The 72,089-nt window shown below is 40.1% G+C and overlaps 1 protein-coding gene across 1 annotated transcript; it reads right to left on the bottom strand.

Moving 5' to 3' along the window:
* Window positions 1-24,423: 24,423 nt before the first annotated feature.
* DCT (dopachrome tautomerase) lies at window positions 24,424-52,949 on the bottom strand (the record flags this gene model as incomplete). Its single annotated transcript, XM_081046165.1, has 8 exons — window positions 24,424-24,596; window positions 28,394-28,595; window positions 37,774-37,909; window positions 39,494-39,673; window positions 41,721-41,887; window positions 42,026-42,126; window positions 44,329-44,628; window positions 52,655-52,949. 8 exons carry the CDS (start codon window positions 52,947-52,949, stop codon window positions 24,424-24,426), a joined length of 1,554 nt encoding a protein of 517 aa, XP_080902291.1.
* Between the last annotated feature and the right edge of the window lie 19,140 nt (window positions 52,950-72,089).

Below are 72,089 nucleotides of genomic sequence, written 5' to 3'. Positions count from 1 at the left end.
TGAATGATCATCTCATTTCCATATATGCTTTTTCTCTGCCAAGATTTTAAAAACTGTGTTTCCCATACATAAGCTGGTGTATGGGGAGAATGCATAGCTCTGGGAGGATATTACATAAAGCCATGTGTATATGCATATAAATATATACAGGTTAGAATAATTGATCAAATGGAGACCCAGGGTTCCCCACACACACACTCCCTATACTCCAAAGAAAGAAACAAAGCAAAATATTGACTAGCAAAATTCTGGTTCAATTTTCAGGTCTTGACGGCATCAAGACAAACCACAGTGGCCTGTGCTGTTTATGAGATCATCTAACCTCTTGACTGAATTACAGTTCTATAATCATACTCTCCTATTTATTACCCTGTGTACAGCACTCCATTATCTAGAGTGCTGTCAGGAAATATTTTCCCAGCTGCTGAATTACCCTAATCACAATTCTTTTCTAACCCAGCCCTGCTCCGGGCTGTGGGGATGGAGAAGAAGCAGAGTGGAGCGGAGAGTTTTCACTGACAACCAGAAGAAGGGGCCTGACATTTCCTCCATGGTCTCAGGCCGCCTGTTCACTGGCTACTTTGCCCTAAGCCTTTATTAACCCAGCGTGAAATATGGCAATTTCCTAAGCCATGGTCATTAAAGTAAATACCATTTCTCCCCATAAGGCTCCTTTTAGCTGCCGTGTTCCTTGTGGTTGTTTACCTCATGATATTTCATGCCAAATACTTTAGAGACAGTGCTCAGAAATTGCAGAGCAGCTAGACTGTGAAATGCGGTGTTCCTATCCATCAGGGGATAGAGTAGGCTGCAGGGGTGTTGGGTTTTGTATTTGCTTGACATTCATTACGTGCGTCTTGCTGAACCTGCCTTTTCCACAAATATTGAAGACTGAGCTGACTAATGGCTCTCTATTAACACCAACTCATGTCAGTGATTATGCATCTTTGGAAAGTACTTAATAGACACTATTAAAAGATTTTGCTTTACTGCGATGGCAATCATGCCAGATGTGATATTGTGTTATTAGACAAAGGCAATCTTGAAAAGGTTTCAAGGTAACATTTAAAAAGTAATCCTATAGTAGGTTTCCTAGCAAGATGCCCCATAAGCACTTAAACCACAGAAGAGGTTTGAGTTCAGATAAAGAATGTGTTACCAGATGGTGACAGTAATTACCCTGTCCTGAAACTCAAATTGCATTTACCCTGCCTTTTGCCTATAAAGTTGCCAAGACAATATCCAGCTTTTCTGCTGGAGCACGCCATTTCATATTTCCTGCTGGCACACGTATATTAATGAATGTGTGCTTTTATTAACAATGGAAGACAAAATAGTTCAGTCATGTTGTTACACCTACTGCCTCAAATAGATCCTAACGGACAAGAATAAAATTTAATTTGCAATAACTCTTTGGAGCCATAGTAATAGTTGCCCAGAAGTTCTTTGTCAGAACATCTAGGCTTTTCATTAAGTACTCAGCCACTGAATTCTTTTCAACTCTGGCAGAAACAGCCAGGGAACACGTTGGGAGCACTATAAAAGGCATTCTCCTCATCTTCAAACCATTGCAAAGACGCTTTAGCATCTGTTAAAATATTTTTTCCTTCTAATCTGCCTGAAACTAATAAAGAGAAAATTCTGAGATGTTTCTTAATTAAGCAATAAGAAATGGTGAGGGTGGTCTGTGCTGAGTTAATCACAATTGGAAAGCATAAAAAAAGCGAGAGTTAAGTACCAGAAATCCTTAGACATCTAATTTTCCTCTGAATGTGCCTTATTGCTCTTATTAAGACGTCTTTTCTTATATATCAAAATAGAAGATACAAATCTGGAAAAGCCGAAATGCAAGGGCGGGTCAAGACTGTGAGCAATGGAGAAAAAAAATCAGCAAATGCCTCTTTGGCCAGGAGACAGGAAGGAGGAAGGAGGCAGGGGGCTGTGGGGCCAGAGGGCTCTCGCTTTGGCCCCTTTGTTATTTAGCCCCCTGGTTTCTGGGAGTGGCCTGCAAAACTGTCTCACTAACCAAGCAGGAAATGCAATTGTAAGACCTGTGAGATGTCAGATGACCCGGAAGGGGGTGGCTATAAGTAACTAAAGAGCTACAGGAATTCCTGGGGTGATTCTGAGGTGTTCATTGAGCATGCAGCTGGTAAAGAAAACAGATCTGAGCATACCAATCTCGGTCCCCAAAACCAGTTTGCGGACTCCTCTTTAAAATCCCCGGAAAGGTGAGCACCTAAGTAAACCCTTAAGCCTACTTCCTGGTGACTGTTTTGAAACTAGAACCCGTTATCCCTCCACAGTCCTTACTGGTGTTAAGAATGATTAAAGACAATTTAAGTGATACAGACAAACTGTATTTAATACTTCAGGAAGTGGATAGTCTGCTTTTAGAGAAGTATAAAATACGGCAGACAGCAGGAAGCTTTTAGAGGGTAAAGAAGAAAGAACAAGGAAGAGAAAAATAGGAAATATCTGATTGGCTGCGGCCATCCATTCAATTGTGTTTGGGGTGAGAAGACCCAGAGCTGGCTTAGCTTTGAGGCCTTGGGGGACTAAATAACCTGCATTCCCAATCAAGGGGAGCATTTACAAGGACACAAAAGTTATCTGTTTTGGTTTGCTGACATAGCACCCCGGGCAGGAGCAGCTCTATCTTGGGCCTAGAAAGTTATTTCTTTTTTTTTTCTTTTTTTTTTTAATTAATTAAATTTATTGGGGTGACAATTGGAAACTTATTTCAATGCCAGCAAATCTGGAGTTTGCAGAGAAGCACCGCAACTCAGACGTCTCTCTCTTCGGGCCATTGGCCTAGGAGGTCTTCCTATGATGCTTATTCAGCTCTAAGATCAACAATAGGAATTCACTCTGGAACAGTCTTTTACACTGTTCTACACTGTTGTCACCTCTGTGAAAAATTTACTCATGCCTTAATTGATTTTATGAAATGATTTGTTAAAATAACTGCAATCTCAACAAAAACAAAATCTGTGTTCTGCCCTGCCATTATACTTGTGATTTTCATCTTCCTAAGAAGTGGAGGATACAAGTACACCATGCCACCCACACACTTCATGTTGCTTATTTTTCACTTTCATTGACATTTTATCCCAGGAAGAGAGGAGAGTCTGTTGGTTTGAAACTATACATTAAATACTTAACTGGCATTTAAGAATGAAATGCAACATGTGTTTTCATACTTTCCCCCCAGTATAGTCAATCCTCATGATTTCCAGTTTCCATATTTGCAAATTTGCCTATTAGTTAAAAAGTATTTGCAGACCCAAATCAATACTCAGGCCCTTCCAGGTGTTCACAGACATGCACACGCACGGAGCAGTGAAAAATATGAGTTGCTTTATGCACACATCCCAGCTGATTTCCAACAAGGTGATGTTCTCTCTGCTCTCTCATTTCAGCTCTCCTACTGTAAATGTGTGTCCATTTTACAGCCTATTTAGCTGTGTGTTTTTTATGTTTGTGTTTTTTGGTGGTGATTTTGCTGTTTAAAATGGCCCCCAAGCATAGTGCTGAAACACTGGGTAGCATTCCTAAACGCAAGGAGTTTGTAAGGTGCCTCAAAGAGAAAATACATGTGTTAGGTAAGCTTCGTTCAGGCATGTTGTAGTGCTCTGGGCCATGAATTCAATGTTAATGAATCACTGATATATACTAAATAAGATGTCTTTAAACAGAAACACACATAAAACAAAGTTACATATGGATCGGTTGACGAAAACGCTATGGCCAGAGGCTTGCAGGAACCTAACACTATATTTCCCCCAGGGGAAATGACTCAGTATTTGCTAATTCGGTGTTTGCTGCAACTTTATAGAACATAACTACTGTGAATAACAAGAATCAACAGCATCATCAAAATTGCTGACTTCATGTTCTCCCTTACTCAGCTGGCTCAAACCAAAACTGGTAACATTCGAGATGGTCTCAAGATTAAATCAAATCCATTTCAAATGAGGTGATTTTATTTTATTTTATTTTTTAGCTTTTTGGTCTATTAGAATTTATTTGGCATGTTTGAGCAGCAGGAGGTCAGGCTAGAAAAGACCATAACTTCCAGAGCAAAAAGGGGTATGCAGTTTTATAAGAGGCTGTTCCCCCTTCAAAGCTTCAGGCGGTTTTCGGTACATTGTCTCTTGCAACAAAGGGTTTTGGGGCATGACTGAGCCCTCTGGTTCTACATTACAGCCCCCAGGTCACCGTCTGGACCACCCTGGCCCACTGAGCATAAGCCCCTAGGAGATAAACACAAGCCAGCAGATACAAAGCACAAAGCAAGACAAGATGGCTTTTAGGATAAGAAGGTTTCTACATTCCAGGCGGCTTCTCCAGGTCTAAGGCAAATACAAGCTGGCAGGTACAAGGTACAAAGCAAGACAAGATGGATTTAAGATAAGAAGGTTTCTGCTCCTGGCCTAACAATGGCCTAACAAATCCCCCCTTTGGGTTTGATAACTATTCTTAGGAAAAGGGTTGGTGATCAGTCTTCTGTAACTGCTTCCTGCTGAGCGGGGGTGATGATCAAGGTCCCTAATTAGAAGGGGGCTCTAGTTGTGCTCTTGTAAGAGTTTGGTGAGAGCTATTTGTTGCTGGCAACTTCGGCTATAGTTTTCTGTATAAAGTTAATGAGCAGGCCAAGCAAGAAGGGGCCAAAAAGTGAGAGGAGCAACAAGGTGATTAAGGGGCCTGTGAGTGGGAGTAACCAAGAAGGCTCGGGAGCCAGGACATCAAGGAACTAGTCGCCCCTTGACTGCTGTATTTGTGTAGCCGTTCAGCCTGTTCATAAACCTTTTTGACATTGGTTTCAACTTGTCCTGAATTATTAATATAGGTACAGCAGGTCTTGTTAATGAATGCATAAACACCCCCTTGGTCTGCTAGGAGGTAGTCTTAGAGCAAGGCGGTTGTCAAAAACAACACTGGCTAGTGAATCTAACGACCTGGAGAGTCCTGCCAGGGTATCAGCCGTTTCCCAGGAAGTGTCTTCTATGGACTGACTGAGCTCCCTTAGAGTGTGTTCATGATGGGCAAAACCTCCCCAAGGGACAGCAGCTGCTATTGCTGCAGCCGCCCCCGCTACCACAAGTCTGAAGCCCCTCTTCTGTCTATGTGGAGGTGGGCTCCGCGTGGGGTTTAGAATGGTAAGGCCCTGTGAGGCCAAGGGTGCAGTCTCCCCCGCGCAGGGAATTATCAAGGTGGGAGTGGGCTATGGCCTCAAGGGGCTCCTGCTGGGTAGTGAGCCAGTTGTTAGGGGTCCCACATAGCCACATCAGGCCTGGTGGGGTGGGGATGAGAGTGTTATTGGTAGAGTTATATTGGCAAAGGGGGATATAGGATAGAGGGGAGATACAAAATTTGAAAGAACCTAGGCTGGCAAGCTTAGATGTGTAGGGGGAAGCCAGAGGTGGGTTAAAGCTGGGTAAAGTCCCTTGAAGGGATTTGCCCAGTTTCCATATCTGGGGACAGTGTCCCAGAGAGCAGTTTCCAGGCTGTCGGCCTCATGTGGAAAGGTCCTGGCTTGGGTAGTAGATGGCCATCAACTGTGACTAGTTGGCAATCAGCTATTCCCGGTTAGCCATTAGCCACCAATATAACTGCCGTGGCTATGCTGGTAAAGGAGTTGGTTGATTGGCAGAGAAGTAGACTGTGGATTGCCGATCATGTGGCTCCTGCTTCCTGTATTTCCAACCCAGCTGCCATCAAAAATATAGTGGTATGACTCCTCTACCTATGGCTCCGTGGGTGTTCCTTTTTGGCCTCACCACATCCTGCTTTCTTATGTGGGGAGAGGGAGCAGAGACCCCGCAGGCTGCCCTGCATGACAAGCATCTAGTTAAATTTTCACCTGCAGCTAAAATGCGAGAGGCATTAATTAAAAAATTTTCGGACCAGCCCAGTGGCTCAGGTGGTTGGAGCTCCATGCTCCTAACTTCAAAGGTTGCCGGTTCGATTCCCACATGGGCCAGTGAACTCTCAACCACAAGGTTGCCAGTTCAATTCCTCGAGTCCCACAAGGGATGGAGGGCTGTGCCCCCTGCAACTAAGATTGAACACAGCACCTTGAGCTGAGCTGCCACTGAGCTCCCGGATGGCTCAGTTGGTTGGAGCGCATCCTCTCAACCACAAGGTTGCCAGTTTGACTCCCACAAAGGATGGTGGGCTGTGCCCCCTACAACTAGCAACAGCAACTGGACCTGGAGCTGAGTTGTACCCTCCACAGCTAAGACTGAAAGGACAAGAACTTGAAGCTGAACGGCACCCTCCATAACTAAGATTGAAAGGACAACAATTTGACTTGGAAAAATGTCCTGGAAGTACACACTGTTCCCCAATAAAGTCCTATTCCCTTTCCCCAATAAAATCTTTAAAAAAAAAATTGTCTTCCCAGTCCCCATGTCCAGGGGAAGGGAGATAGCAGAGAAGGTGAGGTAAAGGAGTAAACCTAGGGACGATAAGGGAGGGTGATGGTGCATTTTGACAGGACAGAATAAAGGGTTTGGGGATTATGGTGAGAGTTCCAAGTAGTCCTGAAGCTCAGTTGGTGTAGTGTATAGTTCATAAAATCCCCATGTAACAGTTTGTCAAAGACCAGTTCCCAGATCAGTTTTTCTTCTTGCGTGTCGGTTACATCCCTTAAACTATCCTGGGGCATTTGAGTCAGATCCTCTAAGATGATACCACAAACTTGTCCAGCATGTACCTGTGAGGTCTTAGTACTCATGTGGTCTATTGCTTATGTATTGTCACCTTCGAGTCCCCAGTTCGAGTGCAGGTATAAATGTATGGTGGGGTATCTGGCTGGTCCAGCTTCTGTTGTTTTTGTTGGTCTATGCCTGGGCGACTCCAGCGCCGTTTTAAGCCTAGATAGGTGAATCCAAGAAGGTACTCCTAACAGTTTGGCTGCTGTGGGGTTTGTTAGGATGACTTGATAGGGTCCTTACCATTTGGGATGAAAGGGACAGACATGGTCTGGGAGCACCTTCAAGAGGACCCAATCTCCCGGTTCCAGAGGAGGTGATGGAATTTCAATTCCAGCCTGAGTTTTGGGGAGGAAGGTATCAGCATGGTCGGGGAGAAGGTACCGGGTGAGAGAAAGGGTAGGGAGATAATCACCCAGGACAGGTGTAGAGGAAGGGAAGGTTGCCAAGGAGGAAAGGGCAACCATACATGAGTTCAAATGGGCTTAGGAAAGCTGGAGTGCAGGGGGCAGCACAAAGACAGGAAAAAGCAATAGGGAGGAAGGAACTCCAGTCCTAATGGAGCTCTAAGGACAGGTTGGTTAACTGAGTTTTGAGGGTAAAGTGAGCCCTTTCTACTTTTCCAGAAGATTGGGGATGATACGGGATGTGCAGTCGCCATTGAATACCAAGAGAGGTGGCAACTTGTTGGGTGATTTGGAAAATAAAACTAGTACCATTGTCACTCTGGATGGTTGAACGGAGGCCAAAATGGAGAATAATGTGGTGAAGAGCATGTGCGACTGTAGAGGCTCTTTCAGACGTGGCGGGGAAGGCTTCTAGCCATCCGGAGAAAGTATTCAGGAAGGTGAGGGGATAGTGGTTTCTGCGGGTGCATTGCATATGAGTGAAATCAATTTGCCAATCTTTGGCCAAAGATGTGGCCGCGGTCCTGATGTACCGGGAAAGATGTGGGAGGCCAAATGGCCCGCTGGGGGTTAGAGAGGCAGCAAGCAGAGCAAGCCTGGGTAACGTTGGCTAAAAGGGAAGAAACATGTGGGTGAGTGATCAAGGGACATAGGAAAGTGAGGAGGGCCCATGTCCCATGTGAAGAGAGCTGTGGAAAGCCGTAAGGATATCTAAAGCCTGGCTAATGGGCAGGATTAGTTTGCTGGCAGAGGTAAGCCGGGGGCGCTCCCAAATGGCTTCCTGACTGGTAACGGAAGTAATTTCATTGGGAATGCAGGTAGGCCGAAGGTTAGGGATGGCAAGGAGTTGCATAACAGGCTCTCGAGAGCTGAGGAGGGCGTCCAGGAGCGCCTCCCTATCAGCCTTCTTGTTACCAATGGCAAAAAGGCCAGAGACCCTTTGGTGGCCCCAGCAGTGTATAACAGAAACACGGGCAGGGAGTTGGAGAGCCTCAATAAGCTTGAGGATTAAGGGGCCATTGGCTACAGGGGAACCTCGGGAGGTTAGGAGGCCGCATTCTGCCCAGATGCAGCATGGGAATGGATAATATGAAAGGCATGTTTGGAATCTGTATAAATGTTGACAGAGTATCCTTTGGCTAGGGTTAGGGCATGGGTAAGGGCAGTAAGCTCAGCCTTCTGAGCAGAAGTGTTGGAAGGGAGAGGGGAAGATACTATGATTTCGTAGGCAGAGGTAACAGCATAGCCTGAATAGTGCTCTCCGTTGAGTACGTAACTGGACCCGTCAACAAACCAGGTGTAGTTGGGATCAGGGAAGGGGTTGTCAGAAAGGTCAGAGTGAAGAAGTCGAGAAGATTTGAGTTCCTCAAATGCAGGAATGAGACACAGAGTTGGAAGTAAGAAAAAGTGTGAAGGGATTGAGGGCAGGGAGCTGGAGAAGAGTAATGTGATGAGAGGTCAGAAGAAGTTGATAATGAGTAAGGCAAGAAGAGCTAAGAAAGGAAGGGGCCTTATTATTTAGAAGATTAAGGACCAAATGGAGAGAGAAAACATTGATAGGTTGAGAGCAAATAAGTTTGGAAGCTTCTAAAGTGAGGAGGGCAGAGGTGGCGAGGGCATGGAGGCAGGGCGGGCCAGCCCTGGGCAGTGGGGTCTAGTTGTTTGCATAGGTAAGTGACAGCTTTGAGATCGGGCCCCGGTTTCTGACCCAAGAGGCCTGGCTCGAGTCCCTGAGATTCATGGGTATATAGGAAGAAAGGCTTAGTCAGGTCAGGTAAAGCAAGGGCAGAGGTGGAAATAAGAGCCATCTGGAGTTCAGAAAAAGAAAAGGAGATATTTGAAGTAGGCAGAAGAGGTTCCTGGAGGGGACCAGCAGTGGCCTGGTAAAGGGGTTTGGCAATGAGGCCAAAATTGGGGATTCAGATGTGAAAATATCTAACCAAGCCAAGGAAAGAGAGAAGATCCTGTTCAGTGGACGGGAAGGGAATAAAACGAATGAGCGTTTTGCGTTTTGTAGTGATTTCCTGGCAACCTGGGCAAAGGCAGAATCCTAGGTAGGTGACAGTTAAGGTGGAGAGTTGGGCCTTATGGCAGGAGACACAATAACCTAGGGAAACCAGATAATTAAGGAGCAGGCGGGTATGGGAAGTGGAGATATTATGTGTAGGGCTGCAAAGGAGGAGATCATCAACGTAGTGGACAATCGTAGAGCCAGGAAGGCAAAGGAATGTTAGGTCTCGAGCTAAGGCCTGGTCAAAAAGATGGGGCTATCCCTAAAGCCCTGAGGGAGGACTGTCCAGGTTAATTGTTGAGAAAAGTTGGTATCAGGATCAGTCCAGGTAAAGGCGAGCAGGCCCTGGGAATCGGGGTATAAAGGAATAGAAAAGAAAGTATCCTTAAGGTAAAGGACAGTAAAATATTGAGTGTCAGGAGGTATGAGGGATAAAAGGGCATATGGATTGGGAACTACAGGGTGTGGAGGAAAATAACTGTCTCATCTATAATTCGAAGGTCTTGAATGAATCAGTATGTCCTATCCAGCTTCTTGACTGGGAGAATGGGAGTATTGTAAGCGGAAGAAGCAGGGTGAAGTATCTTCGCCTGGAGGAACTTAGAAATTAGAGGTTTGAGTCCAAGGAGGCCTTATTGAGGAATAGGATATTGAACTTTAGTGGGAAAGTGAGTGAAATCTCTGAGTAATATAATAAGAGATGGGTGGTGAGTGGCGACGATGGGTTGGGAGGTATCCCATAATGAGGGGTCAATGTCAGGTGGATTAGAAGGGGAAGAAGGGGTGGGTTCTGGGGATGATTCTGCTAGTAAACCGAGAAAAGTGGTAGCGGAAGAAGGGGTATATAGAGTAATAGTGGAATGAAATTTGGAGAGGATGTCCCTCTCTGAAATGGGAGTGGGACAATAAGACAGGACTAGGAAGGAATGAGTAAAAGGGTGTCCCTCTAGGGAACATAAAAGGGGTTATCCGTGGTTCCGTCATGCATATGTTGCAGGTGGAGGCCTGTGATGAGACCGAACCCCTTCAATCTTCATCGATGCTGAGGATCCCCAGGAGGGAAAGATTATTCCCATCTGCTGGTGCTTTGGCAGGCATGGTGTTTTACTGGGGCCAGGAAGTGGGTGTTCCTGAGCCTTGAGGGGCTCGAGGACAATCCAGTGTCCAGTGGCCACCACGGCTGCATAGGGGGCAAGGCTTAGTAGGAGACAAGAGCAGCTCCTGTGTCCCGGGAGGCCACATTTAAAGCAGGCACCCAGTTGATTAGGCTGCATAGAGGATTGGGGTCCCAGTTCTTCCCTTTGGGGCCAGTCTGGCCTAACAGCCTGGGAAACTGCTGTGGCAACCATCTGTAAGGCCTGAGTATGGGCTTGTCTCCATTATTGAAGACCTTAAAGGCCAGTGCTAAAAGATCTGTTTGGGGGTGTTTGAGGACCCTTCTCTAGTTTCTGAAGCTTCCTGCAAATATCGGGGGAGATTGGGAGATGAAATGCATGGCTAAGACAGCTCTGCCATCCGGAGAGTCAGGATTAATGTTAGTGTAGATTTGTAGGGCCTCTGAAAGGCGGGAGAGAAAAACAGCTGGGTTCTCAGGGTGGTCCTGGTAGATTCCCCTCATTTTTTCATAATCGACAGCTTTCTGAATGGCTGCCTTCATGCCCTGAAGGAGATAATTACCCTTATGGTCTCTCTTTAGGTGGTCAGGATTGGGCTGGGGGCGAGTCTGGTAATTCCAGTTAGGATCCTGGGTAGGAACGGCCATCTCCCCAGGGGAATGGCTGTTATTATTTTGGCGATGCATGGAGTCTGCTATTTCCCTAGCTTCTTGAATGATACGATCCTCTTCATCAGAGTTGGTACACGTGGAGAGAATAATATAGATGTCCCGCCAAGTAAGGTCATAGCTAAGGGTGAGGTATTCAAATTATTTAGTAAAGCGGGAGGACTAGAAGAAAAGGAGCCTAGCTTAGATTCAATCTGTCTCAGGTCCGTCTTCGAGAAAGGGACATGGACCCTAACAGGGCCTTCAGCACCTGCCACTTCCCTGAGAGGCATCTGGGTGGCTGGGGGCGCATAAGGCTGCCCGGATCAGGTATGTGGAGGGGAAGAAAGTTGGGAGCAGGTGGGGCAGCAGAGGAGGAAGAGGAAGTGTCCGGTGGTGACATGGAAGCAGCAGGTTGATACTGTGGGGGGTTTTGAACCAACGGAGGTCACGGAGAAGAAAAATCAGGGGGGTCAAAAAGATCTGGATCGAGATGAGGGGGTGAGGATTCTGGAGGAGGGGGAGCAAAAGAGGCTGAAACTAAACCCAAAAGGTGTGGTCCACCCTTAGGTGGGAAATGCGACAAGTCCCGTGACAGCTCAAAGAAAGTCAGGAGGTAGGGGACCTCACTCCATTTACCCCGCCAGGCAGAGGACGTTGTCTAAATCTCGGAGAATATTAAGGTCAAGCATTCCAGGATTCGCCATCATCAAACTTATATTGTGGCCAAGCCACAGTTGAAAAGGAAATAGGGCGTTTAGCCTTTGAAACGGGGCAAAGTCTTCTCTTAATGTGGCCCAAAAGGATCCCCAAAGGGGAATCCTTGGGGTAAGAGGAAGAGCCGGAGCCCAAAGTAATGAAAGAGAGGAGTAGCGGGCAGAAAGGAGGTATCGTCTAGACCCCCTCAATCACTCAGAGGACAAGGGAAAACAGCAGTCCGTCCCGCTGTCAGCTCCAGCGGAGGGGAAGGGTGCAGACCAAGGCAGGCATCCCTGCCGCCGGGTGACCTAGGGACCTAGTCCCAGGACATGGTCAGGCCTACGGCTAGGTCTTGCATTGGAAGGCAAATCTGACCGAGTCAGAGGGTGGAAGAGGGAAAACTTGCCTAAGTCGACCGCCAATTGGTAGACGAAGGCGGCTCCCCATATGGGCCACCAAATTGTTAGACAGGGCTGGAGGAATGAGTTGCAGGAGACCAAAATTGGTCTATTAGATTTTATTTGGCATGTTTGAGCTGCAAGAGGTCAGGCTAGAAAAGACCATAACCTCAGGAGGTGGTTTTTTATAGTCTCCCCTTTAGCATCTTATAGATATTTTTTTTAAGTCTTTTGATTTCAGCCATAACTGGACCTCTCCAAGGGCATGTTTCCCAACTTTCCCCTCCATTGATGTCAATGGATGGAGCTGCTTGGGTCCAGAGGAGCCCTGCCTTGGTGTTCTGACCAGCTTTGGCCCTGCCCACAGCCCTAAGGGCTGAGAAAATCATTATCTTGGCTACAAATTGCTTATAATCTCTCATCTATAACTCAGCTTTAAGGAATAAGACAGCTTGAAATGAACTATTACAAGGCATAGTTGGAAGGCTTCTTCTAGATTTTTGCTGGCCTGGGAACTCCACTGATGTCTTATATGCCTTTGTAGAATACAGTGCAATCTCCTACCTCAGTCAATACCCCCAGGGGGCACAGCTACATAATTTATCAGGCACACTATAAAATAAAAAGGTGGGGTACAGCTTTGTGGTTGTGTGACCTGTACGGTCGCACAGGTCCCAGGCTCACAAGGGCCACGTGTTCACTGTAATGTTCTATTCAGCTCTCTACAATGGAGCATGTGTGCTTTCTTGGAGGCTCTCCTGCTAATTATAAAAGCCAATGTATTCCTAGGTTTCAACCAGCTGCTAAGAAACTCAGAGCTAGATTTGGTGTCCTGCGCTGTAATTAAATTATGCCAGGAACAAATTATTATCAATTCTGCTTCTTCTTTTTCTTCCTTTTTGTCCTTTTGATATCTTAAATTATCCCATTTTACATTTTATTTACTTTTGTCAGGCAAAGTTTTTGAAGATAAGTAAGGCAAAAATCCTATGGAAATGAAACGGCCTTCTAGTCCTTTTTATAGTCACAAAACATGAACCTCAGATTCATTAGCTGAGATTCAGTGAATCATTACGGAACGCCTTCTGTGTGCCAGCACTATTTTCAGTGTCTGCATACATGTTACCTTGCTCTATCCTTGCAACTTACCTATGAAGTTACTATCATTGCTTTATAAAAGAAACTTGAGGTTCAGAGAACATGTATAATTTGTCCAAGGTCTAGAACTAGCAAATGTTAGGAAAAGAATTTAGACCCAGCTTTCTGCTTCTTAGTTTAGTGTTCTTTCTGTTATGTTACATAGTTTCTCCTCTTTACCTTAGTGGAATCTTAAAGATCATTTAATCCCCAACCCCTTAATTTTACAGATGGGCAAAATGGAGCTAGGAGAGGTCAAACTGATAACCCAAGATCACTGTGCCAGCAGATGGAAAACTTGGGATTAGATGTCCCCAATCTCTCATCTCCAGACCCACACACAATTGTGATTCTTCCCATGCTCTTTTTATTTAATCTTTCCCATTTTCCTGACCTCTAATGCCATGTTGCAGATCTCATCACCTTTAACAGTTTGATGACAACATCCTACAGATGAGTTCCCAAACCAGTAATTTCAGCTCTGAACTTCCTCCTGAATGCCAATTTGCATTTTTAATTTTCTGAAGGTCACTAATTCAAATAGTCAAAACTGTTATTTATTCATTCAATTATTTAACCAATATTTACTAACTGGCTTCTATGTACTAATGGGGGAAATGTAGTTCATTTTGCTTAGGTTTAACAGTTTAAATAAATAGACATTATTTTGATATGTTAGATGGCCTGATGAAAAAGAATAGTTGAGACTGAGACTACAGATTAAAATTAGCCTTGGCCAAATACCATTTACCAGACAGCAGCCAATTCTAATTCTAATGCTAGTAAATGTCCAAAGACTTTGAAGTTTGAAGCCCAGCAACCAATATATATTCCCAGAGAATGAAAAAATATTTTAAACATTTTAATTACATCTCATCATTCCCATATAATCTGATATTTTCTCAGGATTTTTATTATTCTTCCTATTCTTTTTCTTGGCAATTGAACCCACAGTTAACCAGTCAAGGTGCTTACATATTCTCAATGGCGGCCAGTCAAGACACAAAAGCAAACATCCGCCAGTTCCAATACATGGTGGTATGTTCTGAAACAAACAGTGAAGCTGTCCATTAAATCAGGGATGGAAGGCAATTCCCCATAGTCCATAGTCATTCGCCAGGGCTGTCCTGGGGGTGAAGGACAACCTTGACCTCACCCTCATTTCCCACGGAGGACTCAGCAAGCGTTTCCTCCTGGGACTACAAGTCCTGCATCCGGGCTGCCTCAGCAAGCACTTCCCAGCTCACAGGGCGGCAACACCCTTCGCTTTCTCCGGCCTCTGCTGGTTGGGGAACTGTCCACGTCTTTCCACCCCTCCACGGGGATCGAGCTCTCCGGCAGCTGCTCCTCCTGGTCTTCCTCAGACTGAGCTTTCATACACACAAACTGTTCCACTACCCTTCGGAAAGCTTTGGCCAGCACCGTATCCTGCCAATTGCGCCATGTGTCATCCAGGGGAGCCTGCTCGCTGCGCCATTTGTCATGCGGGGTCTCCTGCGGGGTCTCTGCTCCCTCTCTCCACATAAGAATGCAGGATATGGTGAGGCCAGAAAGGAACATCCACGGAGCCATAGGTAGGGAAGTCATACCACTATGGTCTCACTGGAAGCTGGGGTTTACACGACGTGCGACCTGCTGTCCGCTTTGCTAGCCCCCATTCTTTTGCTAGCGTAGCAACAGCAGTTATATTAGTGGCCAATGGCTCACTGGTTACAGCTGATGGCCAACTAGCCACAGCCGATGGCCATCCAATCACAGTTGATGGCCATTTACTACCTGAGCCAGCACCTTTCTATGTGAGGCCGAGAGCCTGGAAACTGCTTTTTGGGGCTTTGACCCCACACTCACCTGGTTTATTTATGTAAACTAAATATATTTTTGGAATTTGCTGTGGGCCAATTAACAATGGATTGCGGGCTGCAGTTGGCCCATGGGCTGCAGTTTGGACACCCCTGCCTTAAAGTATATCTAGGTATGTGCTAAGTAGGGGATATGTCGCTAAGCAGGGGGAAATTTTTCCATTTCTCTTGCCTGTTCTGTGAAGCAATAAATAGCTCACGTTCCAAATTGAGAGAGGTGGAGAGTCAGTCAACCCTTTCCCTCCGGATCATCCAATCCCATTCTGTTTCTCTCTCTCTTACTGCAAAACCAAACCAAGGGATGAAAATTAAGGGAAAGACAGGATCCACTATAAATCTGTGGTGTGGAGACAGAGTCCCAGAAAGCAGTTTCCAAGCTGTCGGCCTCACGTAGAAAGGTGCTGGCTCAGGTAGTAGATGGCCATCAGCTGTGACTAGTTTGCCATCGGCTGTTACCTGTTAGCCATTAGCCACTAATATAACTGCTGTAGGTACGCTAGGGGGTTGGTTGGCAGAGAAGCGGAAGGAGGATTGCAGATCGTGTGGAACCTGCTGCCTGTATCTCCAACCCAGCCACCAGCCAGCCTTTGGAGGTATGAACCCCCCATTCATGGCTCCGGTTGGTGTTCCTTTTTGGCCTCACCATATCCTGCGTTCTTATGCAGGGCGCAGGACCAGAGATCCCGCGTGACAAGTGGTAAAGCCAAGCTGAGACAGCCATTAAAGTTCTTAGTCTCTTAGAAAGAACTAGAAACTGGGAATATTTTCTCTGGCTTCCCTAGCAGAAAAAAAGTGAAATTGGTAATGAAGCAGAAGCACCATGTCAATTGCTTAAAGTTCACTCACATTTAACATTTCACACACCATTTACAATCCAGTTCTCTCTCCACCAAGTGAAAACGGCAGTGGTGCCCTTTGGGGCTTAACACGATGGTTGGCTTTCCTTAAAGTACCTCTCTCTGTCATTCCCTCCCTTCCCTTTTTTCCTCACTCAGTGGTGAGAAGTCTTCATGCCAAGTGAAACCATCTGTGGCTCCGTGACACTCCCACCCCACCTGAGCAATGTGAAACCTCACAGTTTCTTCCATCATGAGTAAAAGAGCAATGATCCTGCAACAGAGTCCTGCTTAGTTTTTCAGCTATCTGCCTACTCTGCAGAGCCTGTTTTGAGTTGTTGAGCTGCGATTGTTTATCTTAATCAATGGGATTTAACCTGCAGCATTGGTTTCACACACCAGGCATTCTAAAGAGATTTGACAGATACTATTAACATTTATTGAGCAACTTCTCTGTGCCAGGATGAATTATGTGCCCCAAACGTGAATTTTGTTGTCCTCTCAAAATTCATACATTGAAATCCCAATCCCAAGTACCTCAGAATATAACATTATTTGGAGAGAGTGCCTTTAAAGGGGTGATTAAGTTAAAATGAGGCTGTTAGTGTGGGCCCTAATTCAATCTGGCTGGTGCCCTTATACAAGAGGAAATTCAAATACATAAGAAGACACCAGGAATGGGACTGCATGGAGGAAAGACCATGAAAAGAGGCAGCAAGAGGGGGATCATCTGAAAGCCAAAGAAAGAGGCCTCAGGGGAAACCAACCCTGCCAGCATGTGGATGGTGGTCTTCCAGACTCCAGAGATAGGAGAAAATTAGTTTCTATTGTTGAAACCACCCAGTCTAATACACAGACAGTGTTCTGAAGATGTTACATGTATAAATTCAATTCATTCTTACATCAACCTGTGTGTTTACAGAGCAGGAAAAACATTATTATTAGTAGTAGTAATTATTATTGCTGCAGACAAAGAAACTAAAGTCCAGAGCAGTTAAAAAAATAAAGGAAAAGATTCAGTGGCAAATCAGTGATTGAGCTGGAATTGAAATGCCCATGTTCTGCCTCCAGAGACCGTATACTGAACCACTACACTCTACTGCCCCACACTCCGAGAAGCCCTTCGTGTGCTCCAATGTTTCTCTTTCCATCTTTAAGGAACAATAATTTCTTTTCTCAGTTGAAGGCATAGATTATGATGTCTGGAAATACATAAATAAACCAGCTCCTCTGCTCCTTTCTTTTTAAATTCCCTGAAGATGAGTTTATCTGTTAGGATTCCTCACATCGTCAGATAACCTCGAAGTCAAACTGGCCTAAATTTATTTTAAAGGTTGGGTAGCTCAGGTTGCTTCAACTCTTCCTCAAGGAGGCAAAATGGTTGCCATGATATCACGCCTCACATCTTCATACCATATCACTCTGGGATTAGACCACATCTTTTGTCTTTATTTCCTAGAGTCCTCAGTAAAGATCCCTTTCCATGTTTTGGCTTTCAGTTTTACATTTGTGGCTAAAACACTACTGCCAGGGTATGGAACTGAGTAATTGGTTTAAGACAATTAGGTTCCCACCCAAATCACAGAACTAAGGGCCTCAGGATAGATGTGGGAAAGACTTCCCAAAGCCTTGTTAGAGGTTACCACGGGCTGGGGAGAGCAGAGAATGGGAAATTATAGTTTAATGAGTACAGAGTTTCTGTTTAGGATGATGAAAAAGTTCTGATAAAAAACAGTGGTGATGGTGTACAACACTGATTGTAGTCAATGCCATTGAGTTGTACACTTAAAATGGGTATAACGACAAACTATATTATATGCCTTGCTACAAATCTAAAACAATTTATAAAAATTTAAAACAACTTTCTGAACACATTTCACCCCCATGCCAGCAAAAGCTAATATTTTATTCCCAAAGTGCCCCTTAGCTATTAAAAGTAGCCTTTGGGAGCCCTCCCTCACCACTGAACCAATGCCAGGACCAACTGGCATGAAAAGAAACCTGCCAATTATCAACAGATTTATGTTCAGGTTATTTTGAATGCTGACTTGTGACCAGGCTCAGGAAATACAGTGTGATTCATGGGAGCCGAGCACCCTTATCTAGACTGCCAGCAATTTCACACAGGGACATAATTAAGGTCAAATCACTTATTGGTGATTTGAATGGAAAAAGAAATAGGTGGTTTTTTAATGAATATTTTCTAGCGGCATTTTTAGTGTATGGAGGAAGGTGGAAAGTTCTAGCAGCGGAAAACTGACAGAAACAGGAACTGAGCTGGGGCATCTTTGTTTTCTCCTGTGACTATGTATAGTTAGGTACATACTGAGAAGTCTGGGTGAAATCTTCCTGAGTGCACAGAGTTCTTTCCTTCTGACAGCCACAACACAGATTGCTCTGTGTTGTAAAAGCCACTCAGCTGCATCATCTCTCCAGCAAGCGGCAAACTAGGTCCAAGGCAGCCATCTAGCTGCCAGGTGAGTTCACCGTGGCTTGATGTTCTGAGTAGCGGTTGTTTAAAAACAATGAATCTACATCCATGACACCCCAGTGTCAATTGAGGAATGATTTTATCATGCCTGCTTTTGTGCAGCTAAGCTGGAAAATGTGAGCTGTGACAGGCTGAACAAATTTGCATGTTTCTGGGTTGGAAAAGCGCTTTGATTGTTGGAGAGGCCTGATGATGCTGTCAAGTGCTGGCAGAGATGCTCCAGATCTCCTCTCTGGGCGGCTGACAGCACACGATTTAGAGTCAGCAGAGGATCAAAGAGCTGGGACTATCTCAAGCGAAAGTGTTAAAAACACAAAGAAGCTTGCATCTTGATAAGAGGACATCGCTGAGGAGAAAAATGAACAGAAAGAAAGAAAACGACCTTGAGTCTATAAAATGTTACAGGCCTCAGAATTGTAAAATGCCTGAAATGAGAAAAGAAAACGTGCAACTCAAATGAGAGTTTCAGAGCGGAAACGGTTGGAAGTTGTATGTTTGCCACAACTGAAGAAGAGAAAGAGGTACAAGAGATAACTACATGGATTATGCCTTAGATTACATTTCCATTTTCAAGGCTTGTGTAAGGAAGTCTGTGACTGAAAACATCAACACGTGCCTTTTAGCTGAGCATGCCTCTTTGGTGTGAAATGCAAGAATTTGAAATACAAATATTCTTTTAAGAAGAAAAAACTGATTAGTGTCAGTAGTCAAGACAAAATTTGCTTTTTAAAGAAGCAAAAATATCAGAGATGAGACATTAGGTAGAAACATAAATAATAAATTTGCTTAGGAAATTAAGTTTTTGACCAAGTGTGCCACATAGTAACAACACATTTATCAATAGGGAGTTAATTAATGATTCTCCCCCAGGGAAGACTGAAACTTCTGGCAGCATTCTACCTGTTTCAAATCTGGCTCCTCACTTTCTGATTTTTGGTTTTGGGTGTTTTTTTTTCCAGGGGAGGGGATGGGTTACCTTTTCCCTACTCTCTGTAAGAACAGCTATTGTCACCACGTCTGGAATCCCCATTCAGAGAGAAGGAGACTAGCAGTAGAGCCAGCTGGAAATTTTGAGCCCCAATTTTTTCACTTAGAATTTCTCAGGGCAAACAAATGCCCTGCCCCTGCTTTCCCCCTTTAACCTTTACCTGGGTACTAGAAGAAAAAGCTTTACAAAAACACTAGCTAGAAACCATGTTTTATTTATTATTTGAGTCTCTTTTTCTACCACCTAATATAAGATAAGCAAGCTACTGTGGGCACACAAATAAATACTTGTTTTCGGCACCATCATGCCAATAGTCCAGTCTTGAAAAGTGAACTTTCCATAGGGAAGGACAGTATCTAACACCACTCATACCCATACCCACTGCTCATACCCACGTATTCAGATAGTTAGATCTGGTTTCCATTTGCTGGTCCAGTGTTTTTTCTAAAAACTTTCCCAAAATGTATTAGCTTCTCGATAACCGTTTTTAATTGGAAAAAAAAAGGGGGGGACCCCCCCCAACCTCCAGCTGCAATATGATCATATAAATAATATTTAATTAAATTATACCCAGTGTGTATTTGACAAGCATAAAAGAGTTTTTTGCCAGTAACCTGCAATGTTTCCTGAAATTGTTATGGCTTGCTGGTGAACATTTAACATTTCAAAATACATAAAAAGGAAATTCTAAGAGCCTTAATTATATGATTCCCTGGCCTGCACAGGAAATCATTTCCTTCTAAATATTGTGCTTTATTTGTTCCGATTTCTGAATTCATAGCAAATCTTCCAGCATTTCATTTTTTCTCTGACCCGGGCAATGAACCACTACTGAGGAAAATAGCCCTAAGAACTTGACCACATTGTGCACTGTTCTAATAAAACACAAGAGGGCAGGTTTTGCTTTATTGTAAGCCCAGTTCAGCCATGCTGTTACCCAGGAAGGTCATTGTGCTAATTACATATTCAGAAACGCTCAGTAACATAACACAGTGAATGAGTAATCAGAGTGTGTACTCTGGCAGCAAATCTCTGGTATTTTAATAAAGAAGAACAAGTTTAAGCCTTTCTATGAGGCATTATTTACAACACAGAGAACAATTATACTTGAGAGACACTGTCATAGTTTTAGCTTATGTTTATAAACCTCGAAAGGAGCAGAAAATGGCTAGAAGAAAAAAGGACCAAATTCAGTCATATTATATCCAAGAAGTCTGATTGAGTCAATGTGGCAAATAACAAATATGGGTTAAGAGTTTCTACCAAACAGAGACAGTCTTGGCAAAAATATATAGAGCATACAGGCCTTGAATAGGAATCTCGTGTTTTGTGCTTGTTTTACTTTTAGAAAACTTTAACTTATCCAGTTGCTCACAATTTGGTGTGTTGTTTTCAAGATTTCATTAAACTACCTGCCAACACATAATTAAATTTGCAAAGATTATTTTCAGCTTGAACAGCCATTATAGCTAAAGTCAAAGTATCATGTCCTCTTTGGAAAATTACTTTAAAAAATGTTGGGCACACCAGGCACTGGTTTTGCCAACCAACTCCTTCCACCGAAACAGGTTTCTAAAACTTCAGATTGTAGAGAGCCCTAACATGACACTGTGAGGCCTCAACTTTCTATCCTGTCCCTACAAATGTTAGGGAGAGGATACGCACAAGAAGAAAATATGTCTGAAAAGTGTGCCCTTGTATTAAGTTGTATGGAGTAAAATTCCACCTACCGTAAGTCCAACTGAAAATCTGGAAGATACACTGTTATTTAATGGTTCAAGTTTTACTTTGAGATTTATTTATTCATAAAAAATATTTATAGAACATTCAGGATAAGCAAAGCACTGTATAAATTAATAGAGTGCAACCTTGAGTTTTATCATTGCATTGAGGAGAGCTATTATCTCCCATTGGGAGGTGAATTCGTTCTTTTGTGTGCCTGTGTCAATTAACCACATTTTCTGAGTACTTAAAGTACTTCAATACAACGGTATTGGAACTGCACAGAGAGCTGTACAACCTGGCCTTTAGAAGCTTCAAGTCTAGATGTAGACGCAAACACGACATAAACATTACCTCTTTGGCTCTAACTTCCTTCTTCTGGGATCTCCAAAAAGTTGACTGACCTGGAAGGCTTTCCAGGAGGATCAGAGTTAGCTGCTGCAGGGGTCCTCCTAGGTCAGTGACTTGAAGGAGCCACTTTACCACACTCCCACCCCAAGTTCAGTTGTTAGATTGTGGGGACCTCAATAGCTATTCTTCACCTGGGAAAAGGCTGGTGTCTCCTTTACCTACCTGTATAATAGAGAGCCAGGAAGTAGCAATTGCTTAGAAACTCAAAAGAAGGTAGAAACATCAGTTTAAGAATTTATTTTCAAAAGTGAAATGGCTATTATGTATTTCATATTTTCAAAAGGTGAAGTAGTAGTTATAACATATTATATATACTTATAGACTTACATATAAAAAGATGGGAATTGATGGTCACAAATTAAAACACAATAACTCCCAACAGATGAATAATAATCTCCAAAACATATTTATTTTTTTTCCTCTTTAATAAGTTTCTACCTCTTATTGTGAGATTAAAATTATTCATTAGGATTATCATAATTAATAGTGTTAAATCCTAAGCAAGACACAAATTAATGTCAAAGAATTTTAGAATTTGAAGAGAATTTAATTCTCAAAAGAAAGATGTTATTGGATGTTAATGAATGTTAGTTTTATAAAAACATTTCTTTTGAAATCGTAATTCGTATACATATAATTTTGTAATACTGAAGCTATAAGCATATAAAGTTATTTATTCATTTTCTTCAAGATTGAATTTTTTTCCCTACCATTGAGAAGCATAGCCCTACAATGCTTGGTGATATTTTCTGAGTTTATTTGCATAATATTCAATGTAAGTGAATACCAACATTTTTATTCTGTGAGTTTGTTCTACCTTTAAATTTGTTATAAAGCATTCATCATCGATTTATTGTAGTGCTAGAAAATGTTAGAAAATTTTATTCCTCTTATGTGAACTATAAAATTAGGAAATTATTTCTCTTAGGAAGACATTATTAAATACAATATTTATAAAAAGTTTCAAGCACTATAGATAAAAGTAGCTAAGTGTAAATGACTGTTCTTTACTTCTACCTCAGACAGATCTTACTTTAAACAAATTTTATGAGAATATGATGTGTGAAAAATCTGATATACCTGAAAGATAAGCTAGAGGTGGTTATTTGCTTTATAGAATTATTCATAATAATTCATCTATAGAAAGTAATTTTCCCTGGTGCTTTTAATGTGTAAGTGATTTACATACAACTTTTCAGGGACATACCTACCACACACAATTATACATTCATTTTAATATATTTCTCACTTGATTTAAAATTTGGATGTAAGAATGTATTCTCCAACAACCATAAGTGGAGAGCATCAACTTTCCAGGGCAGAACATGTTAATGAAACACTGTTGAATTTTCCATGAATACTGTTAAAGGCAGGAATTGAGACCTGCACCTGTGGCTGTGGCTAAAAAAGTCCAAGAGGGGCTTCACCCCCAGGAAGGACTCTGGGCTCTCTTGACTCTCATCTGCTTGAGCATACTCGCAAATATACCTATAGTTTTATGAGACTCACTCGGTTCAGATTGGGCTTTTCCATTTCTCTGGCTTTCGCAGCTTTGTTCCAGGGGGAAACACTGGGTATTTGTGAATCTTGCACACTCTAGGCCCCCCCATCTATAGGAGGCAGCTCCAGGGCATTCTTAACACCCATTCTTGACAGACATCCATTCCACAGAGAGGGACTTGAAATGAGAAGACCGATGGGCCGCCTTCTAGAACTTTGGCCTCACTCCCGATGCACAGGTACCAGAGATATAAGCAGATTAAATTCACCTTTAAATCTCAACAACTGTTAACTTCTCAGAAGCAGGGATCATCTTGGTAAGTCTAAACGTCTTAGTAAAGACTGCCTCATTCTTATCTCTCATAATCTGATAATTATTTAGTGGAAAATAACCACTTAATTCTGTATCATTATATTTTGTATGGATGGTTTGCTTTTAAATGGTAAGACTTAATTGATTAGCATTCGTAAGTAACTCTCAGTACATGAATGAATCTAAAGTCAACTCTTAAAAACATGCCAAATACATTCTATATGAAAAAATTTTCCTCTGAGGATACCTAGTAAAGGAATTGGCTCAGGATCAGCCAAATGAGACCTCAGAGCAATGGAACTCGAATCAAATTGTCTCACGTTCAGGATTGTAGCCCCCGTCAGCCTTTCCTGGAAAGAGGGATTCTATACTTGGTAATAGATTTAAAACAGTATATTAATCAACTAGAAAGCTCTATAATTTAATCTTTCATCTATTTAGTTATCACTATAAGATCCATGTGTATCCAACTATTGAATTTTATGATATGTCTACTGTTAAGAACTGCAAACTTTTGATAAATTCTTCAAAGTCTAATTTGCAAAAAGAGAACCAAATTATCATTCATTCTCCATCCTACTTGGAAAATAAGGCTGATTTTCATCCTCAAGAGAGTTTTAAAGACTTTTCATCCACAAGAGAGTTTTAAAGGCTGAAGAGGAAAATAAGCCCCATGAAGACAATCAGAAAGGCATTAAAAATATAGATGTTTGTAACTAAAAGGGATCTTGGAGACTCGTAGTTACTGCCATCCCCTAACCCCACCCCACTACTAATGAAGACACTTGGGCTGAGAGAGATTGAACTTAATCTTGTCCAACATTCAAATTACACTGACCTGCAAATTACAATAAATCCACTCTATCAAGTTTTGTTGGTGCTCTCAAAACATGAGGAGGCTTAATCAATATGGGGAATTATTATGGGAGACCACAAATCATCAACTCTACCTTTGTTTAATGGCAGAGATAGCCTCCAGCACTTTAGCTTGAGTTTGTTACACAAAAAAACAAACCAGAAACTACAGCTAAGTGTCTTCTGTGGTTGGGATCTTCACCACCAGAGTAGCTGTGCCAAAGATCTCCAACTAAAAAAAGAACAGTGAGGATTAGTTTGTTCATTGTCAGGGTCCCAACTTGGCCAGCCTCTTCTCCGGGTAAGGCGTGAGCGCTAGGCTTCTTCTGTGTACCTCTTGCTGCTTAAATGTGTCTCCATTAGCGGTGTGTATCCTTTTCGAACTCGTCTATACTGAAGGAAAGCCAGCAGCATACAAAGACCAACCAAAGCCACCAGCATTCCCACAACCACCGAGGGGGTTGTGGTCCAACTTGGAGTTTCTTCAACTGAAATTAAAGCAGAAAAAAAGGTTGCGATTGGGATTTTCATCAGCTGAATACTCTTCAAGAAGGAATGAAACAATCCATTTGCATTTCACATGCATTTTTGTTGATAAAGCTAAAACTACAGGGAATAAAATTTATCTTCTCCTTCCTCACCAACTATTTCCCATATCCACAATTGTTTGTCTTGAGAATGTGGGAAATGGCATTCCATTATCTAAATATAGCTTGTTGTATTTAAAACTTTTCTTACAATAAACATGCAGAATAAACTCTCTGAGGAAGTATATAACTACTTTTGTGAGTTAGAAATTCATTTGGAAAAGTATGTTCTAAAATGGTATCTGGAGGACTGCAAAATATACAACCCTCAGGTAGAGAAATCCTGCTGTTATCCCTACCTTTTTTATAGGATGATAAATGTGTAAGACAGATCAGACTGGCTGTTATAAAGAGACATTCAACAGCAGGATCAGATGAAATCTGTAGCCATTTAGATAGTTCTAAATAAAATTGGAATCTTCCACATGATAAACCAATCCTCTACTCAAATATATTTTGTAAGCATTCTTCTAAAAAATCAACGTATTTCATTTTTAGTATATGTATAACTATTTGTCATTTCTTTAAAAATTATCTTATCCTTGGCCAGCTGTTCTTAAATTCAGTTTCTCTCAACTGAGTTCTATATCCTACACTTATCAAAATGTAAGTTTCTCCTTCTAGTTCTTTTCCTCCAATCCCACAGAGGGCTCTGACCCATCCTGATTGGATTCCTCCAAGAGGATTTAAATTTGTCTCCTCCTCCTACAATCCACCAGCATCTGTTGCCAGTCTCAGCTTTTTAAAACACAGATTTTTATTCTGCTATTTCTTTGTTCAGGAACCAAAAATGATTACTTTTGTTATTATCCAAACTCATCTGCCTAGCTTCTTGTTTTTAATTATTATTTTTTAAACTGTGGTATAATACATATATTTTACCATCATAACCACTTTTTGGTGTACAGTTCTGTGACATGAAGTACATTCACATTGTTGTGTAACTATCACCACTATCCATCCACAGAACTTTTTCATCTTGCAAAACTGAAATGGTAACTCACCATTCTTCCATCTCCCTAAATCCTGGCTACCACCATTGTACTTCCTATCTCTGTGAATGTGACTACTCTAGGTAACTCACAGAAGTGGAATCATACAGTTTTTGTCCATTCATGACTGTTTATTTAACCTAGTATATAATGTCTTCAAGACTCATCTATGTTGTAGCATGGGACAAGATTTCTGACTAATACTCCATTGTATGGATACGCCACATTTTGTGTATCCTTTCATCCATTAATGGTCACTTGAGTAGCTTCCACCTTTTATCTATTGTGAATCATGCTGCTATGAACAGAGGTGTACACATATCTGTTTGAGTGCTTGCTTTCAACTCACTGGAGTATATACCCAGAAGTGGAATTGCTAGATCATATGATAAATCTACGTTTAATTTTTTGAGGAACTGCCGTACTGTTTTCCACAGAAGCTGTACCATTTTACATTCTGACCAGCAGTGAACAAGGGTTCCAATCCTCGTCAACACTTGCTATTTCCTGCGTTTTTTATAGTCGCCATCTAAAAGGACATAAAGTGGTATCTCTTGTGGTTTCTGCCTAGCTATTAAGGCCCTTGGTAATCAGGTCCTTCTCACAGATCCAACTTTAATTCACAATAATCTTCTACCTAAGCCTTCTACTACAACCAGGCTTCCTTCTCACAGTCCTGTCGATATAGACTACGTCTGCCTTTTGACGTTCTGTTCCCTGCCCTTCTGCAGTCTAAAATGTTCCCTTTTTCCTCCTCACCTACCTAAGATCTACCATCTCTTTGAACCTAGATCAAGACTTACCTCCTTCCCAAATCCCTCACTCCCATCTCCAACTTTTGGTTACAGTTATGTCTCCCCAGACAGGACTGTAAATTTCTTTTTCAAATCAGTAAATGAATATGAATTTGTATCTTCTAGTGGGTTACTGCATTCTGGGCATATTTAGACTCTCAGTCTATACCTATTAATTGGCTGACTTCAGAGGAGGTAGAAATATAGTCAAAATGCACATTGCAAACTTTTTTATTATTATGTTCAATCCCAGAGAAAAGAAAAAGAAGTTTCAAAGAGATATTCTCAGCTGCCAAAGACATGAAACTTCAGTAAGGAGAATAAGCAGCAGTAATTGCAGAACTAGAAGGAAAAGCAGAGGAGAGATTCCAGGGCCTGAACGACTCTAAAGTCACAGAGAGAGAGAGAGAGAGAGAGACAGAGAGATGTGAGCTCAAAAATTGTTTTGATTACTTTGTAGGCTGAAATTAAGATGAAATAGATACAAATGGGGAAAAGCCACCAACAGATGGGATGTGTGTTTTTCAGCTTCTTGACAAATGAAGATAGTTTTTATTGTTTTACCTTTCCTTTCTCAACTTGTTATAAGACTTTGTTAAATGAGGTATAATTGACATACAACATCGTATTAGTTTCAGGTGTACAACATGACTTACTGTTTGTATATATTTCAAACTAAGATTTTTTAAATAGCATATGGAGCTATATTGGGGCATGGGCAAATTAAAAAAAAATGTGTTTGCCCCTATATACACGTATCAAAATATCCTTCCATATTTTGAACCAAGTGGGAAGAGCTAATAAAAAATCTACAATTTAAAATGACTTTAAAAGCATTAAATTTATAAAACACACGCATGAAGTCCCATGCAGCCCAATCTGTTAACAGCTCATATCAATGTCACAAACTTGGCAGGGGTAGGATGGGCTAATTGGAAAACAATTCGTCTAGCTACAAAATAATGCAGAGGTATAAAACAAACAACAGCCTATCTTTCTTCAAAATTTTCATAGCAAATTTATCATAAATTTTTGCATTAATTTTTTTTTAAATATAGAATTATATTATTACTTATCTCCATTACTAAAGTTTTTGGCCTCCACTTGAATTTTGCACTGGAGACAAGTGCTGCACTTGCCTCACCCTAAATCCAGCCTTGCCTCCAAACAATGATCTCCAAGTGCTATAAGTCCTTGTCCTTGGGTGGCTAGTGCACTTTGACTTTAGTGGTTAGACCGTTCAAACCACTGGGCCAGTTTTCCTTAATTCAGATAGAATTGTGAAATCAAGTGTGGGAGTAGATACCGTGTTTCCCCGAAAATAAGACGTAGCTGGACCATCAGCTCTAATGCGTCTTTTGGAGCAAAAATTAAAATAAGACTCGGTCTTATTTTAATATAAGACTGGGTCTTTAGAATAGAATAAAATAGATAAGAATAGAATAGAACAGAATACCTGGCATAATATAATACAGTACTATAATATAATACCGGGTATAATATAATATAATATAACATAACATAACATAACATAACATAACATAACATAACATAACATAATATAATGCCAGGTCTTACATTAATTTTTGCTCCAAAAGACGCATTAGAGCTAATGGTCCAGCTAGGTCTTATTTTCGAGGAAACACAGTACTTCCTCTGTGGAAAGTCTCTTAACAACTTTTAGTTTTCTGAAACAATCAGCCAATAGCTCCCTTTCTGATGTTTAATTGGTAGTTTAAAGGCTCATTTTGCTAAATACATACGTTCTAGAAAATTGCCAATAAATGAGACATGAATGTTTCAATTTAAGGGCTTGGTTTACATTTAGAGAGAGAGAGAGAGAGAGAACGAGAGAGAAGAAAGCTCCTTGAAAAGATGAATGATTCACCCATTTAGAAGTTGTATTAGTTACCTGGCAGATCAATGGCATAGCTGTAGCCAAGTTGGTCTGCAGTTAAAAAGAATTCCTCATTAGTCACCGGAGGGAAGAAAGGAACCATGTTATACATCCGATTGTGACCAATAGGTGCCAGCTCCTGAGGCCAGGCATCCGCAGAAGGATTAAATCTTTTCATCCACTCATCAAAAATTGCATCGGTAAAGGAATGAAGGACCTGAAAGGCAATTGAACATGATGTTTAATGTTTATTGGATTGTTTCAATTAGATCAATCTAAGTGGAGCTTTCTCTAAAATGGAAGGGGGCTCTTCTTAACATAAGGAACTTCTGTGTACCCAGTCTAACCTTAATGACATACCTACTGGCATTTTAAATTAAGTTTCCAAGGATGTATGATGTGTCTCTCCAAACAGGATTATAAACCCCTTTGTTAAGTGAACAAATGAAAGTTCTGTTGTAGATTTAACATTGGCTTAGGAATATTTGAGGCCTCCAACAAGTGCAGGCTAATTATTAAGTTCAGGAAAAAAGGTAAGTATGACAAGATACATATTCCAGTCAATTTTCAGATGCTTTGGCTTTAACAGGAGAGGAAAAAGAGGTTGTGTTTACCAGTATTACAATACAAATTGACAGTTAAAAAAAGAAAATATCCAAAATGGGTTTTCAAGTTTTTCTCACCAGGAATATCCTTCTGTGTACTCATTTTATAACACTGTCATTTGAATTTTCAGTCTTATGCCAGCAAAATAAAGTCTAAAATTTTTGTAATGTGCATAGTACTTATTTTGATTTTCTCACAGAAGCTGCTAAAGTCTTTTTCAAATACAGCAATCATTACGTGTTTTAAAATATTAACAGCACAATTTCACATGCATAGCCCCAATTTCACTACAAGATGTAAATCTGAGAGTTCAGCTCAGGCTTTTTCCTTGATCATTCAAGTTCCTCTTTAATCCTAGACTCAAGTTCAAGGAGATCAGAGACACTGCCTGCTTTTCTTGCCCTCTCTATCCCTAGCACCTGTCACCCCAGGGCCTATCACATGGGAACAGGGAGATACTTATTTCAACACTTATTAATGAATTCATTCATTCATTCAGCACTATTCCTTATACCCCAAATACAGTTCTAATTTGTTGATGGTCAAATTGTGCTCTAATTAGTTATTTATTTGTCTATTTCCACTAATAAGACCCTAACTCCTAAACATCAGAGACAAGGTCTTTTTACCTTTGAAGCCTCAGGCTTAGCATGTAACCTGGACAGAGTCGGTGCTTCATAAGTATCTGTTGGCTGATGACGGTGCCATGCAAAGCAGTTTTATTTTTGTATACAATTTATCCAAACAGGCCCCTTTTCTAGCTGATAATGTTTCTTCAATCTGCAAAGTCGTGCCTTCTGTTTTCTGGCATCAGAGGCTTTTAAAGACAAACTCAGTAGCCCCTTGACCTAAGACATCTTCCCTGACTGCTCCGAGTCTGAATTCTTTGCTTTTTGCACTTCTTGACCCCTTTAATTGCATCGCTCTTCTGGTTTGTATTATGGTTGTTTACTGAATAGAGAACATTTTCATAGCTTACCTGAGGTTCCTTGTAGTCACTTGCCCCTGCTCAGGCAACAGTGAAAGTTTTCTCCCTCTATTTTCTCAAGTGGCTACTTTCAGGATAGTAACAGGAGTTTTTTGTCCTGAATGGATTTTTAAAGTTTACAGCAGAGACAATCATCTCAAAAACCAAGGGGAGATAGTAGGAGGGTGAGGGGGTCAAATATATGGTGAGGGAAGAAGAACTGACTCTGGGTGGTGAATACACAACATGATATATAGATGACGTATTACAGAACTGTACACTTGAAACCTATGTAACTTTACTAATCATTGTCACCCCAATAAATTTTAATTTTAAAAAAATCAAATGATAAGACCTGGGCTGTCAGAGGGATAAAAGAGTTTTGAATTCTAAAGTCTTGGCTTTGAGTAACAAAATTTAAGCTCCAAAGAGATTAAAGGCATAGTTTACTGCAAAAGCAGCAAATTTGAAAGAATACTTGATAGTGCAAGTAAGTCATCAATGTTTCCCACAAGGAGAGTTTTTTTTTTTTTTTTTTAAGATTTTATTGGGGAAGGGGAACAGGACTTTTATTGGGGAACAGTGTGTACTTCCAGGACTTTTTTCTTTTTTTCCCAAGTCAAGTTGTTGTCCTTTCAATCCTAGTTGTGAAGGGTGCCATTTCAGCTTCAAGTGGCCGTCCTTTCAGTCTTAGTTGTGGAGGGTGTAGCTCAGCTCCAGGTCCAGTTGCCATTGCTAATTGCAGGCGGTGCAGCCCACCATCTCTTGCAGGACTCGAGGTATCAAACTGGCAACCTTGTGGTTGAGAGCCTCTGGCCCATGTGGGAATCGAACCGGCAGCCTTCGGAGTTAGGAGCACGGTGCTCTAACCTCCTGAGCCACCTGGCCGGCCCACAAGGAGAGTTTTTTAAAAGCCATGTTTGAGAAGGGTCATCAGCCCTGGAGAAAGCATTTGCTGTTGGTGTATCACATGTCCTATATCCTGGCAACTCCCGGTAAGGTTAGAAGTTCCCAGAGAGAGAAGGTGTGCTTCTTCCTGCAGGTGTGTCCTGGGGAGCCTGCCAGCCTCACCTAGATGTTTGGCCTCACATGTGGAGTCCAAGCAATAAAGGTAGAATGTCTAAGAATGGCAAGCCCTGTTGATTGCTTACCCAATATCCAGTCTCCTCTTTTTCCTCAGTAACTTTCTTTGTATTTTGAGATTTAACTGGAAATCATTAGCTAGGACTTCTAGGGAAGTTCTTTAAAGGTGGCTGCTTCATCTTAAAAGTGTTGCCTTTTCCCTTTACATTTGTCCTTGCTGCTTCCTGGAACATGGATATCATGGCTAGAGCTGCAGCAACCACCTTAACAGCCAACAAGCAAAGTTAAGAAAAAAAGCCGCTCACCAAGGACAGTAGAGCAAAAAGACAGGAGTGTCCTTGATGATACTATGCCAGCATGGACTGTCTGCCACAGGAGTTCTTTCACATAAAGAGAAAAAATAAACCTCTTTTTTGTTTAAGCTCCTGTAATTTGGGTTTTCCGCTCTAAGCAACTGAACTAACCCTAAGTGAAACACGGGGAAAGTATCTAGGGCCATACAGAATGAATTTTCCAAAGAAGGCCACACAACATTTCTTGAACTTTTAGATACTGTCTGAATTCAAGTCAGAGATCAAATTGTGACTAGAAAAAGACAAGAGACTCTCAGGACATAGAAAGGTCCAGATTCAGTGCTGCCAGAGGCAAAAAAAATTGGAAAGTATCCGAATTCATCCAGTGCAAAGCGCAAATAACTAAGGAGGGGACAAGACTCTAAAACAATTCATAGTTTGGAGGGATAAAAGGACAGGGGGACGTAATAAGAAAAGATTATAGTTCTCAGAAGGGCTATAAAACATTACACAACAAATGCTCTGGTAGGAACTCTATTCAGAGTATCCAATTTACAGATGGTATTTTAAAAAAGAAAGGCTAGTGTGTGCCAAGAATATGCAAAGAATGCAATATACAAAATGCTGGCAGCAATACTGTATCCACAGGCTAGAAAGAAAAGTAGTGCAACCTATAGAATAGGTATTTTTGTTAAAGTTGTGAGCATTGTTCCTAAACAAGATACTTTGAATTGCTCTTGAGAAACTAATAATAACTTTGTTAGACACAAGATGAAAATGAGCTTAGTTCATATCTCTAAAGGCCAAATGTAATTTGAGGGTATTAAATAAATTCAAAAGTAAAGTAGAAGGATCCTATTGTTGCCTTATATCTGCTACAGAGATACATGATTATATTTTGGTATTTAAAATACATATATTTAATAAGTAAATGTGGCATTTTAAAAACATGAATACTTACTCATGATATAACCAATGCTCTATTTTTTCAAAAGCCAAGGAAAATTATTCAGCCCTGCCCTTCACCAATTAGTGTTAATTCCTATTAACATGATCTAACAAGACTATGTTTCCTCAGGACTACATTTCCTCAGCTATAATGAAAGCAATTGTGAAGGGATTAAATTAATAATTGTCTAAAGTGACAAAAGGCAAAACTGTAGCTGGAGACATGACAGGGGGAAATTTTTGAGTAGGAAACTTTTCTTATACTCTCTGCTCGGCCTCTTCCTAGCTCACATGACCTTGTACTCATTCCTTAGCCCCCAGAACTTTATTTTCCCCATATGTAAAATAAGGAGAGGAATTTGTCATAAAAAATTTTGTGAAGTTAAAAGATTGTGTTTGCAGGACATCTACCATAGGGATACATGAATAGATGCTTTAAAATATCCTAACAAAAATTTATTGAGCCTTGACTTAAGTGTCAGTCACTGTTCTACTGGTTGGGTATGAGGTCAATGATAAGCCAGTAAAAAATAGAAAACACATTGTTATATGAACACAGTGTCAGTTTTTCAAACAAGTGAAATATCAGGGGGAAAAAGGACGTTATCTCGTTACGTAAGGAACAGATACTTTCACTAATTCTGTTATGAAACTAGGTTTTTTTCTCTTCCCAGAAGTCGTTATCCTACATAAACAGATCACAGAAAGAGAAATGCAAATGGTTCTTTAAATATATTAAAAGATGCTGAACTCCATTTATAAAAAGAAGTAAAAATTAAACTCACTGAAATACCATTTTTACCTATCAAATTGGCAGACATGAAAAAGTGAAATAATACACTGTATTAATAAAAAAGAGAATTGTTACTCTGCTACATAGCTGGTAGGAGGGAAAATCATGCAAAATTCTAAAGGACAATTTGACAATATCTACCAAAATTTCAAATGCATTTCTTTAACCTTTGACCCGGTGATTCTATTCTCTCAACTTACCCTACACGTTCACTGAATGCAGCATTGCTTATAAAGCAAAAGGTTATAAACCACCTAAATGCCCATCAATAGGAGACTAGTTTAAAATTTCAGGATAAATGCATACTATAGAATACCATACAGCCCTTAGGAAAAGGAATAAGAAAGCCCTTTATAAACTGATATGGAGTGATTTCGAATAAGTAAAAAAATAAAAAAATAACGAGACCACAAATTCACAGAAGTGTCTACAGTATGCCACCATTTGGATAAAATAATGGTAGGATACATGTAAACATATGTGTTTGTACATTTATAAAATATATCTGGAAGAATAGAGAAAATAATAGTGGATAGGTGTGAGTTGGTAGTGAATGGAGACTTCATAATGTCTGGCTTGCAAAGCCTAAAATACTTGCTATCTGGCCATTCAGAGCAAAATGTTGCCAAGCCATGGACACTTAGTGGACTTCCTCAAATGGAGGAGATGGGACATAGTGGTCTTCAAGACTTAGGATGCTGAAAACCATATTATTAGCATCACCATTATTCCCTGTAGTAAGAGAGAAAGATTTGGGGTATAATTCTCAATTTGCCAAAGGATTCTGATGTTCTACTCATAATATTTTGGAGAACTGGATAAGGAGTACTGTGATACTTTTCCTTATGAATATGCACTGTGTGTATAAATTATGCAGTTGAAAATGTATGTTTTTAATAAAAACTTGCTTAGAGATATATAGAAAAGATAAATAGAGGTAGAGTTACACAGCAGAGAAATGCTTGGCACAAGCTGATGGCTCGGATGATAGGCAGGAAATTATGTGAAATAGCATGTTAGAACCATAGAACCAGGCAGGCATGCTACAGAAGAGAAAGGTGACTATGGAGACCTAACAGGGAAGCCTTCTACCTTATTAGAGATTGAGGCCAATAACCCACATTTCTGACAACCCCTTCATTTGTTGCTACCACACCAATGTGAAGGGAGAAACAGTTTTTAAAAAGAAGAACAGCTCCACCAACTGTTCCCATCTCAGGATTTCTTACAGCTTACTCTTACCACATATTTCTCTATCTGGGAGTCCAGAAAGTTCCCTCAGCCTTCACACCACCAGGCCAGCTGAGAGTCCATGGGACCTATACCTTTATCCTCCCTCTTCATAGCTTCTTGTTTTGTACCCTTGGTGGAGTAAAAATAATAATCATCTTTGAAGTATCTCTTACTTCGTGATTGTCAGCAATTCGCCTGAGGGCACAGAAACTCAAATGCCACACAGTTCTCTAATTCTTTCCCACCAATTACTATAAAACACATTGATATTTTTATAACATTTGTGTTATACTTGACTGTCTCTTGACTAGCTTCCTAATATCCTGATTTATTATGAGTTGCCCTGATGAGCACATCACTTCCCCAACACCAGATGGGACCTGTGACCCTCACTTTGTAGTGGGGAACAGAGGCTCCACGTAATTCGATGAGGCTCCCCAGACTGCACATCAGGACTAATTTGACTTGTAATCCTGCGCTCTTTTGACTATGCCCTGGCCTCCCAGAAGTCTAGGAAAACAAACTGTCGTAAACTGGTGGTCTCAGGATGCACTGTACTACAGACTGACTTGTGTCCCTTGCTCCCAAATTCATATGTTGACGCCTTAATACCTAAGGTGATTTTATTTGGAGACGGGGACCTATAAAGATGTAATTAAGGTTAAATGAGATCATAAGGGTGACAGCATTAGTGTTCTTAGAAGAAGACACAAAGGAGAGCTCAGGCCCTCTTTCTGTCTGCCATGTAAGGACACAACAAGAAGGCAGCATTCTGCAATAGGAAGAGTACTTTCACCAGGAACCAAATCAACAAGCACTTTGACCTTAGATTTCCCAGCCTCCAGAACTGTAAGATATAAATTTCTGTTGTTTAGGCCACCTTGTTTGTGCTATTTTGTTATGGCCGCCTGAACAAACTAAAGCACACTGTTAAAAATTAACACTAAGGTGAGGAAAATTCTGAGGAATAAATCTATATAGTGTTTGTTTACTGTGGTACACAATCTAAACCGGATAATAATATAAACTCAAAATACTGAAAAAATAAAAAAGGACCAGTGGTGAAATTTCTTCTTGTGACTGTTCTGAAACCATCTATCCAAGACATAGTACCCTGAAGACAGTGTTAAAATAGTGGATAGTGAGTTAAGTGTCTGTAAAACAGAGACATTTGGGGGTTTCAGTAGCTGAAATACAAATGTTTATACTGTCTAAAGCCAACTGTGATGAGCTGTACGTGGGGACTGGGGTGGGGGGGTAGAAGCACTTGACACCCAGGAGCTGCCTGGTACTATCACTGAGGTCTTGGTCTTCTCTCGTTGGACATAAACAATTTCATGGAATATCAACATCAGACAAGGTCACTCTGACGGATGGATCAGGACAAAAACAACACAGCTCCATAATCACGTGTGAGCACAGACAAAACATGAACATTGCCCAAGTCACAAAATGCCTAACATGGAACATTAGCTCTTTGGGACCAGTACAAGGGACTGCCATTGCTTTGAAAGTTAGGGTCTGCCTTCCCTAGAGAAAGGATTATTGTGACACTCAATCATAGAATTACCTCTGCTTCGTGACAGCATCCAATCTAGACCAAAACCGTGTTACTTTAAACCCTCCCAAATTCATCGAGCACAAGCCCAAATCCTTCCAGTCTTTTCTGATGCCTGAGACACTGCACAGCTCCCTACTCTGTCCCTGCACCAAGCAGTAAACCTTTCGTGTTCCACTACCGATGTATTCCTAGTGGTCTTGGGCTGGAGGGCACTGACTGAGGGCACCTGGGGTAATGTGGCCCTGACTTGCCCTTCTCCCATGTTGCTTGTCTCAAGAGACCCCCTTGGTGAACATATTTTTTAAACTAGTAAAGCTTGGAGTCTAGTATTTACAATCCTGTTGTCATGATCCCTTCTGTTTATCCTTTGGTTTTAAAATGAGACAGAAATGAGGCTCAAATATACCAAGGGAGTTAATCACATTTTGAATTTTCAAGAACTGTGAGGCCCCTACATAGTCATAGCAACGCTCCCCATTGGCTGTTAACCAAGTAAGCAACATCAAATGTGAGGTTTTGTATGAATTGAAAGCACGGTCATTTTTGTCTGTCTAGCACCCATCCTCCACTCATCTCTCTCTTCTGACTAACAGGACTTATTTTATCCTGCACAGAAGTCACTAAAGGTGGTGTGTAGGGGTGAGGCGGGGGATTCACATGCTCCTACAATGGGGATGAACATGTGACCTTTGTCTGGCCAATCAGAAGACCTCATTCCCCTTGCCACAGTGATTGGTTGAGGGAAGGAAGGTAACCAGGCCTGGCCAATCCTGGGGCTCTTCTCCTGCTGCAATGGAAACATGACTTCTTTATGCCATATGCTAAGCTGGTAGCATATGTGACTGCTTAGGGACATCCCAGCTACCACATAGAGAGAAGCCATCTAAGAAGACAGAGACAAAGAGCAGACATCATGTGAGCCTCGAGAGTCAGAGATGCCTGAATCCAGCAGCACTCCTAAATTTTCCAGTTATTTTAAGCCAAAAAATTAATTTTTTTTTACCCTAAATGAGTTTGAGTTGAATCTGTTCATTTGCAAACAAAAGTGACAGGACCAAATATATCTTCAAGTTTGCAAACTGACTCAGCCCAATTTGTCCATTCAGCACTACCAGTCTGTTTTACATTATCAGAAGCCTCCTGCAGTTGGGGGTGGGTAGTGACCATATGTCCTCTCATCTCAAGTAAAGTTGTTGCTAAGTGGTGTGTAACCAGGAAAGCAAGTATAAGACCAAATTCCGGTGAACCTACAAGCACTTATTAGCAAACAGACACAGAAGGAGTGAAAGAACCTGTTCTTGTACCCCCAGGGAAGGCCACACTCTCCTCTGACAAGTGTCTTCATGGCAGATTCACTCCAACGTGGACACAACGGTATTCTGACAACAGGAGGAGCTGATTTTGAATCCGAATCTTTTGTGAAGTGAGGGGGCCAGGACCAAACACCAAGCAGAAGTTTGGATTTCATGTGCTGCTTCAGAGAAGCCAGATTGCTGGGCTTCATGCCAGGCTCACCATGTCTGCAAAGTCCTTGTAGCCCACCACTTATCTTCAACACCACTCATTTCACCAATTAAAAATCATTTATCATTATGCTAATTTATGATATACATTATGCTAAATTATGATATAATATCATTATGCTAATGGATGAATTCAACTGTGGACTGTAAACCCTTATCTAGGGTCATTCCAAAGTTAACCATCTCCAAAGCACAAGTTTCTGATGAGGGGACTGCAAATGCTATCTACTCACTCCTATGGTGCAAATTCAATTAATTTACATACACATACATCCCATTGATCACACAGAGAATAACACACATACCAAACTTTAACCTTATGGAAAAGAAAATAAATCCAATATATTATCTAGAAAAATTTTCATCCATTCTGAGTCTTTGAACCTACCACAAAAATGGGATCATTGGCGGCAGAATGCGGCAAAGCATTTGTCCCGTTCAGGAAGGAATGAACCAAATTATGAAGGCTCACCACTTGAGAGTTCAGGGTCCCGTCTGCTTTATCAAACCCTTCCAGGGCATTCCTGAGAGAAATCAGTATGTCAACATCAATAGTCACAGATTGACAAAGGTCTTTTTATTTGTTCCAGCCTAAATAATAGTCTTCTCATTTGAAACTGGGTAAGGAAATGGGAAGCTCTGTCATGACTCATTAACTAAGAACTAGCCCTGACCTTTAATGATGATCTTCTATAAGGGGAGGGAATTCTTAATCAGTGCCACTTCTACACCTGCTCAGCTGGATTATATCTCTTTTGTGTACTGTATGACAATTTTTCACCTTCGTATCTGTCTCCCATGACAGACCATGAATTCCTAGAGGGCGGTTTTCTTCAGATTTTTATTTCCAAGTCTCAATACCATGCCCAGCACATGGGCTATGATCAATAAATATTTTTTGAATTAGCATGTAATCTTATATCCCTATTTCTCAACTAAATCGACCTATAGCTTGACTGTAATATAGTCAACATCCTAAACGTATCCCCAAATTTCCCTTTTCTTTTTCCCTCCCTCCCCATTTTCAGGAAATTCTAATTTTCCATACCCTAACCCAGTGATCCTCAGATTTAAGAACACAGCAGAATCACTAGGAAAAAAACCCACGTAATTCATGTCCCATTTCTAGCGTTTCTGATTCAGTAGATGTAGGCTGGGTCCTAAGAATTTGTAATTCTAACCAACCCCTAAGTGATGCCAATTATGGTTGTCTGGGCATCACACTTTGAGAACCACTCCTTTAAATCTATATGGAATGCAACCTGTGTCAACAGCATTTTTATCACAATGAAAAACTAATGCATGTTTCTTTTCAAGACAATCTTAAATGTTGCCCTTTACCTCACCTTTGACCCGACCCTAAGGGCTGTGTCCAACCCCAATACAGATCCCGAACCCTGCTATACTTAGTACAACCTCTGCATTTAGGGCTAGTCTATCCTACTCCTGGCCCCAAATAATCCATCAGTTCTGCAATTCACAGATAAGAGAGAAAGAATCCAGTTTTGGAGAAGACCAGGAGTCTATCACCATTTCTTTTTGGAATCACATCCACCTTTGTTTAAAATCTTATTTATATCCATACATATTTCTCTTAATTATTAAAGTTTTTTTAGAGGGAGAGACTTATCAGCTGGCCTTTTTAAATTTCAAGCATTGCAATGTAGTTGCTGTGTTGTAATTTGAGTTGCATTTAGTCTGTAATACTCCTCTGAGATCTCAGACCCTAATATTAAGATCTATGGCTGATAAAATTTTTAAAAAGACAGAAAAGTAAAAGAAAGAGCATGAGAAAATATTTTTTGAATCCTAAATTTAAAGAGGTACCTTGGTTTGAACACTGTACCTACATATGTGCAGAAATTAGAAATATAACATATGGTTATAAACAGCTGAGTTAGGAGAGATTAAAACGTCACTGTTAATTATAGTGCATGGATGATGACTTTCCTCACTCACACTGATCCCTTGTTATACTCTCTTATCAAAAGACTTAGCTTTGTAAATGTCTCCCAACACCTGGATTTCCTTCTAGTTCATTATGACCACAGGCATGAAAATCTAAAAGTGTTATAAAGTTCCAGCCTAGCAGAGCTCAGAGTACCAACCTGAAGCTGAAGGTAGAGTTCTGGAAGAATGGGGGATTGTCAAACTCCTCGAGAGACAGACAATCTTGTACATCTTTCAGGGTTGGCAATTTCTCACCGTTTCTTCCCACTTGATTTCTTCTCAACAAGCCTTCATAGGTTCCATTACACAGGGTGACCTGACGGTTGTAATCATCTAAGCTAAGATTTGAAGGGGATTAAAAATATGTGTCTTAATGTGCAGATAGTATCTTAACTTGGGGCCAAGAAAACCAATCAGAGTCATACTCGTGATAAAATTTATTACAGTTACCTTACAGTTCAAAAATATGTGGTCAAAGTACTACCTCCAAAAGTAATTATGGATTAAAGAGTTTCAAATTCATAGATGCAAAAATATGACATATAAATAAATATGCATGACAATTACCATTCCACTGTACAGACAGTAAGAGGATTTACAGGTAAGATGGTGACTCATTATGTGCATTGAATCTTCAGTAACAGAAGAGAAAATACTGTGACCCATATTCTACTGAGCTAAGCCAGTTTGGGCAGAAGGGCCTATGTAAAGTTAGGAAAGCATTTTAGGAAAATTGAAGGCAAACGGAGGCAATCAGAGTGAAAACAGGTAAAACAATACGGAGTGGAGGTATTAGGACAAATGCTGTATTAAAAAATGTTCTAAGGCTGTGGGGATAGTTATATAGTAAACATGGAGGCTGAGAAAATCCCATTCCCATAAAAGAGTATATTCTATATGCCTACTGTGGCCTGAAACTCCACCATCAGAGCATTATTTCATTGGTAGAGATAAAATTTTAAAGCTGTTTCTGTGTGTTTTAATGGGGAAGGGGTAGTACCGGGCATGTGAGAATAGAATCAGCACACACATGAGGATGAAAGAGGCCAGTCCCTAAAACTAGGCAAAGAAAAAAGATCTCCAAGGCAGCCTTTCCCAAGTGTGTTCAAGTGAGACGATCTGTGAAATAAAGGTGACAGGGTCAGATAAGTTTAGGCCCCTCTTGAAGAATAATAATATGTTTACATAAGAAATGACCTGAGCGCTTCTAAAAAAATAAATACATAGATAAACTTTTTAACTCAGCATTCCCTAAGTGTATTTGATCATAGAAATCTCTTTTCACATACCACATAGTAATACCTCAAGGCACTATAAGAAATGGGGCTTTAGGGAATTATGCTAAGTCACGTAAAAAGCACTCGTTAGGTCTCTATGTAGTGTGGAGCTGTCCGAGGACTGTAGGAAAAGCTTAGGATGTAGAAGGTGGGATCCTAGCTAGGTAGGCCTAGACCTCTGAAAACACACTTGGGCCCAGCCTCAGGTGAGTGACGATGAAGCTCTGTGCTGTGGAGTAGTCGAAAGTCACAGGACAGGGGAGCTAAAGCAGTCGGATTCAAAACAGGATTTTGGAGGAAACAGATGAATAAAGGAAGGCAAAGGAGCTTCTTGGGGAATCTTTTTCTGAGATATGTGCCACGAAAGAGAAACACATTCAAGGAATCACTGAGGACAGAATTCTTCACGGGCGGCGGGCTGCCCCCCTGCTTCTGTGTCCTTCCGTACTTAGCATTCTCCCACGGCCCCATCCCCTATTCCTCTCAACTGCCAGCATGCTGCGGTTCAGCCATACCACACTGCTTTTCTAGCTTCATATATACAATTTTCCTCCACCTAGGACATACTCAACACCCTCCCCTGCCTGGCTGAGGTCTGTGCCCTTTTAAAGGCTCAGAATAATTGTCTCCACCTCTTAGAGCCTTTCCCTGACTCTCTGCTTGGCTTTACACATACATCTATTATGATACGTCTCAGGTTGTATTATGATTTGTTTACAAGCAATCTACCTTGGTAAATATAAAATGATATTCAAAAGGGAAGCTATAATATATTCATCCTTGTATTCCCAACACTATTACACTGTTTAGAATATGACTGGGGCTTAACCAACGTTGGCTGAATGCAGGAACTACAAATTTCAAAATAGGTGACCTCAAAATGATGACCAAGCATATTCAATTCACAGATGTGATTTTCATACCTCTATTCTTTTAGTAAAGGGCTTAGAATTTTTAAAAATCCCATCTCCCCCAAGAAAATCATTTTCAGAAACATGGAAACAGAACCCAACATGCATTAGAAACAGAAATGTAAAGCAACTCTCCATCTCTCAGACATAAGAAAATAAGGTCTCTGGATTACCATTCCAGATACAGACGTGATTACCTATCACAGATAATTCCCCAGCTGGAGAATCTTGAGTTCTGACTAATCAGAGTTGGATCATCTTGTCTTGCAGCCCCAAGAAGTTGGTCTGTACACACATCACACTCGTTTCTCCCCGTGGCGAAGTTCCAGTAGGGCAAAGCAAAGGACTCATTGCCAATAAGTCGCTAAAAGCAAAAGTCATGCCTAGTCATTTCATTCATGCCATCAGATACAACATGAAAGCATACAAATCAAACACTGACATGGGTCTTCACCAAATGTGTAGCAAAATGTAAAGAGCCAATGGTATAGTTGTCACCAACCTGGAGATCTCTTTCCAGCCACAACAAATGGTACCGGTGCCAGGTGACAAAGGCGGGTCCTTGGTGTGAGAAATCAATGGCCTTATATGGGCGCCCTGGTCCTAAAACAATTGGGAAACTAATTAGATATCACAGAATAGAGTTTTTTCAATATTAAACCTTACCTGAGATGTATCTGCAAAGTCAGTATGCCAACAGTGTTTATTAAAAAGAAAAAAGGAAAAAAAGAAGAAGAAGTAGTTTTGGTCATTTATCTCTTTGAAAGCAACATCAACAATAAAACAATTTCAGAAGCAACTATCACTTTTAGGATAATTTTCCTTCATCTCTTGACATTTTGATTGTCAACAGAAACCTGGAGAAACTCAGATCATTTTTCAGAATTAAGAGCCCCTGTTATATATTTAATTTTAAGCAATATTTCATTAAGATGAAATCAAACTATCTAAACGAATAGATCATTAAGACCTAAATGAAATATATTTTTAAAAGACATTTTTCTAACCTGTTCCTTACAAACTCACACATTTATAAGGGAGGACTTAATTAAGAATAAAGCAACTTCTACTGCACTTAATTCTAATTCAGCATTTATATAACCAAAAAGAACTTTCATGGATTTTGCTTCAGCCATCAATCAGTTTCAACTACTAGCTGACAACCATGGTCACCGAGACTAGAAGAGAGAAAAATACATTCAAACCAATTTGGCTGGCCACTGGAACTGCCAATTTTAGTGGAAAGCTTTGGGCAATTTAATGACCTCCTTACTGCCTATTTCATCCTTCTTCCCCCTTTCATAACAGCTTTTGATGGTTATGTAGAAACTTTAGCTAACTTTAGTTCTTTTTCAAAGTACCTATAATAACTTCAGAGAGCTGAACAGACATGAATATAAATTTAATTCCTAGATACGACCAGAAACTGTAGTTTTCTTTTCCTCTTGAGAGAGTAGCCTTTCATAAAGCAAAAATTCCTTAGAGTCATGACAGGAAAGCTATAAAGGTTTATAGCTAGAAGTGCCTCCTTATCTATCAACAAAGAAAGACAGATGCTTGCTTACCTGAGAGGCAAGTTTTTAAAAGACTCACACTGAGGAAAGAACTGCTGTTGCTGCTGTTGGACAGCCCTTTTATAATGTTTCAATCCAGAACAAAGTTTAAAGTTCTCAAACAAAATGATGAGGGAGGATAATATTGTATGTCAACTGCAATTGATTTTTTTTTTAATTAAAAAAAAACCCAAGTTTAAAAACAAGGAAGAGGGAGAATCAAGTGATGGGGACCCAGAGATAAACACAAGGACAGATAATTCTAAATGCAAATGGACTGTTTGAAGTGAGCTTGATGTTCTCATTCACCCTGACTCCCCCAAGGAGCGCCCAACGTAGAGAGAATTGCAGGGATAGCCAAGGGTTCAGAACTGCACTGAGCAGAATCTGGACTGGAGTCAAGACCTCTGGGAATAAACATTTCCACCAGGGCTTCACCCTGACTGAAAAATAACTGAGGACAAAGCTGGACCTACTAGATTAATGAAGTTCCTAATAGACAAACCCCCCCACCATTCGAAGTCCTACCAGGCCCCAATTTGGGGGATTTAGAAGGGCAGGCCACCATTTTCTCAAGCATCAGATATCACTATAATTTCAAAGGGCAAAGCCAGGATGAATTCTACATTACTGTGGCTCAGCTTATGCTTTTTCTTGACAAAACAACTCCCTAACAACCCTGAGGATCCCAGCAGTGCATAGGCACCATAAACAATGACCTGAAAGACTAAAGAGTAGTATCTGTGAGTTTCATGAGGTACACACTTCTAACACAAACACTCTAATCTTCCCAAAGAAATTTTGTGTGCTTCAGCACATGTTCAGTTAATTCCTCTAATTTGAAGAAAAGGTCAGAGAGGGCTTCCTCATGGCCAGATTTAGACATGTTTTCTTCTGGAATCAAAAGTAATTTGCCTTTACTTCACTACCTCTTTCTTGTCTTTGAGGATGAAGAGATTCATGGAGAAGAGATTAGACTTTGAAACCCAAACCCAAACTACAGGAGAGAACAGTGTCCAATGTTTGCAACCAATGCACAGGAAGAAACTGCTCCATCCTCACTTTACACAGCATTTGATAATCGTCTGACTTTCACAAGCCGAACCCTTCCTTCAGGTTGTTCTCTTGTTAATTAACTGCCTGAAATTACTTCTCACCCATCTACCCCCAAACCCAAACCTATATTATCCCCAAACCCAAACCTATATTACCCCCAAACCCAAACATACATTAATCTAAGGGGAAAACTCACCTAATAACGTATCTCTAACAGAATAATAATGGAGCCACACAAAGAAATCATAAATGCTGCAGTTGGTGAACTGTGGCTGGGTCCCATTGGGCCCAAGCAGGCCCAGCCAGTGTTGCGTAGTGATCACGTAGTCCGGGTGTGTAGTATTCTTTGCCAGGTCTAAGGCACTCAAGAACTGCTCCCTCTCCTGGGGAGTCAAGGAGTGGATGTTCTTTCGAACAATTGGTGGTTTCTTCTGATCACAGTTAGGGCCAGTCCAGCCAAACTTGCAGTCTCCACAGTTGTAGCCAGTAAAGTTTCCTAGAGTATGTTAAAAATATGTGGGTGGGGAGGGAGAGAGAAGAAGAAATAAGTTTATGTAGTTTGGAAGCAATTTCTGAATTTGAACTTTGGGGTAGAATGAAAGAGAAGGTGAAGGTCCTTACAAGAGGGCAAAAGAAGCCAATTTCCTTCCCTTAATCTCCTCTTGAAAAATGTACATCTCAAAGTGAACTGAACATTAGAAAGCTCCCTAGAAATGTTTCCTTCAAAGAAACAGGACGTGAAATGCATTAGATGCTGTTATGGTCTGGAATGTCTCCCCCAAAATTCATATGTTGAAATTCTAACCCTCAATACCTCAGGATGTGACTATATTTAGAGATAGGGTCTGTAAAAGAGATAATTAAGTTAAAATGAAGACATTAAGGTGGCCTCTAATCCAGTAGAACTGGTGTCCTTACAAGAACAGGAAATTTGGACAAAGACATGATGACACAGGGCGAAGACCGGCAAACCTGTCCACACCTTGATCTTGGACTTCAGGCCTCCAGAACAGCGAGAGAATGAATTGTGTTGGTCCCCCGGTCAGTGGTACAGTGTTACGGTAGCCTAGCCAACTGATCTTGCGTTGTCTTCCACACTCTCCTTCCTCTCACGGCTCGTGCAGGATGTCCCTTCCTACATCCTCTCCGCATCCCAACCTGGGACTAAGGAGCAGACTCCGTGTCCACACTGCCGAGCCTGCTGTCCTATGGCACACACTAAAAGCCTGATTTAGAGAAGGAGAATATACACCAAGCTAAAGGCGGAACCAAAATAAATCAGCGGATTTCCAGATATTCAGGTGAAATCTAACATTTAAAAAGCTGGTTTATTTCACAAAGGAGACAGAGTTAAGGCAAAATCAATGGAGGCCAGCAGGTCATAAAGGTGAGTTAGCTGCCGTGGTGTCTGGAAGCGCAAATCACTGCCGGCTTCCTGTGGTTGCACAGATGTCTCTGCTTTATCAACCCAAAGGAGGGGAGTGGCCACGCCAGGCTCTCAGCATTTTTCTGATTAACGCCGAAGTTTAGTATTTCAGCTCACTTTGACTTTTCCCATCCTAGCCCACGAGTACTGCGTTTGCTATAGTAAGCACCTCATTCCTTAGATGCTGATAAATGGGAGAATAAATATTTAAATATTATCGGACTGAAATGTTGAAACAAAAGGGGATAATAACACATATCTCCCAGGGGATGAGAGGGGTTACGTAAAGCACTTAACACAGGTGACCAGTTCCAGGGCTCCCCTCCTCCTCCTTCTCCATCTCATGCTCCCAGACCTTTTTCCTGGCTCTCCTTTCTGTCATTGCCTGGGTTACCCACTTCTTTAAACTTCACCATGAGTCGTCTACAACATCCTTGATTCTACACGCCAGAGGCAGATGCTCCCGTGCTGTGCTCCATGGTACCGCCTATGCCACTTCCACTGAGTTCATCACACTGGCTGTGAACTTCCACTTGTCTCAGCTATGGGCAACTGCAAGACAGTTATCCTGCTGCAAGGCCTGTGCTTGGCCTTGGAAAAATGAGTGTTCGTCGAATGAATTCAAGAAATATAAAGCAAAATCACCATGATACACACTTTAAATACCTTATACTTGTCAATTATGCCTCAATAAAGCTGAAATTTAAATAATAATAATAATAATTTAAAAAAGAAAGAAGTATGTCAAGTATAATTTTTAAAAGAAAGGAGTAGAAAGCATGTAGTACATAATTCAGTAAATGTATATTTTCTTCTTCCTTTCTCTTCCTATTCTTGGTGGATTAGAAGGGAAAGCTGGCCCTGTAAATAGTTTTGATAAACTATAAGTACCAAATTAGAGGTAAATAAAAAAGTACTAAGGCTATAGTAGAGAGAAGCTTATTTGGATTTTAAAGAAAAATAAAAATTTCCACTAGCATGTAAACAAAACTATAGCATTTGTACTATGGAAGTAAAATGTACAAGCATCCTTTTCTTTAACCCAATGAATTTTTTGATGGTTAAGAAATTGTCCTTTAAAATATCATAAATAGGAAGAATTTTTTCAAAAGTAATTGGTTATTTGGGTCCTATGCTCTTTGTCACACGCAAAATATTCTATCTATCCTTGCAGAGCTCAACTATGTTTCAATACCATATGAGAACATAAGTAAAAAATACTTCAAAGGAAAATTTCTACTAGTCCCAAGACAGGAAATCATGTTTTAGAATAGTTTCAGTTAAATATTAAAATTTATATTGATTATTGGAGTGAAACTATTAAGTACAAATTATTTAACAAAATTTGTTGAGCAACTACTACAGTATTAGATGCTTTGGAAGGTGCTTAAGGCTTCATGGAGCTTGGAGTTATTTATTTTCCCTCAGGGTAGCAACTGAAATTACATCATAACTACTTTTAAGACAATTTGATTAGAATGTATCACCTACTCTGGCAGCTTTTATAAGAATATTTTTTTGAGGAGTGATTGAATAAAACGCACCTGAAGGACAGTAAACACCCAAAGTTCCAGCTGTTTACCAACAGCCAGATGACTGGAGATGAATGCATAGTTACAGCTCTACAATAAGAAAGTAATTCCTTCCTTCAAAATGCTAAGAAACAGCATCCCTAAGTTTTGTAATAATAAACTCAATACATTTACACATTTAAAAGCATAAAAATTGTCTTTGAATTTTGGGGTCTCGTTGTTGAAACTGAGTAATTCATCATGAGTTTTAAGATTCCTGCTCTTTCTTTTTTTTTTTAATTAGATTTATTGGGGTGACAATTGTTAGTAAATTTACATAGATTTCAGGTGTACTATTCTGTATTATACCATCTATAAAACCCATTGTGTGTTCACCACCCAGAGTCAGTTCTCCTTCCATCACCATATATTTGACCCCCTTACCCTCATCACCCACCCCCCACCCCCTTACCCTCTGGTAACCACTAAATTACTGTCTGTGTCTATGAGTTTTTGTTTCTCATTTGTTTGTCTTGTTCTTTTGTTGTTTTTGGTTTATATACCACATATCAGTGAAATCATAGGGTTCTCTGCTTTTTCTGTCTGACTTATTTCACTTAGCATTATACTCTCAAGATCCATCCATGTTGTCACAAATGCTCCTATATCATCTTTCCTTAACGCCGAATAGTATTCCATTGTGTATATGTAACAGATTCCTGCTCTTTCTTTACCACAGTTCTTCTTGGTTGCTAGAAACAAAATTACCAATATCTCATTATCTCCCTCATTTGTTTGTTCAGCAAATAAGTTATTAACACCTACTACTTAAAAGGTAATCAAACCCAAATATGCTTCCCCCTGTCCCACAACCTTACATACATTCACAGACTGCCACACTTGGTAACTTTGGATTTCACCTCTCAGAGACTGCCATGTTGTGATAAGCACATTAATATATTAGAGCACTTAGAACAGTGTCTGTTACAGAGTAAGTTCTATGTTGTTATTATTACTAGTATTACTAAATACCTCTTATCAAGTAGTATAATATAAGTACTTGTTTTTATATGTCTTACTCACCCACTACACTTTGGACACGTTAAAAATCATGTTAGGTTTTTTTTTTCCCCTTTGTATCTCAAGGGCCTAATATAATTGGTGCTAAATAAACATTGGTTGGGTGTGTGATGAAGGACTCTATGAATAATTGAATAAAGGCAGTAGGCAGTAGAGGATACAAACATAAATAAGGCACAGTGCCTTCATCTAGGGCAGATGAAATACCAATGCAAGTCTAACTGTGGAGAAGGTAAAAACAGAGGAATCAGCCAAACATCATCAACGACAAAAGACAAAATGATTATTCTGACTCAGAAGACCAGAGATACTTCACAATCATATAGAATGTCTCTTTTCACAAAGCCAGAGTTGCCCCTGAAAATCAATGTAGAAGTAATAAGAAAGCATTTGTCTGGATTTAAACTCACCTGTGACCCAGAAATGTATTCAATAAAAAAAAAAAAATTGCTTTTCCAGCATATGTCAGAGAAAATACGCAAAAGCTCTGCAGTCAGACCTTTTTCATTTTTGAGCTTCTAAACCTGGTTTAAAAAATTTGTTAGAATGCTGAAGACAACTGAAAAGTGCAACGAAGTGAAAGCCTAGCACCCAAAATGTTTATTGTTTTAATTTAGATTTCCTAGCAGTTCCTTACACTGATGTAACATGAGTTAACTTTTTTCTCTTAATCCACCAATAGCAGCAGCAAAAAATATAAGAAGAAGGCCCTTTTAAAAAGAATCACATTATCTCATTGGAAAATGGAGAGAGAGAAAATAAAGGATCCTTAGATACCAATCTATCTACCATTGAGTACGTCTTTGAGAAAAATTAAATTTACAAAGACAAAATCCAATATCTACTTAGAGCTGAGACAAAAATGGGAAGAGAGTGAGAACAATTAAACAATGCACGTTCCTACACGAACTGCATCAGCTCAACCTCAGAAGGCTATTAGACTAAATAAGCTTAAAGACCACTGATTAGTGAATTTACAAGGAGCTCTAAGTAGTCTATTCCTTTTAATTAGAGATTCTATTATTTTAATAACAATACTTTATACTCACATAGGGCCTTTCATCTACAGAGCTCAAAAGGATTTTACAAGTGTGGTTTCATCATCATCCCTATTTCAGAGATTGGAAAATGGAGGCATTTAGTCACTTGTACAAACAAGATGTTCTCAGACAACTATTCAAAAACTATTTGGTGCACGTGTTTTTCAAAAGTCCAAGGGTACAGCTGGAACTGGTTATTCTCAGAAATGCCAACTGACAGGTAAGACTTGTAAAATGAATGGCTATGTCTCCTGAAATTCAGCTCCTCCTAAAAATTAAGTTCAGTAATTTTTAGTTTCAGTTTATCCCCAAAGAGAATAGAAAAGTTCTCTGTAGAGAATTTGAGCACATAATTTAGGAATTTTTTCCCCCTCAAAGTTTGCATTTATTTCAGTTTAATAGACTACAATCTTGTACCAACTTCAAGATCGTGGAGACTATGGTATGTTGACTTTTTAAATTTTTATTTTATTGTGGTAAGAACACTTAACATGAAATCTACCCTCTTTACACATTTTTAAGTGTACAGTACATTATTGCAGATACAGAACTCTAGAACTAATCTTGCTGAACTGAAACTTTATGCTGGCTTATTAGTAACTCTCCATTTCCCTCTTGCCCTGGTTCCTGGTAACCACCATTCCCCTGATTCTGTGAATTTGACTAATTTAGATGCCTCCTATAAGTGGAGTCATGCAGTATGTGTCTTTCTGTGACTGACTTATTTCTTTAACATACTGTGTTCCATGTTTACCCACGTTGTCCCATATTGCAGGATTTCCTTCTTTTTAAAATCTAAATAGTATTCAGTTGCACATACCCCTTGGCTAGGATGTGGAAAAAAGGGAACCCATCCTTGTACACGATGGGTGGGAAAGCAAAATGGTGTAGCTGCTATGAAAAACATTGTGGAGGTTCCTCAAAAACTTAGAAATAGAACTATCATATGATCTAGCAATTCCACGTCTGGGTATTTATCTAAAAGAATTAAAATCAGAATCTCAAAGAGATACTAGCATCCCCGTGTTCATTGCAGCACTATCCCCAATAGCCAGGATGTAAAAACAACCTAAATGTCTAAATGAATGGTAGGTTTATTTTTTCACTGTTTGAACAAAATTCAAGGTTATCAATAGTCTGGTTGCTAGAAGCTAATGTACATCTCTGTCTTAATAAATTTTGGTTGACGTCAGAAAAATCCCAGGGGTCCTATTTGCCAAAAAAATGATGAGGCTACCAGAAAGGTGGGCTTTGAGGCACTTAAGATCAGGTTTAAAATCTGAAGACTGCCTCTTAAACCATGAAAAAGCTACCCTAGGAAAGCAAGCAACTCACTCATTAGAGAGAATAAACTGAAAGATATGTGTCTTGCTTTGGGACATATGACACATTGCAGTGATTATTATGTACACTAAAGATCTTCCCAGCTCAGTCACTAAGGACTTAGTCTGATGCCCTGAGACTCAAAGAAAAAGACCATCTAGCCACCACAAGTGGAGCTATCCAAGTTGGGATGGAAAGAACTACGGTCTTGAATTAGTCTAGACAGATCAAATCGTGGAGAAAGGTGAGCTATAGTCTGGTAGTGCGTCTCAGGGGAAGTCATGGCCTTGACAATGGCCGGAGATGGAGACCGTACATCCTGAGGAAGCCCTGCTTCCTTTGACTGGCCTATGCACATCCTTACAGCCTAGACTTACAGGACAGGCCTTGTTTCTGATGCATTGCCTCTTAGGTATGTTTATCCTCCTCAGAGTAGGGGGTCCTTTTTCATGTTTTGAAAGAGGTCACTGGGATCCTAAATTATTGTCACTTCTAGAGAAATATTTATAAGCATTCCCTGAGGAAAGGGAGATTACAATAGTACCTTCTGTTCTGCCATTCTCTATTCTTTCCATCCCCACTTAAAAAAAAAAAAAAAAAAAAAAAGCTTGCTACCAGATCAAAAAGATAAAGTATGTAGATGGTGATAAGAAGAGTTAATAGTTGTATCTGGTTTCCTAATATAGTCTGTCACAGGAGTCTACAAAACAGAGATTTTTCAACCTTTGTAAATTGTGGAACTCTACTATCAATTGACCTGAAATAAGTGTTCTAGAAGAATTATTGAGTCATGGACAAAGAAGTTAGTGTATTATATGATTTCCAATCACACAAGTAATAAAAAACCTGCTGGTTCTCATTAGACTGAAAAGCCATGAGAATCTACACAATAACATCTATAGAAGCAAATGATCAACTGGCTTAGAAAAAAAATGGATAGTATACGTTCGATATGCTATTAAAAACTTCTTGTCATAATTAATCCCCAAGGCAAAACTAACAGTTCCTTTGAATCACTGAATTAACAATATGACAACAAAATGACTATAAAGCCGAATTTTTTTAAGTTAAAAAAAAGTCTAACATTATTCCTACATTAACCTCACAGTCTTTGGTACATTCCCTTAGTTTTACTTTTTATACCCTACATAACTCAATTATCTGTATTTTCCTATGTTGCAGCATTCTCTAAGAACATAAAAGAAAACATAATTTAAAAAGGAAAAACTCCTATGCAGCTGGACACTGTAAAACAGTGTCCAAGGGCTTGGCTAAAGTTGCCACTTATGTTTTTTGTGTTTCAAATGCCCTGCCAGCATTTGAGAATTTATCACTGCTGTGTACGGCTGCTCAGCACTGGAGGGGAGCCCTGTTCTAGAGGATTTGAGAGGTCTCAGAAGAGCCAGAGAATAAGAAGTGCACAGAGATTTCAAAGAAATGGGTCATAAGAGAGACCAAGGCTTAAAAGAGGGACACGGAGCAAATTTTGAAATGCCCACATCAAACCCAGAAAAGAGTGAAAAAAAGCCATTGTTATCTAATAACAACCATCCCTTCCCCAGCTCACTGAGAAAGCTTTGTCCTGCCACATCTTTCCAACTCTGGCAAAGTTACAACCCAGGTATAACCCTAACAAGGAAAACGTATCCTGCTTGAGACCTGCTCAAATCACTAGAAATGCTGACACTAGGAATACAGCATGTCTTCCTTGGATTCCTGTCTTCTAAATGCCAAGCCTCACCCAACCCCCTCATCAACAAGTGCAAACCCATTTCAGGAGAAGGCACTGAATCCATCTTGAAAGGACTTGCTCTGGGTTTCAAAGCTAACTCTGGAGCTCTTTAGTTTCCCCTTCCAACAAACAAGCCAATGGTATGTTGGCATGAGTTCATATAGCCAGGCTTGGCCCATGTAATATTTATTTAGTTTCCATAACTAGATGTACTAGAAGGTGTGAAAAATATAACCGAAACATTGGCCTTCCTCAATTCGCTGCCTATGAAAAACAAACTTGGTTTGCCTTTCAAAATTCAGGCTAACAGTCTCATGAGTCTCATCTCTTCCTTAGGAGCGCCTTTCCCAGCTGGGCCCTCCCCACTAGGCTTGGAGCAGGCCAGGTCTCTCGGCAGGGGCCTCCCTCACCTGTGCATTTGCAGGTCCGGTTGAAGAACTTCCGTGGCCACCGTTCCCGGTCATCCTGGTTTCTCAGGATGTAAGGACCACCCCAGGGCCTGGTGTCGGCTTGCACCTCCATGCACTGGCCCCGGCCCACCCGAGAGCCACAGACGTTGGCCGGCTCCACACCCAGTGGCGGGCAGCACTCCTTGGACAGCAAGCTGTCCACTGTCATGCAGACCCGGGGGAACTGCGCCCAGACTCCAGGCAGGATTCCACAGCCCAGGCAACAGAGCAGAAGCCCCCACGGAAGGGGACCCATGGCTTTGTAATCGGAGAACACCCTCTCGCTGCGCACTCCGTACTGCTCTCCGGTTTTCTTCTTGTCTTCCACTCTTGAGCTCTTGAACATTCACTCAGTTTTTGATTTTTGTTTTTGGGGGTATTTTGGGGTATTTTTTTGTTTTACATTCTATTCCTCTCCTCATTAAAAAATACCCACAAAATCACAGAACCCACGCATGTGCACGCGTATACATGCACATGCACAGACTATTTTATGTGATCCAAACAACTAAGACAAATTTAATTCCATTAGAAGCACCTCTAACAACCAGATTTAATGAGGGTGGCGCTTCTCACCATCTTTCCCCCGTTAAATCAGGCTTTGTCTAATTGAGTTAATTTGCAGATCACTCCAGTCATACTACTTATTATGCTGGTATTTCTAAACCCCCTCCTTTCCTACTTAGCCCATGACTTTAATTGCCTTGAACTCAGTTCAAAAGCCAAACACCGAGCTGCCTTTATTCTGTCTGGCTTGCCAAGCCACGGGGCTTTATGGGGTTTGTGTAAAGGCTGGGAGAAGCCATCATTAGAGGAATTAGTGTTAGAGAAATCCTCATGGTTAGCACATGACCCAAAGTGCACAATGAAGTAGATAAAGTTTCTGGCTTTGCTTCAAGCGGGTAAAACCATCTTCATTATCTGGGCTCATGTGCTCCAGTCAAGCTTGTGACCTCAGATTTCCCAGGGAGTCAATAGAAGCAGTGAGCCCATTGTCAAAGGCCCTTTGCAGACAACCGTTCATTGCTAACTACAATTCACTCCTGACTGCTCCCTGACGTGCTAGAAAGACCACTACAGGAGGTCACACAACTGCAGAAATAAAGAAACATTTATTTAGAGCTGACGTACAAGGCATTGCTTTGTTCCACAATTAGGGACCCTCTTCCCTCCACATAATAACGTACTATTCTCCTATTCAGCACAGCCAGGCAGCAGATTTTTTTTAATTACATGAAGCACCACGCCACCAGAAATTCAAAATTGTCATTATCTGATTGTAAGGAAGGCAGTGGGACAATTTGAAGCAAGGGCGTGCAAGTGACATCTTTTGATTTATGTTCAAGTTACGCACTGTCAATCTAGAAGGCAATGCCTCACCTGGGGACAGCACGGGTGGTGCCTAGACTCGTCAGAACATCCACTTACGTCTTCTGGTGGAAACAGGCCTGTCTGTGTGCCAAAGAATCTATACAGACCGCTGATGTGAAACCGGTTCAAACAGTTCCTAAGAATACTTTACAGTAGGGCCTAGAGATACAGTCTGTCATGTTCCAAAGAAAATTCCTTAAGTTAAAACAAAATTGACATAGCTGTTCCCATCCCATGTACTTCTGTGTCACCCCATGATATTAAGCTGTGATTAATTAAATGGCAGTTCTCAACTCTCATTGTACACCAATGCTAGCCAGTACCCTAAGCCATGGAAGCAGAATCTCTGGGCGTATGGCCTAGACTTCAGCAGTTTTTATAAGTTCTCTAGACCATTCTAATAGGCACTCAGAGTGGAGAATCACGGGATCAGAATAAAGCACAGCTGCAAAGGAAATGGTGAAATAAAGTCAGCTAAAAGATTCCATGTGTGTTAGTGTCCCCAGGCTGCCCTAATATATTACCACAAATTAGGTGGCTTAGAATAACAGAAATTTAGTCTCTCACAGTTCGGAGGCCCAAATCCAAAATCGATGTGTCTATAGGGTTGCGCTCCCTCTGAATGCCCTGGAGCGGTACCCTTCTTACCCCTTCTAGCTTCTGGGGCCCACCGCCATGCCTCAGCTGCCTTGGTTTGAGGTGGCATCACTCCAATCTCTGCCTCAGTCACTGCCTCCTCCTCTTTGCTCTGTGTCTCTCCTCTCTCTGTATCTTATAAGGACACTTGTCATTGAATTTAGGGCCCAGCTGGATATTCCAGGATGATCTCATCTTGAGATTCTTAACCTATTTACATTTGCAAAGACGCTTTTACCAAATAAGATCCCATTCGTAGATTCCGGGTATGAACATAATTCTTGGAAGCCACTATTCGCCCCACTGTGCATGGACATGAGCTGTGAATCATACTAGAATTGTAGTATCTCAGTGTTGGAAGGGTGTTTCAAAGCTCGTTCACGCACTCCATTTTTATTTTTTGATCCACTTCATACCAACCGTGTGACCCTTTGGGATTTCATTCTGTTTAATGACGCCCTGGTCCCCTAAATATTCAAAGCTCTTGGATATTGACACTGATGGAGACATCAACTCTCATGTCTGAAGGCCCCCAAGTCTAGGTCCTGGGGTCTCTTTTCTTTCATAACACTTGCTACATAACTCATCTAGTTTGTGGCTTTATATGTAGGCTATATCCTGACGCCCAGAATTCAATGCAAGCCCTGACTTCAGCTGTGAGCCCCAAACTCATACGTCTACCTTCCATGACCTCTCCTTAGAGGTCCAGAAATTTCTCACTTAACATGTTCAAAGTAAAATTTTTCTGTCTCCTAACAGCCTCATTTTAACTTAGTCACCACATACAGTCAGATCCTGGGGTATTGGGGTTTATGATTTCAACGTGTGAATTTGGGGGGTTTAAACAAAGCTGCAAATGAATCAGCCTTGCAGGAATATAGTTTGGCACATCATAAGCACTCTAAAAATATTAGTTGAATAAATAAGCCCTCATCTGTGGTGTCCTCCCCAAATTCACAATCATTCCCCACCCCCGCCCCATAAAGGCAGGATACTCTTTACTTATCCCATGGAAACATCAAGTTTGAGGTTCCATACCTTGCAAGAGAGCAGAGGAAACAACATGCACTAAGGGAAAATAATACTAGTGCTTGACAGATGACAAAGTGTAGGAAGAATATAGATTATTCAACCTGGAAGAGAATTGCTAGGGAGTGATTGAATGATTTTTAAAAAGATGAAAAGATTTACTTTGGATTTGATTCAATATGGCTACAGGTTATGTATATGTTGTGATTCCTTCAAAGTCACTGGATTTTGTGGTCCTTTTGAGTTCCTATGTGTTATTTGATTCTGTGATTTTAGGAGTAAGAAAGTAGCCGAATGTATTCAGTCTTTGCTCTGCTCCAGGCACTAGGCTAGGAGCCCCATATATATTGTTTTGGGCTATTTGTTCGTTGGATATTATTCTCGTTTCACAGAAGAGAAAGTGGAGGCTGCAGGACCCCAGGTAACAAATCCTATGACTGAGCTGTGTTTTCCTGACTCCAAGGTCATTGTCTTTTCATTATGCTGCATTACCAAATTTATCACCTTCTCCACAGAAGTGCTTCATGCTAAGAGGCTGATGCAAACTTATATTTCTTTATCTCCTACTCTATGCCAGGTTCAGTGCTAGGCTTGCTTTCTTTACCTATGTTATCCCATCTAAATTACCATGAAACGCTGCTTGTAATTTAAATGCCACTAATTTCAATGAATTGTTTTAACATTGCTACCCTAGATGGAAGCCCTAAGCAGGTCAGAATAAAATTAAGAAGTCCCCATTCTGATAGAGGAAACTGGGTGAAGCTGAGAATGTATGGCCCCTTCCAGCCATACATTAACTGAATTTCCTTTTGGTATCAGCCATCCTCCTACGTTAAGGCGTGTTATGGGAAAACGTCAGGTGAAACTTCTAAGGCGTTTTTATATCATCTAATATACTTCACAGTGTCATTTTATGAGGATACAGGGGAGAAATTTCTCTCAGGGCTCAGTACCCAGAAGAGCTGTGCTTCCTCACAGCAACTAGCTTATCCTGAACTTTTAGACCCTGTGACTCTTAGAACAGTGTTTCTTTCTTTGCCTTGGCCAGTTATGAAACTTAGAGCCATATTTGCAGCCCCCATGTCAAGCAACTGATTCACACAGTGTCTAGTTTGATATTATCCTTCCCTTATGTTCCTGGATTCTGGATTTCCTATCTTACCCTTTTGCAAATTTTGGCCTTTCTCCAGCCTATCTCAAATTTCTTGAGAAAGGAGGCAGAGAGATATATACATCCACCCATATGTCTGTGTAAGTCCAAAGGTAATAAATACCCACCCAAGTTATTGTTTGTGAGAAAGTCAGGGCTTAGATAATTCAAGATGAATTCCTGAAAAATTTGTGTAAGGAATCAGAGCTCTAAGGACATAAGCCAAGGACATCTCAGATCATGAGTATGGCTGAAATGAAACACCACCTTATTTACAAAGGTAAAATCTTCGTCAGAACCTGAATACCAAATCCAAGAGGAGATATTTCATGGGTGTACTGAGACTATTTGTTGTTAATGGAAGCTTTAAAATCAGAATATTCTAAGGGATGTTCTGGAACCCAGTAAAGACAGGCTGCTGAGTATCATCGAGCTAAATAAATAATCTGAGTGTAGAAAAGTGCTTAATTAGAAAGCAACTCATTTTACCCTGTCCTTTCACAGTCAAGACAAGAATCTGAATGAAACGAGATGTTCTGCATACTTTCATTTTGCATTTTAGCTCCTAACACCATCTTGTCCACAAGAAGGACCCAATGCCTGTTCACAAGAATGAATCCAATTAGATACTTGAGAGAATCTGTGAATGATGCAGGGTGGGCATGCAAAACTTTGCACATAGAATGCTAGTCCATGCTTTTCCTACATTTAAAGGAGGAAGAAATAGCTCAAAGTCTGGTAAGCAACCAAATGGGGTGCTAAATGTTTTAGAGCCACTGCTAAGATTAATATAGAGAAATCATCTGCATTTTTCTTCTGCTTGTGAATGAGTTGCCTGTTCTTTTCTCCATGCCTCTGAATGTGAAAATCCTCCCCGTTTGTAGTCCCTGCTGGACTCCTCTATCTTTTGATCTATTCTCTGCTGCCACATCATGGGGAAAAGAAATTATATTTTTCCCCCATGTCCAAACTGTTTCCTAAATGCTGGACGTCTGTACTGGTAAGGGTTTTGCTTTCTACATCTAAGAGTTTTTCTTTTCTTGGTGGTGTGAATTGTTCTTCAGAGAAATTACAGGTTAGGAATGAGCTGTGTGGTTTCTGGTATTTCAGTTGGATGCATTTTATCCCTCCTGAATGCATTTTTGATAGTCTATCTGTAAGGCTATGTTTACATATCAAATACACTTATTAATTTCAGATTTTCCATCACTCATCATTGTATTCATCTCAGGTCTTTGTTATGCACACTTGTGCTCTCCAATTCTTATTTTATCATTTTGTTTTTTAATAATTCATCCTAGTCATGGGTATTCAACTTCGATTTTTTTTATGTGTACGGGGGGACATAAAGCTACTCCTGCTTTAAAATATGAATCTGAGAAGGAAGTGATTCACTTCCTTTTCCGCCCACTTCTGATCAAACCCAACAAATACCACATTATACTTTTGCAAAAGTTTGTACAGGCTGAAAATGTAAACTTCTCTAGACAAACTTTTTTAGTACTAACAGATTGATCAGTGTTTATAAATGTTCAATTAAAACTGTTCAGGGTCTGGAAGGACTACCAAACTATATTGTCAAGTGAAAAATATAATGTATGTAATTGTGGATTCACTAAGCTAACACTTCTGTGTGAAGGGGTTGGGATGAGGAAACAGGGGGACAGAGAGAGAGAGAGAGAGGCTGTGCCTATATGTTTGTGTGTGTGAATGTACAGAATATAAACAAGAAACTGGTTGAGGGGCCGTTGCTGAGAAAGGGGCCTAAAAGGCTAGGGAACCAGAGAGGAAAGGATATTTATTTTTATTCTATATTTTTGTACATTTTGAATTTTGAATCATGGACATATAGTACTTACTTTTTAATCATAAATATAAATGTTTAAGTTTAAAAAATTTAGAATGATGGATACTTGTGAGTATGACATTATATGGAAGAAATTCCTGCAAGTAGTAAAAGCACAACGGCTTTGACACGACACGGATTTGGTTTATTAATCTTGACTCTTCTACTTCCATTGGACAATGTGGTTATCCTCTTCCAATCTCAGTTTCCACATCTATAAATTTGACATGATAATATCTAAGTTTAACTGTTCCTTAACAGTGTAAGGAACTAACCACACCATACACGAGGTCTGACAATTAAATTCGCGAACTTCTTGCGACACTGTTGCTAATCTTTTTTGATATCAGAGGGATTATTTCTTATGAATTTGTACCAACTGGACAAACAATTAATCAAGTTTACTATTTGGAAGTGCTGAAAAGGCTGTGTATAAAAGTTAGACAAAAACGACCTGAACTTTGGCCAAAAATTCATGGCTCTTGCATCACGACAATGCACCAGCTTACACAGCACTGTCTGTGAGGGAGTTTTTAGCCTGGAAACAAATAACCGTATTGAAACACTCTCCCTACTCACCTGATCTGGCCCCCAATGACTTCTTTCTTTACCTGAAGACAAAGGAAATATTGAAAGGAAGACATTTGGATGACATTCAGGACATCAAGGGTAATATGATAACAGCTCTGATGGCCATTCCAGAAAAAGAGTTCCAAAACTGCTTTGAAGGGTAGACTAGGCACTGGCATCAGTGCATAGCTTCCCAAGGGGAAGACTTCTAAGGTGACCATAGTGATATTCAGCAATGAGATATGTAGCACTTTTTCTAGGATGAGTTCTTGAACTTAATTTTTAGACCTCATATGAATGGCTTAGCAGTACCTCACATACCACAGGTACTCAGCAAAGAGTGACTATAATTATTATTATCTCCATAAAATAATCCATTGATACCATTATCGGCCTTTAAAACTTCTGTACTGGCAAATAATTGATCTGACCCATTATGTCATTTTTTATTTGTTTGGAGAACCATTACGTTCTTAATCAATAGCCCTTACAGCCTCTATTTCACTAGACAATCAGGAAGGGGGAGGAGGGAAATCCCACTAGGATACTGAAAAATGCTCCCCACTGAATCTTTATTCCAGAACTTACTAATACACACACACACACACACACACACACACACACACAATCATACTTATACATATACACTCATCCAATCCAGGAATCTAAGTATAAGTACTTTTTTTGGGGGGGGTGGGATCAAACCATTTTATTGAGGGCCTTCGGGGGAGGGTCGAAGGGCCAGATGGACAATGAGATCTTCGGGCAACCAGGATCTCTCCAGCTTCACCGCCACTGAGAGTTTATAAGTATTTTTTATAATATTTTTATTCTGGAAACGAAATTGTGCTTCTAACCTCAGCATATGAAAAATATTCTTACCCATAATGCAATATTACCACCCAGAAATTACAGGGACTGCTCTTTCTTAGATGCTCTTTCTTAGAAATTACAGGGACTGCTCTTTCTTAGATATTATTTAGATGTGTGCTATTCTCTTAGCCTTGGAATTTAAGAATCTCCCACTTGATCATGATGTGTAATCTTTTTAATGCCTTGTTATATCCGATTTACTAGAATTTTGCACCTGTATTCATCAGAGATACTGGTCCGTAATTTTCTTTTCTTGTGTTATCATTACCAGGTTTTGGTATAAGTGTAATGTTGGCCTCATAAAATGAGTTAGGAGGTATTGTCTCTTCTTTCATTTTTTGGAAGAGTTTGAATAGGAATACTACTCTGTCATAAGAAAAGACGAAATAGTGCATTTGCGACAATACGGATGGATCTTGAGATTATTATGCTAAGCAAAATAAATCAGACACAAAAAGTCGAGAACCATATGACTTCACTGACATGTGGGATGTAAAATTAAGAACAACAAAGGAACATGACAAACAAATAAAGAAACAAAAACTCACAGATACAGACGATAAATAGTTTAGTGGTTACCAGAGGGTAAAGGGGAAGAGGGAGGTAGAACAGGGCAAAAGGGGTCAAATACAGAGGGTGCCAAAAAAAAGTATACACATTTTAAGAAAGGAAAAAATTACTAAAATTGTAATACTTAATATATACCAATATCAAAAGATGAATATAGGTCACATTAGACATCTGCAATTACAAGAGGTGTTCAAAGTGGTTACCATAAGCATAATTTTAATATATATTTTTTCCTTTCTTAAAATGTGTATACATTTTTTTGGTACCCTCTCTACATGGTGATGGAAGGAGAACTGACTCTGGTTGGTGAACACACAATGTGATATATAGATGATGTATTATAGATTTGAAACCTATGTAATTTTACTAACCATTGTCACCCCAATGAATTTTAATTAAAAAAACGAATCTCCACCATTAATTATAACAAATATGTGTGTGAACAACGTTTAAATAAGTCACAGAAACTATAAGTAAACACGATTTGAAACCATTTATTAATTTCAAGAACTGACCGAAATAAATTCTATCATTAAAAATAAAAACAAAAATATAAATATTCTTCAAAAAATACTTGACCTGAATCTGATGCTTTTTACCAAGCTCATTATTTTATAACTGCTGTCAAAAAGCATCTAACCATGGTGTCTGTCTGACACATCTCTTTGAAAATGACTTCTTCTCATTTAATCTCATCTGCACTAATTCAGTTACTTTTAATAGGCCAAGTGCACACACACACACACACACACACACACACACCCCCCAAAAGAATAACTCTAAACTTCCAATTCATTTTATAAGCTATAGAAACTTGTTCTCACAAATCATGTCAAATATTTACTAAATGTAAATTTTACTCTTATGAATTTTTCATTTCGAAAAAGCGTTCTAGAATAAGAAATACAGATAACACAAAATAATTTCTGGAAGGTTTTGGTTTAGCTTCAGTTATAAGAGAAGCTTATAATAACATGATATTTTTATAGTCACAAAATCAATTGAATTTATGAACACCAGCTGTGTATTTATGCCATGAAAATAGATTTCATCTTGAGGGGGATGGTTGGAAGGCCAGGTCAGAACTCAGCAGAAGATGCAGAAATGATGGAGAGTGAGCAGTCTTCTGCAGGAAACATGTTTGTCCTCACTAAAGACCCGAGGAAATATAAAGCTGTAAGTGAACAAGCAAAGTCATGGTGCATGTGGAGACGGGGGACTATGGATAGTGAAGAGTTAAAGAATAATGCACATTTAAAAAAAATAAAATAAACCTTCCTGTATGTCGGCAGTTTCCACTAAGTAAATGTGAACTCATGGAATTTGTCTGAGTTGCCCAAGATTGTGCAGACGGTATATTAGTTTGCTGTCATAAGGAACTGTTAAAAAATAAACTAAAGCACATTAAAAAATTTTAAGAGTTTATTTGAGCACACATTGATTTGCGTTGGTAGCCCCAAACAGGAAGTTAGGAGTGCACCACCAACAGGAGCCAGGGAGAGGTTTTTATGCAAAAGATGTAGAAGCAAAGCAAGGCAATTATTTGATTGGCTATAGCTTACGCAGTTGTATTTTTGGAGAAAGCCTAGTTGGCTGTTTGGGATTGGTTGTTCTTAACCTGGAGGCTTTGACAGCAATTCATTCTGGCTTAGGTTTTGGTTTGCTTATGTAGACTCCCCAGGCATTAGCATCACCTCAGACCAGCGGCCTCCTTGATTGACTACTTTAACATAAAGGACCACAAACCGAATGGCTTAAAAAATAGAAATTTATAGTCTCACAGTTCTGGGGGCTGAAAGTCCAAGATCAGGGTGTTGGCAGAGCCATGCTCCCTCTGAAATTAATAGGGAATGATCTCTCCTCCAGCTTCTGGTATGTCTTTGGTTTGTGGTAAGATAACTCCAATCTTCACATAGCATTCTCCCTGTGTGTGTGTGTGTGTGTGTGTGTGTGTGTGTGTGTGTGTGTGTTCAAATTTCCCTTTTCAGTATATTGGTTTTGGCGCCCACCCTGTACTCCAGCATGACCTCATCTTACCTGTAATTAGATCTGCAACAACCCTATTTCCAAATAGGGTTGCATTCTGAGGCACTGGGATTAAGATTTTAATATACAAATTCAGTATGGGGGACACAATTCACCTCATAACAGATGGTAAATGGTGAAACTTGGTATCAAAACTCATAAGCTCATTTTCTTTTCACAACCAGGTCACCTTCAAACTATCCTCAAACTTTTGGGTTTAAAAGAAGTGTTGGTGTGGGTCGTGTGGGTGGGGAAGAAACACTGAAGGGAAGTCAGGGAGACACCTTCATAAGCCTTAGCTACTTTCTGGTGAAACAAAGAATTCTGCTTAAAATCACTGGAAATTCCAAATTGGGTGGAGGGGAGCCTACTTCTGTAAAGATTAGTATTTGTCAGGCAGTACTAGGAGCTGCCATTTTTCTAGTTAGTGCTAGCTATGGTCTCTTTAAATCATATCATCTCATAAATTATAGATTTGGATGAGAAGTTAAAATAACTTAGTTCTCCAAAGTAAGTTGACCAAAATAACTTACCCAAGCACTCAAAGCTAGTTAGTGACAGAGATTCAGTCTCCTAATTCACAAAAGAGTGCTCTTTCGTAATCTTAGGCAACCAGGAGGAGTGAAATATGAGATAATCACTTTCCTGATATGGATACTTTTTGCCTCTTATTTTTGTCTCAATGATCTCATATTTAAAAGTCGTTCAATTTTCATCCCTCTGCCAACTCAACAGTTAGCAATGGACAGATAAACAGTGCTCAATAAATTTATTAAATGAATTTATGAATGAGAACAGGGAAGCACTATGTTATAAGGATAAGCTCTCCAGCTGAACGTCCAGGTAGTCTTCTGACTTACTTGTTCCTCCTTCTCTATGGAAAGATGCAAGAGCCCCTTTGCTTCCTTCTCAGTGGAAGGGGGGTTGGGCTCCTCCTGGGAAAACTTCCCTCTCTTCCCTTTCTAGATTTTTCCCTCAAACTGAACTCTTTAGAGTCTCCAAGTATGTCTCCCCCTCTTCTTGCAGGAGAAAGCAAAGCCTCCTTGTGTATGACACCATGGCTGGTTGTGGCTGGAGACAGCACTCACTTCTGGTTGCCCTGTCAAAGCTCCTTTGAAACTGTACACTGTTGAATGATCTCTTTCAGAAATATTCCTTCCATGAATTTTCCTCCCACCCCTACAAGTATATTTATTGATCATAGGTTAAGTTTTTCCATCTACAAATTCCCCACAACCTGACTAGAAACTGTTCCTTCACATTTGTATATTAACTTCACCCAAGAAAACAACCCAGATTTAAGGTGATTGCCATATAACTCTTTAAGGAAATATTTAAATATTTTAAGATGTAAAGAAAACCTTATCCTGAGGGAGGCATTTATTAGAGTGTGAGGGAAAGAGCCAATGTGGCAGAACCTTGCCAAGAGAGGGAGAGGTACTGGTTATATACAAAGCTTGATAAGGAGCTGAAGCTGTCTCTTTTCCCTTTTCCTAGGTATTAAAATTTATAGAATATATGATATTGTACTATAGTTTTGCAAGATGTTACCATTAGGAGAAATTGGATAAACGGCACATGGAACCCCTCCGTATTATTCCTTAATAACTACCTACATGTGAATCAACAATTATCGCAAACAGTTAACTTAAAAAAAAATGTCTGGAAGAATGGAGTCAGCAAGCACCTTGATAGACAGCAGTTGCCACTGCATTGAAGCACTTAAAAGCCCTTCCTTGTTTTTGCGTTTCACGAATGGAAGCATTGATGCAATTATGCAGAATGACATTTGTCATTGGAATGGGTTCTCCATCCTTGAAAATGAGGAGCAGTACATTTTTCCTTCTCTTTCGAAGCCTACTTCCCTTGACTGATCACTTCATGTCCATAAACTGACCTGGATAACTGGTTGAATGTAGAGGTCTTTCCAAAAGAAGAGAATTGCTCTTCTGTTCATCTTTACATCCAACATCTAACACAGAGTCTAGTACCTAGTAACTGAATAATAAATGTTTGCTGAAGTGAATCAATGAATGATGAATGATAAACAATGACCATCATTGCCTCTCATTTTTGTATTTGCGGATGGGAACTATTTTGTATTTGGGGATAGTTGGGGATGGGAACTATTTCAAATAACTTGATAATTTCTTGCAAATCAAAAGCCCAAAATTGAGGTTTAATACAAATTGTTCATACTATTTCTGATAACAATACACACATTGATTTAAGGAAATGTGAAAAATTGAAATGTATGGAGAAGAAAATCTAAAATCACTCATAATCTCATTGAGAAACAACTGTAATTAACCTTTTGCTGTTTATCATTCCAGATAAATGTAATTACTCATTTCTTCAATAGTCTTTTTAATTAAATTGGAATTATAGTACACATATTCTTATAATCTACTTTTATCCTCCATTTAATTATATACTGAAAATACTTTGCCATAATTTGCAGTTGTCAAAGGAGAGAGCAGAGGAAGGCTGAAAGTTTCACTCAATCAAAACCATGTCAAAACCAGGTGTATCAAAACATGGTAGTCAGAGAGTGTGGTGGCATCCAAAGGTCCATTGTGCTAGGAAGGCTTATCATATCAGAGTGTGAAATGCTCCATATCTGTACTAAAGAGAATGGAGACTCCGCAACATGACTCTGAAGAAAAAAAAGTTTCGGCTATTTTCATAACTAATATAGCATACAAGGGGATATTTGATGAGGGGATATTTAAAATTAGGGCAAATCTCTGGTCCCATCTTATTAGTTACTATCCTAGGAGACTTAAGAGCTTGTTGAAGTATAGACTTCCACAGAATCCAGGGGAAATGCATAGTCCCTCTTGTGATGAGTGAAAGAATCCAGACAAGGGGGTTCATACTGCATGATTTAATTTATATAAACCTTTAGGAAATGTGAACTAATCTCAAGTGACAGAAAGCACAGTGTTTGCCTGCGGACAGGGTGGCAGGTAAGAGTGTGAGGAAGTGAATACAAAGGGGTGTAAGGAAATTGGGGGGTTGTAGATACATTCATTATCTTGATTTTGGCACTGGTCACTGGTGTAGCAGAATGTGAAAACTCATTAAATTGTAGACTTGAAATATGCTCAGTTTAATGTACATCTTTACACCTCAGTGCACCTCTTTGTCTCCACCCAAGTCCGGGGCTCCCTTTGAGACCCACAGGAACACACCAGGTATGGAACTGGCTTGTATCTCATAAATGCTCTTCAGTCTGGCCTCTGGAAAACCTGCTGTGGTTATTAATTTTATTTGTCAGCTTGACTGAGTGCCCAAATATTTGGTCAAACATTATTCTGGATATTTGTGTGAGGATGTTTTTTGAATGAGATTAGCATTTAAATCTATGGATTTTGAGTAAAGCAGATTATCCTCCATAATGTGAGTGAGAGTCATCCAATCAGTTGAAGGCCTTAACAGAACAAAAACAGACCTCCCTGAGCAAGAAGGAATTCTGTCGGCAGATGGCCTTCGTACTTGAACTGCAACATCAGCTCTTCTCTGGTCTCCAGCTGCATGCCCACCCTGCAGATTGTAGGCTTCCAGCCCCATGAATCACATGAGCCAAGTACTTTCTCTCCCTCTCACTCTCTACACACACACACACACACACACACACACACACACAGTGCCCAAAAAAATGTATAACATTTTAAGAAAGGAAAAAACTGTATTAAAATTGTAATACAATGAATGACTCCAGCATTCATTTGATTCATGCCATCTTTTGTGCTAATGTCATACTACACATTGCTACAAAAATTCAATTCAACTTTAAAAAGTAATACATAGATAACATCTCTTAAAATGTGTCTTTTTTTGGCACCACACACACACACACACACACACACACACACACACACACACACACATCATTGGTTCTGTTTCTCTGGAGAACTCTGACTACCATGTTCCCCCGAAAATAAGACCTAACCGGAAAATAAGCCCTAGCATGATTTTTCAGGATGCTCGAAATATAAACTAAGCTCTACCATATTTCCCCGAAAATAAGACCAGGTCTTATATTTTTTGCTCCAAAAGACATATCAGAGTTTATGTTCAGGGGATGGCATCATGAAAAATCATGAGAGGGCTTCTTTTCTGGTGTAGGTCTTATTTACAGGGAAACACAGTAATATACCCACTCTATCCTTTTCAGTGAAGAAGATTGCAAAATTGTAAGAACAAGACAACATTTTGGGGTCTAAATAAGAGCTGCTGTCCTCAGGAAGCAAACACAAGATTAAAAACAACAGCAAGACAGAATCATAAATCTTTTATTCCAGGAAGAGAATAATGTTAGATAAGTCAGCCGCCCCCCACCCCAGGACAGTGTATCAAGGGCTGCATGTCAATAAAATGTACACAGAACTCCACCAGACACCAAGCACCCTTCCAATCCATCACTGAGAGGACACATGTAGATCCAGAATAACGGGGGACTTTGCTGATTCTTTGTTCAATCCCATAGTTAAAATTGTCAAAGAAACATAAATAAATACATGAGAGCCAAACAGAAAACCTTTGGGAACTTTACACTTACCCTCATGAATAAAATCTAACATAAAGAAAACTAAAAGCATAAAGATATTTATTCCCATTCCAGAAGCAGCAGGAGCACTGAGGATTGTTTTCCCCTCTGAAGCACTAAATAGTGGCTGCTGATGGCAATATAACAGAGAGAATAATATTCTTTCTCTCGAGATGTTCAAAATTGGCTGCATGAATTAGACAACCTAACTTCAAATACACAGAACATCTCTGATGCTTATTCGACAAGTAAGCCAAGTGTGCTGTCAGGGGCTACACATCAGTCCAAATTTACACCACAAACAAAAAACGAAGTTAGAAATCATTTGACTCCTGGGTCTAACCTCACGTTCTAAGACATGGAGATTATTAAACTAAGCTCCCCTTATACGCCTGGCCATGCTGTGTTCCAGACCTTCACCTTCCCGTAGGAGATTACGACACCCCCATTGTCCTCCAGCCCCAAACACAGCTGCCCTTCACTTTTTAAATATATGTCCATTTTAACAGTTATTCAGATTAGCAAGAAGAACAAACACTGAACAGCACAATCCACCACTCAAGAGACAACCCCATTAACCCTTGGTGTCTCCTTCAAGATTTTTCTACCACAGCCAACCTCATACACACTATTTTCCGTTTCTTTCTTTCTAAATTATTGTTCCAAAAAGGCTTTAAAGCAGTTTGGGCACCATTGTCTCTTTGAGCCTCCATTTTCACCACTCATAAAATGAAGAAGGTGTTCATAATTTTGACCAAGTTTGACCAAGTCGTTGGGAAAAGTATACAAGTTAGCTCACCTAATATGTAGAAAGTAACTTGACCTTCCTACCCTCCATCTGTCCTTCCTCCCTTCTTTACTTCCTGCCTTCTTTACCCATTCATGTATTGAAAAACAAAATTGTTTATTAAGCACCTTCTGCATGCCAGCTGCTGCACTAGACACCAGCCTCACAATAAGGACGAAGACGAGAACCAAGGTTCCTGCGTTCACGGCACGCGGACGCATTGAGATAGAGAAAGTGGCAGGGCTGTGGGAACATATGGTGAGAACTCTATAACAGGGAGGAGAGGAGTGAGGTGTAGTGTCCCAAGCATTACAAAGGCCCTGAGACAAATCATCACAATGTGGCTGACGCACTGAGTTCAAGAAGGAAAGAGCTTGTGAAGAACGAGGCTGGAGCCACTGGACGCGGGCAGAGATGAGGAGGGATTCTCCCCTAGAGTCTCCAGGTGAGGACAACCCGCCGACACTTTGATCTCAGACTTCTGGCCTCTACAACATTTCTGTTGTTCTAAGCCACCCAGCTGGTGGCCGTTTATTATGGCAGCCCTAGGAACATATGTTATACTTTTTTTTAAAACTACTCACATAATTATCAAAGGGAGGCCCTGACTTTCTGAGCTAGTATTAGAGTCACTGATGAGTTTCTCTCTTGTAGGTTTGGTTTTCACCTGTGAAATGAGCGGTGTTGATCGTGCATAAGTGAGGTAAATATTTTCTTTCTCTCTTATTTGTTCACCTTTCCTTGGGGAACTCATTATCAAACTCAAAGCAAAAATATGCATTAGCCTATCCTAATCCAAAGCCAAATTTGCAAGATGTGGTATTAAGAAGATGCTACTGTAAATGGTACAACCTTTGCTATTTTTATAGAACGTGGTGCTTATGTTTGGCTAATGTAATTAATCATCAGCCAAAACTCATCTGTTCCAAATTTATGCTCTATTTTCAATGCTTCAAACTGTTTAGAAAGCACCGTTCTGCTTCTGTCTGTTTCTTAGAGTAAGCTTAGCAGCTTTACTGCAGGTGGACACTTGTTGACTGTTAGCTTAGGCTGTTAGCTTCTCAACCTACACAATGCATACCCTTGGCAATGCTGGGGCATTTGTTTTTGATCTGGGGGTGCTAGTTACTGGAACTCAATGGGCAGTAGCCAAGGCTATCCCACTCAAAATGCCCATAAGCACCACAGTGTAAAATTTCTACTATGGATTTTTAACGCAACAATTGTAACATGCCAAAGAAATGCCATTTGTCTTTAGATGTATGAAAAATAATCAAAAGTGCCTTGCATTGGCTTCCTCCCCTTGTATCCAAGGTGCCTTACGCATAACTCCCTTATATCTTTTTCTCATTGGACTGTGTATTCACAGGTTCATCTTCCATAGAGTCTATGTTATATCAGAATTGAGACAGTGCCTCATCCATCTTTATATCTCCAGCACGTCAGGAACAGAATGGGTGCTGAATTCAGTTTGATGAGTGAAACTTGGTAAGCCAAAAAGTTTATAAAAATGTTAATAAGAACAAATCATCCCTTTTGTTACAGAAATACTCTTTGTTATCCTGTGTGCTCTGGTTCGGTCTTGGGGAAAGAACACAGTACTTGGTATCCTGGCCTAGGTTTCTTGACATGTGGGCTCTACTATTATCTTACTAGGTCTTGGTTTATCTATCTGGAAAATAAGAGGAGTTAGACTTTGGTCTGTATTATTCTAAGGTTCTTTTCAGCTTTGAAAATTCTGTTTCTTGGTTAAATAAATATAATAGCACAAAAAAATTAGACACTATATAGCTCTATTGCCAAGGGCAAACAATTTCCAGATTGTCTACTAATCTTCTAACAGCAGTTAATATCTTATTCAATATCAGAGTTTAGATTTGGCCAAACAGTCATTTGTAGGTGCTCAATTCAGTTTGATGAGTGAAACTTGGTAAGCCAAAAAGAAAAACAAATATAGCTAGTTCTAGAATATATATGTGGACATGTGTCATCTTGGTTTCCATGGCAGAATATCTTTCTTGTTATTCCTGGGGAAAGAGGGAAAAAATACAAAGAGATGTTTTATGCAATCAGAGTTGAAAGAGAATAAGTATGGCACAAAAGTGGAGAAGAGAATATGGCAGTGATAAGATGTCACTTTGTGATTCAGTTATGAAAGGCTGACTTCCATCTTGCTAGCAAACTCTATCTATTGCCTTCTTGGCTTGAACAATTTTATGAAGCAAGCTGCCTTATTGGCAAGGACCATATGGCAAGAAATTGGGAGCAATCTCCAGTCAACAGTTAGCAGGTAACTAAGGCCCTCAGTCCAACACCTCACAAGAAAGTATATCTTGCCAACAACGTGAGCTTGAAAGTAAAGTGGACTGCAGAAGGCTCCAGTCCACACCTGATTGTATCCTGTGAGAAACCCTGAAACAGAGGACCCAGTTAAGTCATGCCTGGATTTCCTGACCCACAAAAACTGTGAGATAATAAACGTATGCATTTTCAAGCTGCTAAAGTTTGGGGCAATTTGTTACACAGCAATAGATAACTAATATATAATACTTAGTATCAAGAACTCACATATAGTTTGTTACCTGGCACCATAGAGTCTAAATACAAATAACTATCTTTTATTCTTCCCTCTGGTGCTTACTTTGTTGATTACAACTCCATTTGGTCACCTACCATCCAGTGTCGGTTTATTAAAATGAAGTAGAACTCTTAAGGAAATAGTTTATTCCAGGTTTGGAGAAAGAAAAAAAAAAAGCAGAGCTCGAAACATTTTGTGGTGACAGAAAGTAAGGAAGTGCTCAAAAAATGATGAGGTATGTCAGAAAATAAATGATAGTGATGAATAATAACCCACAAAATAAAATAAATATTCATGGATCTATACTGACATAAATAACTAAGCATGGAAGAAGGCCCAGTGGAATTTGATTCATAAACATAGAAAAAAATATACAAATAGAAAATAACTATAGACAAATCCCACATTGTGGTTTTACGATGAGAGAGGGTATATTTAGGCAGTCTGAAAATTAGATATTTATAAATTATAAAGGGAAAAAAACTGACAAACCTGCAAGATATCACCTGAACCAAATGGTCAAATTTAACATCACCCACAGTAAGACATAACGTAAAAACATCATGCAGCTCCTGGTATCATGCACTGAGAAGGGCACAGAATCACTTTGGTAGTATTCTTGCAAAAAATGCCTAACTTCAATCTACTCATGAAAAAAAAACATCAGACAGATGTACATTGACTGTTTCACTATTATTTTACTATAAGGAACTTTTTGGGTCTTGATTTCTTTATCTGAAAAATAAGGGGGTTGGGCTGACCAGTCTTCTACAAAAAAAAGTGTCAAAGTCATAGAAGATAAAGAAAGACAGGATTTTCACAAATCAGAGGAGACTAGAGACATGACAACTAAATACCTTATGGGATCAGAAAAGGGACATCAGGAAACACTGCTAAAATTCAAGTAAGATCTCTAAATTAGTTAATGTCATTGTATCAATATTAATTTCTTGGTTTTGATAATCATACTATGGTTATACAAGATAGTAATGTAAGGATAGGCTATGTGAGAAGTCTTTCTATTTTTTACGACTTTTTTGCAAGTCTAAGGTTATTTCAAAATTAAATGTTTACCAAAAAAAACCTCCACCTGGTATTCTAATTTTGGAGTTCTGATGGGATTTCAGCCTCACAACGCAATTTAACGGGTAAAAGACCTTTGATCTGAGCTACAAAAGAATCTCTCCTTGGTAGATTTTTATCAACCCATATCAAAGGACATCTTGCTTTTGAACAACAGGTGGAGTTTGCATTTCTGCTATATTGACTATTTTTATTTAAACCCTTATAAGACATTAGCTCAGTTTTAATTAATCCCTTCTAACTTTTATAGAGTCAAGAGTCTACAGGTTTTAGTATCTGTCCTTCACATCATTAATGATAGACGGACTTGCTCATTCAAATCATTA

This window comes from Rhinolophus hipposideros (assembly GCF_964194185.1).
Source record: "Rhinolophus hipposideros genome assembly, chromosome: 4".
Taxonomy (NCBI): domain Eukaryota; kingdom Metazoa; phylum Chordata; class Mammalia; order Chiroptera; family Rhinolophidae; genus Rhinolophus; species Rhinolophus hipposideros.
Note: the sequence above shows the minus strand (reverse complement) of the source record. Positions and strands in the feature narration are given on the sequence as shown.